This window comes from Rana temporaria, chromosome 5, assembly GCF_905171775.1.
Source record: "Rana temporaria chromosome 5, aRanTem1.1, whole genome shotgun sequence".
Classification (NCBI taxonomy): Eukaryota; Metazoa; Chordata; class Amphibia; order Anura; family Ranidae; genus Rana; species Rana temporaria.
This window is the reverse complement of record NC_053493.1, coordinates 361,532,054-361,604,142: the sequence shown is the minus strand read 5'-3', so window position 1 is coordinate 361,604,142 and position 72,089 is coordinate 361,532,054. Positions and strand designations below refer to the sequence as shown.

General features: G+C 43.9%; 1 protein-coding gene across 2 annotated transcripts; it reads right to left on the bottom strand.

The window, feature by feature from the left end:
- Positions 1-19,604: 19,604 nt before the first annotated feature.
- Positions 19,605-55,465, bottom strand: PTDSS1 (phosphatidylserine synthase 1). 2 transcript variants are annotated; one of them, XM_040354745.1, is made up of 12 exons: positions 55,335-55,465; positions 50,446-50,490; positions 45,793-45,917; positions 42,271-42,429; positions 39,326-39,477; positions 36,463-36,604; positions 30,930-31,042; positions 29,308-29,373; positions 26,665-26,764; positions 25,345-25,413; positions 24,925-24,991; positions 19,605-20,503 (listed from the first exon to the last, which is right to left on the bottom strand). In XM_040354745.1, the coding sequence occupies exons 1-12, from the start codon at positions 55,447-55,449 to the stop codon at positions 20,415-20,417; spliced, it is 1,242 nt and encodes a 413-aa protein (XP_040210679.1). In that variant the 5' UTR covers positions 55,450-55,465; the 3' UTR covers positions 19,605-20,414. The 2 variants fall into 2 exon arrangements, with proteins under 2 accessions (XP_040210679.1, XP_040210678.1); XM_040354744.1 differs by having other exon boundaries at positions 19,605-20,506; positions 55,335-55,464.
- Between the last annotated feature and the right edge of the window lie 16,624 nt (positions 55,466-72,089).

Genomic DNA, 72,089 nt, shown 5'->3' with positions numbered 1-72,089 from the left:
ACAGCAGGAACGCAGTTCCCTTTGCAGGACTAGATCAGCCGAGAGCAGCCGAGCCACCCGAGCCAATCCTTCACTAAGCGGCGATGCCCAGCTCGAGTCACTGTCGGGGGAAGGCGAACCTTAGTAATCCTTTATGTTACTGGCCGCTTCCTGTATATGGATTCATCGGGTAGTGTGCGGGTATTCCGTCACTTCCTCGATGCCGCAATGTCTCCTGGGAGCTTTTGTCATTGTTCCCAGGAGACATTGCGGAGGTCTGATGCGAGTTATCGTGGAATTTAGAAAGAACTTGCTTCTATCTGAATCCATATACAGGAAGCGGCCAGTAACATAAAGGATTACTAAGGTACAGTGGATCGAAAAAAAAAAAAAAACATGCGGTTTAGTAATTATGCATTTGAGCGTAAACATTTTTTTTTTTGGTGGGGGAGTGAATCTTGGGTGGGAGTTCCCACACTTTTTTCCCCAGGACTTGACCCCTGTTTGGAACTAGGCGAGTTTGGCTGTGGCTCTGGTTGAAAACGAGCGGTGGTAGTCGTTAAACGCAGAGCCTCCGTATTTGTACCCCAAGTCAACCACGGCATGGAGGTAAAAATCCATCTCTTCCCTCCTGCCAGGGTTGGCCGAACACAACGTGTCCCTAAACATGCTGAAGGCCAGCAAAAACTTGGCGATTGTAATTTTGCGATTGAGCCTGGGGTCTTTGGCCTTCAGAACCACAGACACATCCCCCCAGGCGTAGGACTTATTCTTGGCCAGATCATGGACCGAGATGAGCTGGGAGGCAAGGTTAACATCCTTTCCCTCCAGGATGTTGTTCCTGATTCTGGCAGGGATGAGGTGTGCAGGAAAAATAGTGGAACTAGTGTCCGGCGTACCTGTGGGTGGTAGTGCCAAGACAGGCACTGCGACAGTGTCTAGGGGGGTCATTGTTGGGCTCATGTCTAAGACTCCTACTCTCGCCTACACGTCAGAAACCATGCAGACAAGGCACCAGGTGGGTCCAATTACCACCTCAATCAGCCACAGAAACCATGCAATCAATACATGCTAATCTCCAAATGGATAAGGCGGCATCCTCATAGACAGTGAATCCTATAACCAGCGAAGCCTGTGTCGAGTGATATCGGACAGCGACCGATAGCGGCTCAGAGGCTTGGATCTATGAACGAATCATATGTTTGTGGATGGGATGACAAACAAAGCAGAGTGAACCTACAAATCTACTACGCCTGTGCCAAATGATGTCAGGACTCGACCAACAACAACTCGGAGGCAGCCAAGTACGAAAAGGATGTGGGATAGGAAACATAACGAATGCGTATGAAACGAAAAAGCTTTGAATCGTACCTGCAACAGCGAGCGAGAACCGCCTACGAAGACCACAAACTGAGAAGCCTCACTTGTAATCGAACGCACAGACTCATGAACACAAAGTGAGCTGGGGAGAGTCGGCCTAGTGACGTGTAGAATCACTGGAACCGACAAGGAACACAGGTGAGTGAGCTGCTTAAATAGCCCCACCTGGCTCCTCCCATAAATTCAGGCCACCATACTGGCCTTCTAATACACACACACACACACAATTTTGTGTTGAGAATATATGTTTGCAAATACTGTATATATAGTATGTACACTATACATCACTAGCACTGTGCCTTTTTTTGTGGTCCTCCATCTCTAGACTTAGTAATGTCATTATGAGAATTTGCATTGCTAGGTAGAATGACAGCATCAGTCCAGGGTCACCATCTCTGGTTTCAATATCAACACTGGTACATGAGGGTGAGCGCTTACCATCAGATAACTGCTGCTTATAATACTGTTTTGATATCACCTGTTCTGCAGTGTCTGCCCTTTATGTAGGAAACAGTTATATGGGTGGAAAAGTCTGGCACTGTGAAGGATGTTATCTGTATCGCTCACCCTGAAGTCATTTAGAAAGTATAATTTTCCCACCGATGTTATTTAAAAACTCTTAAAAGGGAACGTATATTGTGTTCTCGTCATGCGTATTGCTTAGTGCTCTGCCATTTTTTTGTGTATTGCAGGGGTGACAACTGTCTCTGGTGTATTTTTAATTGTTTCTTAAGGTTAAAGTTTTTTTTTTTTTACCTTCATGCATTCTATGGAGTAAGGTAAAGAAAAAAACTTCAGTATGCAGTTCCCCCCACAGCCCCACCTAATACTTACCGAAGCCCCATCCCGATCCAGCGATGTGCACGAGAGCCGCTGATCTCACAGGTCTCTTCTTCCTCATTGGCTTCCGCTGCAGTCAATCACAGCAAGTAAGGAGAGAGTGGGGCGGGGTCAAGCCCAGTTCTGCGTGTCTTAAGTACACACTGAGCCGGGCTTTGGAGTGAGCATGCACGCATAGCAAGCAGCGCTGGGGGGCACTCAGAGAAAAGGAGGAGCCAGAAGCATCGACAAGAGACCCAAGAAGGATCGTGGCTGCTTGTGCAAAACCATTGCACAGAGCAGGCAAGTATAACATTTTTATTTTTTGTATTTAATCTTTAACCATTTTAGCTCTGGAAGGTTTACCCAACCTCCCCCATGCCCCCTTTATGACCAGGCCATTTTTTCAGATAGGGCACTGTGTTTCTTTAACTGACAATTGTGTGGTCATGCAACGCTGTACTCAAATTGATTTTCTTTTTTTTCCCCACAAATAGAGCTTGCTTTTGGTGTTATTTGATCACCCTATTTTTTGTGCTATAAACAAAAAAAAGATCGACAGTTTAAAAAAAAATATATATATATTTTTTTTCTTTCTCCTATAAAACATGTCCAATAAAAAAATTTCAAAATCAAATTTTATCATCAATTTAGGCCAATATGTATTCTGCTACATATTTTTGGTTCAAAAAATTCTAATAAGCATATATTGATTGGTTTGTGCAAAAATTTTAGCGACTACAAACAATGGGAAATATTTATGGAATTTTTATTTTTACTAGTAATGGCAGGAATCAGCGACTTAACCACTATTATTCCTTTTATATTGGCTTTTAAAATGTAAAATGCAGCAATTTAGAAATTGGATGAAAGGTTTAGCACTGGGAAACACTTGTCCCTCATTGACTTGCATACAGTATATCTTACATTCTGGACCCGTTGTGAATGCTTTCTACTGTATAGCTCTCCCATTTTTGCTGAAAAAGTAAAAAAAAAATAAACAAATATCAAAACTGCTGCAAATAGGAAACATGTTGGATCTTTGTCATGACCAGTTTGTCTTGGTGTGGTCTCAATGAAGAACTTGAGGCCCATATTATTTTACAAGATGTATTCTCACATGTTTTTATTGAAAACAGAATTTAGTATTCTATTGAAAAAATTCGGTCATAATTTTCCTGGTACTTTGCTTCAATTTTGAAGGTTTCTTTTTTTTTATGTAGCATTATATTAAACCATATGGATGTGGTGACATCTTGTGGCCAGTTAAAACAATTTTACCTAGTCCCAATAATACATTAAACTATTGGTATGCTTCACAATTTTTAAATGTGACACTGTATGTATGTGGTTTTTGTTCATACACTACAATAGCCCCCTTTCTTATACATCCTTTTATATATTTTAGTTTTTATTGTTCTACACTACACAAATATTCAGCTTTTAATTTCTTTATATCTTGTCACTATTGTTATCATTTTCTCTCCTTTCTGTAAGTGTATCTTAACTCAATATCTCCCTCCTCAGCTGTAAGAGGTGCTGCCAATAGGGGAAAGTTTCTGCTGAGCTCAGCGCTAGCAGCTGCTGGCTGTCACAGAGCGTTGAGCTTTTTGACAGCTCTTTGCTTACTTTGTGCCTTGTGCATTTGTCTCATTCTGAGACTCGCCTTTCCTTTTTTTTGTCTAGATAAAGCAGAATTATAGGCTTCACTTTAAATAATCAATTTGGGCAAAACTGGCCAAAATTAACAATTTCCATTACAGCCAGCCCCCCAACCCGGTGGGTCAGTCACCAGCCCCACACTTACCCCATCTAGGTCGCTGGCAGCACTTCCTTCGGCTGGTGGGAGTCATCTCCCCCTCCTAGTATTTCATGACGGCTTCCCCTGAATCTCCTCCCTCCTCCTCATTGGCCAATAGGATCGCTTCTCTCTGCGAATTGGGTGCTTCCTGATTAGTCGGGAGGAAAATCAGGAAGACAATAGCAAATATTAATTCACTTTTGTCACACAAATGGGTGGGCTTACTGCGCCCACCTTTTTGTTGAAGCCTATTAGAGCCTCTGGCTCTAATCACATGGTTAAAATAACCAAAAACAAAACCCCATAGGAATCAATGCATCCGGCGCCCCACATGTAGATTAGGGGACCGGACACATGGATTAAGGGGGCGTTATGGGCCACCACTGCTAAGAAGCCTCCACATTTAGGAAACGGTAGATCTAGCTGGAGTCATTTGAGTATAAAATAAACTTTTATTACCCCAGATTGACTCTCTATAGCTCTCTTACACAGAGTCCAGCTTTGTAGTTACACTACTAACACCTTACAGCAGGGGGTGCCCAACCTTTTGAAGGCCGAGGGCCACTTAAAGCGACTTAGTAACCAATCACAGGCCACAATGAGCAGAGTGGCCAGTCTGCATATACCAAACAGACACAGCCCAATCTACTCTAAGGGCCCTCTGATCCAATCAGATGGAAGGGGACAGATCCACTTGTTTTTTTTTAGCAGATCGGATTGGAGGTAGGCAGGTGTAAACGGACAAAAGTCTGTTTACATCTCCTGATCCATAGAGGCGAATGGAGGGTCCGATTGGGTCGAACCAATCGCTGGAAAGGTGCCTAAGGCTGCCTTTATACTGATGGTCTGTGGTCTATTGCAGTGCAGTGTACATTTGATTTAGCTGCACTTTGCCATAGACGTCTATTATATCTTGCAGGTGTGGTGCACTTTCTGAAAAGCCGCTTGCTTCCTCTACCTCTGGCTTCCTCTACCTCTGGCTTTATTTAAAACACTAATGCTCTCAGATGGCAGGTCGGCAACCTGTAATCTGGGCTTGCCAACCAGCCATCTCAGAGCAGGAGGTCGCGGGCCACATCAAAGGGCTCCGCGGGCCACTGGTTGGACACCCCCTGCCTTACAGAGTATACAGTATCTCTGTAAATCATGAGAAGCCTTGCATTTTAATCAATGAATTCAAGGCTTCTTCTGATTGGATGAGGTAGAGAGGCTAGTGGATAATGTCCTGATCTCCACCTCAGTTATTCAGAGGAAGGCTGATTGATAAAACATACAAAGCTTTTCCAAAAGAACTGAAAATTCTATCAGCAGAGAGGAAATCGTTGGAACACAATGCCACTTGCTGTGTGTAGGTAATGCTACTACAGTATATTGGATTACTGTCCCATAGTGGAAATAGTTTGTTTGGGTCAGCTTGGCCCAAACTAACAATTTTAGGTGAAATTAAACCTGGAATTGTACTTTAAGGCATCCAGTACTTCTCTCCTCCTCGTTGCATTGAAATGTGTCCTTTCTTAGGTGGAGATACTGGTAAAGCACCAAGCATACAAATGTGATCCCCCTTCAGCACTAGCTTGGGACATCTTTGCACTTTCCTTCCTTTTGGCTCTCCCAGTGTTCTCCACAGAAAATCCATTTTGGAGAACATCTTCACTTATTTCTGCTACTCGGTGAGAAAATGACAGCATCTCTGGTGTTCCTCGTCTGGGTGATGTGTCCTGGCTGGACAAGTCACTATATTGTAAATCTTATTACTTATTTCAATTAAAGTTGTTTTATTTGCACTTTCCAGAGTCTTATGTTTCTGCTTTTTTTAATCTAATTTACTACCATAACTATAATTATACTGCATGCATTGCTAAGCATGGACTCAACACAGTGTATTCTGAGTGTAAATCTCAGTATTTGTTCTTATTCTGTATGTATGGACTCTGCACAGCAGCATTTTTCTTGTCCTTTATTCTGGGTCTGAATGGAGTGTACAGACACTCCATTTAAAGCGGGAGTTCACCCATTTATAATTTTTTTTTTTTTCTCCCCTTAGATTCCTGCTCGTTCGGTCTAGGGGAATCGGCTATTTGTATTAAAATATGAGCAGTACTTACCCGTTTTCGAGATGCATCTTCTTCCGTCGCTTCCGGGTATGGGTCTTCGGGAGCGGGCGTTCCTTCTTGATTGACAGTGTTCCGAGAGGCTTCCGACGGTCGCATCCATCGCGTCACTCGTAGCCGAAAGAAGCCGAACGTCGGTGCGGCTCTATACTGCACCTGCGCACCGACGTTCGGCTTCTTTCGGAAAATCGTGACGCGATGGATGCGACCGTCGGAAGCCTCTCGGAAGACTGTCAATCAAGAAGGAACGCCCATTCCCGCAGCCCATACCCGGAAGCGACGGAGAGGATGCATCTCGTAAATGGGTAAGTACTGCACATATTTTAAAACAAATAGCCGATTCCCCTAGAGAAAACGAGCAGGAATCTAAGGGGAAAAAGTGCCCTCTAAGGGTGAACCCCCGCTTTAAAAGAACCGTGGTTCTTTTGAATGGCAAGAGCGCAGTGAGGTCATCACGTACGACGAGCATGCGCTCGTCACATTTGATGCCGTTGCCGCCATTTTGCTGCACCCTACCTCTGCCTAGGAAGCTACCGCACATGCGTCAAAGTCATTTCAAGTATGCGCTGGTTTCCACAGCGACAGGTAAGTATACACACCCTCGCGTTTCTCGGCAGGAAAACACTGCCGAGAATCACAACGAGAAAATAGAGAGCAGGTTCTCTATTTTTCTCGTCAAGATTTTAGGCAGTTTTCTTGACAAGAAACCTGAAAGCCTCGTACACACGGTTGCTATACTCTGCAAGAAAGCTCTGCCAGCAGTTTTCTTGCTGGTTCTTGCCGAGTAAACCGAGCGTGTGTAAGGCCGCGTACAGACGAGCATACATGTACGATGAAACCGGTCCGCCGGACCGTTTTCACCGTACATGTATGCCCGGGGATTTCTGTATGGTGGCTGTACTCACCATCATACAGAAATCCGCGCGTAAACAATACGCGGGGCGTGTCCGCGCCGTCGACGCAGCGACCCTGCCAGTTAAATGCTTCCACGCATGCGTCAAAGTCATTCGACGCATGCGAGGGATGGCGGGCGCTCGGACATGTACGGTAGGTCTGTACAGACGACCGAACATGTCCGAGCGGGCAGGATTTCAGCGTGCTGTTTTAAAACAAGTCCAGAAATATTTGCCCGCTGGGAAAAAGCCCGGCGGGCAAATGTTTGCTGGAATCCTGCCCGCTCGGGCCTACACACGACCGAACATGTCTGCTGAAACTGGTACGCGGACCAGTTTCAGCAGACATGTTCGGTCGTCTGTACGGGGCCTAAGAGGCTTAATTCTCAGTATCTGTTCTTATTCTGTATGTATGGACTCCGCACAGTACCATTCCTCTTTTCCTTTATTCTGGGTGCAATTCTCAGTATCTAAATCTTATTCTGTATGTATGGCTCTGCACAGCAGCATTTTTCTTGTCCTTTATTCTGGGTCTAATTCTCCGTATCTGTTCTTATTCTGCATGTATGTACTCTGCACAGTAGCATTTCTCTTGTTCTGTATGCTGGCTGTAATTCTTAGTATCTGTTCCTATTCTGTATGTATGGACTCAGATTGATATGAATATATTAGGCCCGCCTCCAAATCTAGTGCTAGGAAGGCTCATTCACACAGACACTGGGGTCCACACAGCGTGAATCAGGCTTTTGTTTACATGTCTGGAGCCCCCTGTGTGTAGGAAGCCTACAGTATGTTCCTGAATGGGGACACAGTGGCTTTATGGGACACTGTATGTGCACAATACTACTTGTTCTATATGCTGGCTGTAATTCTTGCGCCTCGTACACACGATCAGATTTTCCGACAACAAATGTGTGATGGCAGTGTTATATCGGAAAATCTGACCGTTTGTACGCTTGTTGGAATTTCCGACAACAAATGTTTTATAGCATCCGTTCAAATTTTCTGACAACAAATGTGTCTTTTCGGATTATCCATCGGAAAAAAAAATCCAAAGTACAAACACGCATTCTCCGAACTCATGCTAACCATAGCACAACAATAGCAGAAGTTGCCCAAAGGGTGGCGCTAAAAAGCTGAAAAAACATGTGTATGTTGGTTGAATAAGTTCTGCCGTCTGTTTGCAGATCAAGTTCACAGCCAAACGCCCTTCGCACAAAATTCCACGTATTTGACCGATGGAAATCCGATCTTGTGTACGAGGCTTTAGTATCTGTTCCTATTCTATAGTTATGGACTCTGCACCGTAGCACTTCTCTTGTTCCACATGCTGGCTGTAATTCTCAGTATACAGTTTTATGTCTGCATGGAATCGCTTTTTTTTTTTTGCATTCTAGAAGTGATTCTTGGCATTTGTTCTTATTTGCCAAGTTGAATGTATACATTTTTATGTTACGGTTTCCTAAATCCCCTTTTACTGTCTGACAATTCAAACCACATTTCTTAGACAATTTTGCATTATCCAGTGTTATTGCTGCAGCATATGGCTTGTTCTGATCACCCTATAAACTTTTCTCCTGGGTGGACATCTCTGTCTTTTTATCTCAAGGCTGAGGTCTGTCGGATTGAAAACAATAGACTGTGTGCTGTTGTTAATATCTTGAAACATCCACCTGGCACCTAGTATCTAGCTACTATATGACCCAAGCCAAGGTTATGGGGAGGGAGAGCCAGGCAGAGGGGTTTTTAAGACTAAACAATATAATGTTATTTGGTGTAAGTATGACTTCTTTTAATAGGTCCACTTAACTACTATAATGTAAAGATCCTTCTTGTAGTCTAAAACAGAAACCATAAAGGGTTTGTTTATTATGTTTTTTGTTTTAAAGCTAGGTGTTATATATTTTAATGCACTCCCTTTAAAATCGAATGCACACGGTCTGATTTTCTGCGGACAAAGCACAGGACTTTTGTCTGAAGGGCATTGGCCAGGTACTTGTATTGCATACAAACGGCAAAGAATTGTCGGCCAACAAACCTTTTAAACTCTTTAGCACCACCCTTTGGGCAACTTCTGCTAATGTGCTATGGTGAGCATTCCGACAACACACATTTGTTGGCGGACACTTTTAAAGCATGCTATCCCACATTTGTCTGCGGAAAATCAGACAATTTTTGGATGGAGCACACAAATGGTCGGATTTTGCGACAACAGCCTGTCATCACACAATTCCCGTCGGATAATCCGATTGTGTGTACGAGTCTTAAATTGCAAAAATGCACTATATCGCAGCAAATGAAGCTCCTGCTCATTTGTCCAAGTTTCACAGAAGTGTGTTGCATAGGTGTGAACAGGCCTCATAGACAATACTAGGATTCCTCTTGTAATGCATTGTCCTGTTTATGCTGAAATGCCACAAATCGCCCAAGTGTGAATAGATACTATGCTTAAACTGTAATTTTATTTATTTTTAAATCTTCAAATACATATTTAATTCTCATCTAAAGAAATAACGAATCAAAGCTCCACCAGACCTAGATTTATCACTAGGCAATGGTCTTAGAGCACCATGAGCTGTCTAGGCCACTTTCAAATTCTGCTGCCTGATGTTATTTGTAGGCACAATGAGCCCAACCTTTGTTGGATTATACATTGATTTGGGCATTATTTACAGGCATCCCAACTTGCAAAAACTAATTTCAGGAAGGTGGCGACCTCCCTACATCAGAGTCTGAAATATTCCCCTTTACATCTTGGCAGCAGAAACACAGCAAATGGGCACTGCCAACAGACATTGGGGAGGGTCAGTGTAATCTGGATGCATATAGGGGAAAACACCATAAATCTATACTCCCAAGGTCACCTGGGAGAATAATTGACCAGTCAAGATTTCCCACCAAATTATTTCACCTACCTCCCAGGTACCAGCACTGCTCTATAGCTCCCATGCTCCCGCCATGATCCCCTGATGAAGTCACGTGACGCCACGCGTAGGGACAGGAAGTACTAGACCTCACACACTCTGAAGGGAGAGATACGAGCTCGCTGCTCGTTTTGTGTGGATATTCCTGACATTTTAAATGTGAGTTTTTTTATATGTTTTTACATTAAATACTTTTGAAGCGGAGCTGTACTATGTGCCTTCTTCTCTCTTTGCCCATCTATACCCGCTGCCAGCATTCGTGGACGTTTAGGTGGAGGTCTAAGAGAGAGGATCAGTATACAATCAAGATCACAGACTGGATCGCACGAACTCGCCGTTCGTAGGAGATAGGCCCACTGCTCACGGCCTCCATGTGAGTGCATGCGCATGTGATTTATCATTTTCCAGATCCCTTTTTCCAGTACTACGCCATATTTTCCTCTTTTTTCTTTTTCTTCCAATATGGTCATTTAATGTGGAGACTACACCTAGCCTTTTATCCTGCCGGATCTTTGAGTACGTCTTAAGTGGTATCTAGGCTGTCCGTGCTATGGCCTTGAGGTGAGCATTCTATACCACTAGAGGTGTGTGCACCGAAGCTTGCTCTTCCCTGAAACACTGGATTCTTTGGTTTTTCACCACACTATTGCTCACAGCTATCGAGAACTGCACCTTTAAATATTTTTTTTGGATGTGAGACTTTCACTTGTATTTGATTCCACTGGACTTTTACACTTTATTATTTGTTGGGATCACTAACCTTTTGGTCTTACAGTACCAATCTTGGACATTTATTTTGAATATTGCGTGTACCCTATTTTATTTCTGTGTTTATCTATTTTTCCTGCATGGATTCTGTTGCACATTGTTAACCTTTCTCAACACACCCACCTCCACAGTTCAGATTGGACACTGCTTGTTGGGATCACCCCGCCTATTTGGTGGGATTTATGGATTACTGTTTTTTTGTTTTTTATTCTATCCCTCCACACCCACACAGCGCAGTGACTATTACTTATTTCATTTGCTTTCACTTTTGGTTAGGACCAATTTCAGGTAACTGCAGCAGTGCCCCCTAGGCTTAGAATATCGATAGCGCGAGAACCCTTCCATTTCATTGGGGAGGGTCAGTGTAATCTGGATGCATATAGGGGAAAACACTATAAATCTATACTCCCCCTTTGATCAGTGTCCCTCGGCCCCAGACAAGGTCACCTAGGAGAATAATTGACCAGTCAAGATTTCCCACCAAATTATTTCACCTACCTCCCAGGTACCAGCACTGCTCTATAGCTCCCGCCATGCGTGTACACTAGCCAGGAGCCGCCGCCACAGGCACCAGGCTTTGTGTGAAAGCACACAGAGTGTAAGCCAGGAACACAGTGCTGCCAGAGAAGACAGTATAACGGTAATGAATGCTGTCCTCACACTCACCAGCTCTTTGACTTGTTTCTTGGACTCACACCTCCCTCTGTTTAAATCGGACACCAGCTCCCTCTGCACAGCTGCTGCTCACCTTCCATTTGCTGTCCTGGCTTCCTAACCTTCTCTGAGCTGGACTGGCGGAGGGCGAGCGTTCAGTGATTGGGGGAGCTGGAGGGTTATGAGAGGAGGGCGGAGTAACAGTCTGGAACACATGGGAAGTCCCATGCTGCACCTGCTTTGGAATTAGTATATGCAATCGATCCCCATAGCAATGACATTGCCTCCCCTGGCTGGGAGGAGGGGGTGGATTGGGCTGACAGCTAAAATATCATGTGGCACTCGCGGGTGTCCGGGAGCCACAGACAAAATACCGGAGACTTAGGATGTCTGTAATTAGCAGGGTATTACTATGATAATAGTCAAGCATAACCTTTCTGTCAAGCCTTTCATTATTCCTTCTCCCACCCCCCAGGCCTGCAACTAGATCCTTTCCTATCGCCCAATCGTGGCAGCATACCTTGGGTTGCAACTCCGTCCCCACAACCTGATGGGACCGAATAGTTATAAATTGTAGGAGAGGGTCCCACCACAGCATTCTCTTTTTTTCCTCACCCCTTACCGCTCTCATCCCAGCCAGGTTCAGCATCTCCTGGGTGGAAGCCTTTGCCTTTACAGTATCTAAATTAGTTAGATGGAAGGAACCCCACTCTGTTGGTCTCAGGGGTATGTTGCTTGGTGTTTCATAAGCCTAAGACTGGCTTATTTCCATTTGCAGTGGTACTGTGTCCTTTCCATGCTTTTTGGCAGTTCCTCTGGGCTCTGTAATCACACAACACCAGATTGCCATTCCCTGGATAGCACATGAACGCCCAGGCTCTTCTGCGCATGCATGAAAGGAAATAAACCTGCCAGGAGCCCATCCTTCAAGTTTCCAATATGGTGGTGGGCTCCTCGGCACACAACTGCGCATGAGTGGCCGTGACATCACTTCCGTTGCGAAGGCGGCAAATACAAAAAAATATTTCTTTCCCTTGCTTTTTGGCACAGTTTCCTGCTGTATTAACACTCGTTTGGGGGTTCTATGTCCATCAGCTGCTGCTCTGCCTGCTACCCTCCTACTGTCTGCTCTCAGGCAAGTGGGGTTTTCTCCCAGTCTTTATGGTACTAGGTCTTTCTGTCTCTTCCTTCTCATCCAGTGTATATTTCAGGTAGAAGCTTCTTATCACTCCTCATGGAGGCCACTGCCCAAGCAGACCATCCTCAGCTTACTAGGTAAGGGGGGGACTTGGTAAGTAGTGAAGATGTTGAAAGCCTTGCCACTAATGCTGCCTTATTGGACAGCCCTATCAGGTCTGCAAAATCATCAAACTCCTGACGCAGGGAATGCTCAGGTCACAGAAGAAGCCAGTCAAGATCATCTTTTCAGCACCGTCACACACTGATCTTCTTCACACCATCATCCAGTCATCAATCCAGCCTGACTGAAAACGCATGCTGGGTTTGTGGCGCCACAGCGTTTCCAGGAAAATTGGCCTGCTGTGCATGCTTTCGAAGAAGCAACTAGAGCAGGGATAAGCAATTAGCGGACCTCCAGATGTTGCCAAACTACAAGTCCCATGAGGCATAGCGAGACTCTGACAGCATCAAGCATGACACCCAGAGGCAGAGGCATGATGGGACTTGTAGTTTGGCAACAGCTGGAGGTCCGCTAATTGCTTATCCCCGAACTAGAGAAAAGGAAACATATGCTAGGGAGGCGACAGACATCATGTGAGAGTCACTTATCTGAGCCTGTTCACCTGCTGTGAGCGTCCCCTGGCATCCTCTTCTCCATGGAGTCTGGCTGTTGATTGGATAGATTGGAAAGATTGATAGCAGCGCAGCCAGTGGCTCGCGCTGCTGTCAATCACATCCAATGACATGGCCGTGGGACCGAGTCATACACGCTGTGTCTACGGACGCAGCGTGTATGACAGGGAGCACTCCCGCAAGCTAACCCTCTTGGGAGAGAGCTTCCCAGACAGGGGTTAGCTATTGCGGGGGAGGAGCTCAGACAGCCGCCAAGGGACCAAAGAACAGCAGGATCGTGGCCACTCTGTGCAAAACAAACTGCACAGTTTAAATAACAAAGGAACCCATACACACCCCTTTAAGGAGACGTTCAGGATACCTTTGAACCAAACACCCCGTCTAGAGTACCAGGTTTCAGGCTCTAGTGAGAAGTACCTTTAAGGTTTTTAATGCCTTACTGACAGAACACACTAAACACAATTTATTTTCCATTTATAGTTTAATTTTGTACCTCAGTGATGTTCAGAATACTCTTGAAGGCAAACTAGTAGTAGCTGGTGCAAGCGACATCTCTCTCCGATTACTGAAAACAGAAATGATCAATCCACCGAAAAGTGTTCTATATATATGTCACTTGAGATTCTATTATAGATTTCTGGAGTACTTTGGCATTTGTCATGATTTCTTCTACCAACCTGCTCACTGGAGTTGGCAGAAATGAAAGCCGACCAGCACAAAATGAACACTTATATAATATATACAAAAAAACAAAACAAAAAATAATAATATGGCCATAAACATCAACAACCAAAACATAAGTAGATACATGAAGGCAAATTTTAAGTGGAACTGAATTTTTTTCCCCCAAAAAGGCCCTTATTGCCCTCTCCACCACATTAGATCATAGATCAGAGGATTTATGAACAGCTTTGTCATCTATTCCTCTCGTCTGGTTGGGCAGGGTACCACAAATGTCCCCGGTGCCCAAGCTGTAGCCCCTTGCAGATTGTCCAGTGATCCTTGGACCCCAACAGTGGGTATTAGTGAGGTTTGTAAAGAGCTTGCAGTAGCAGTGATCTGTAACAGTTTTATGTGAAGCTGGCCATACGCTGTTCAAATTTCAGCTGGGTCCTGAAGGACTGGCCGAAAGTTACTCAGTGGGTTGTCCCGTCGGTCCCTTCTTGCCTGTCATACTTCCACATGGTTAGCATGTATCAGGGAGCCTATTCGATTTTATTGGGCCTGCAGGCTGAACAAAAAAATCCAGCAGCAAAGATTATCATGTCTGCAGTTTCTGACCTTCTCCCTTAATCTGTGTGTAGTCTTTAATCGCATCTGCAGCATGTTCTAAGTCTCTGACCTTCTCTTCTAATAAGTTTGTATTCTCTGGCAGTTTTATGTAGCATTACATATACAGATTATTATGTGTGGCCCAGGGTAATGTCAGGGGCCACAGTTGAGGCTCCCTAAACCTTGTACATTGACTACTCCTGGCCTCCATGACAGTTGGCTGCATAAACGTCAATGTAGACCTGAGTATGTACCGATTATCAGGGTTTCCTTCTCAGAATACCTGCAAGAACTCCTCCCTTATGAGTCACCATACCTCTCTGCCCTCTACCCACCTCCTACTAACCTTCCTGTACGACCCCTTTCCGAGAATCCAGAACCAAGTATTTTGTGCTACTAAGTAATTTGTATGGAATTTGATATACCCCCCCACCCCAGCATCAATAGACCCTTGAGCAGCCAGCAGCAATAGACCTCTCCCTCAACAGTAGATTTCTCCCAGCAACAATAGATTCCAGCCAGCGACAATAGATCCCACAGCAGGCAGCATCAACAGACCCTCCAACACACCTTACCATTAAATATGTACAGTGCTGGAGGTGCCGGAGCTGCTTTCCCCCACGTTCCTGCTGAAAAAAAAAAAAAGTCCTGCTGATTATTATTGGTGGTGAGGAGGGCGAGGGTGGTGGAGTAAACCTTTAATTCCAGTTCTCAAGAAGGTAACAACATTTGCAATGACAAATGTGCAGTAACTCCCAACAACCCATCCAATTATAGTTCACTGTATTGCAACAGAAGCTGAAATGTGGTTGCTATTGGATACCGCACTTTGCTTGTCATTGCACGTCACACACCCTTGGAGAAATGCCTGATACTATCATGAGAGGTATAACCTCTAGTACACTGGAACGGTTGTTTCTGAAACAAAAACAGGTAATGGAGGAAGATTTTCTTTTACCTAGGTGTGCTTAGTATTCACTTGGTTATGAAACAATAAATGCAGAAAAGGATTTAATTAAAAAAATGCAGCCTGTGTTCTGAGTGCATGTTTAGGCTTATTTAGCAAGGAGAAATCAGCAAAGAGCTACAAGGATGCAGAAAGCCACAACAAGAAGAAAAATTCATAAACTTAGTGACAGAGGAACTGCTACATACGGGTGAAATACACAACTGAAATGTTTTACCTGCAAAAGAACGCATCATTTTGTTTGGCCAATTTTGTGATCTATGATCTAACCATTCCTGCCAGACAGCACAGTCCGGTCAGCGAACTCACTTTCCTTATTGTGAGTAAAGGGAGCAAATGGATGCCGACATCCGACTTGTGTTTGAAGATGCATGCTCTGCACTTTTATCCTTCAGTCACTATTTGGTGAATTAATGACCTGGAACTAATATGTGCATATGATACAAATATGACAACAGGTTCCCTTTAGCAGCATAGAACCTTCCCGCATGCCTCCTGAAGGCACAGGGGAAGGAGTAGCAGCATTCAGATGGGGTCACCACAGTGCTCATCTCCTATTATGATTTTCACAGTGCTGTACAGAAAGTGCCAAAAACTAATTCAATGATGGAAGCAGAAATATAAACAATCTGCATGTAAACACATGATTTAAAGTAGAATTCCAGGCCAAGCCGAACTATTCTTAAAAATGCCACCCCCCCATTACCAACACATTATATATAGATATCTATTTTTACTACAGCTGCACAATTCTGGCATAAATGAGCATCACAATTTTTTTTTGCTTAGAATAAAGATCACGATTCTCTTGGTGCAACATCTTCTTTCACATTATACAAACAAATTGGGCTAACTTTGCCGTTTATTTACTCTTGTAAATTAAAGTGTATTTTTTTAAAAAAAATATTGCATTTGAAAAACCACTGCGCAAATACAATGTGGCAACCACCATTTTATTCTCTAGGGTCCATGATAAAAATTAATTAATTGAGATAGAGATAGATAGAGATATATATATATATATATATATATATATATATATATATATATATATATATATATATATATATATATATATCTATATATCTATCTCTCTCTCTCATCATGTTTGGGTGTTCCGTCTAATTTTCTAGCAGAAAATAATGATTTTTTACTTGTAAGCAGCAAATGTCAAAAAAAATGTGGTCTTTAAATGGTTAAACTTCCTTCATCTACAAGCTGGAGTTCTTTCCTTTGATAAAAGAATGAAAATATACTTTGTTTCCACTTATTAGCTGTTGTATTAAAACTTGGCAGGCTGTATAGATTTTAGTTTTTCCAGCTGTGAAAACTCTCTGCACTTGTTAGGCTTCATGTACACGGGACGTTTAAACTCTCCTGAACGATTTAACTTGACAGGTAGAAACCGTCGTCTAAAAATAGCCATTTAGCCGCGTTTGCGTTTATTTTTTTGGTTAAAATAAAAAAAACGCTGTAAACGAAACACTGCTAAAACGCAAGTTAGAAAGATCATAACATTCTGTTTTGATGATCGGGAAGGGGAAAAGATTGCGATTTCGAATCCTCACAATTAATCGTGCAGCTCTAATATATATATATCGTATTTATCGGCGTATAACACGCACCCTGACTTTAAGAGGGATGTTTCAGGTAAAAAAAAAACTTTCAACAGCCCCCTGCGTATAACACTCAGGCACAGTTTATCCTCTATTTTCAGGGTAAAAAAGTGAGTGTTATACGCCAATAAATACAGTGTGTATGTATGTATATATATAATTATATACACACATATACACACACACACTCTCCAATTATTTTGCGCCAGCTACAGTCCAGTCATGTGACCCTAAGTATATTTATTTCTTGTACAGAATAGTCGGAATAGGTGTGAGGGGAGATGGAGCATTTTTAAGACTAGTTCGTTTTGCCTTAAGTTCTACGTTAATGATTTTCAATTAATTTATAACTAGGCACATTTTTCTTTTAAATGCATATACCGTATATTGAGTGGAGTTCAGCTCTGAACTCCACTTTTCTGGCCCCTTGCAATCTTCTTGAGGTGCGACAACCCAAATCCAAAATAATGAAGGTGTCACGACCATTAGCAAAGGTGCAACAATGCTGGAGTTTGGACATAATGATATTGCAAAATTTAAATAAATTCATAAATATTGCAAACTCAGAGAAGAGAAGCATAAACTTCACTGGTGGTGAATCAATCACTGTCATTTAAAACGCATGCACGAGGAAGATTCACATTGCTGTGAATGTCTACTGAATATAGATAAAGGCTCAAGGTTTTTTTACCTTCAGGCCGTAGGAAGGTAAAAAAAAATGTGATACTCACCTGAGCTCCCTCTCAATCCAGCGATGTGCCGAGCTTCTCCAAGGTCTCTCATTCCTCCTTGGTTGAGACAGCAGAGGGTGTCATCAGGTTGTGCTAATGTCAATCACAGACAGTGAGCCAGTAAGAAGGGGGCTCTATGTGTCTTATGGATGCATAAAGCGGGCCTTGGGAGTGAGCATGCACCAGTGCCCCGAGAGAAAGTGGTTTTCTATTGGGGACACTGGCTAGGGAGGAGCCAGAAGCACCAGCGGGGGACCCGAAAAGGGGGGGGGGCTGCCCTGTGCAATACCACTGCACAGAGCAGGCAAGCGTGTTATTTAACCACTAGATGTCTGTGCTGTAGCCGAAAAACAGCTACAGCACAGACCTCAAATGCCAGGAGAGCGTCCATGTACGTCCTATTCTCGTGCCTTCCACATGCCCCAGGGGGTGCGCTCTGTGAGTACTGAGCCCTTTACCACATGATCAGCTGTCAGTCAATGACAGCTGATCACAGAAGTAAACAGAAGTCAGTTACCAGCTTTTTTTCTGCAGTCAGCATGAATAAAAGAATAAAGCCGGTAACCAACTTCTATTAGAGGGAGATTGGTCCCCCAAATGCCAACCAGTGCTGCTGATCAGTGCCATCTATCAATGAATTTAAAAATACCTATTTTGAAAATGATATAATATATATATATATATATCCTCCTACATAAGTTGTTTCTGGCCATCTGCAGCCCTTCTTCTCTAGAGCTGTTCAAAGTGCTGTTTTTCACCTGAGATTTCAGCAAAAAGGGGGTGGAGAGCTGAACTTGTACTCTGCAGAGCGCAGTGAGGAGAGCACTGATAGCTGATTGGAGGGAAGAGACACACCCCCTCCACACAGGAGCTGAGGCTGCCAATCAGCTGGTGCTCTCTCGCGTTACCATTTTCTCTTTGTGAGACTTGCCTCATGCTGATAGCAGAGGAATGGGGCAACAGACAAAAGTGACACTTGGTGCTCTTAATTGAGACAAATACACACTATCGTGGGATAGGCTTTGTTCATATTTCATGTCTGAGCTTTACAGCCACTTTAAACTTTGGAACTTAAGGTACTTGTTTTTTTCAAAAAATTGTCTGTATTCCAAGATAAATATATGAATCTGATATTAATTGACAGCATTTGCTATGGTTTATAAAATGATATTCTAGTTATAGTCTGCTATATACATCTGCATTATAGTAACTTGTAACCTCATTAGCAGTGCAGCACATCAGTTCTGGTTCTCTGGCTTTCCCACATGGATATACTTCTATGGGGTAAGGTAGACAATCCCAAGACCCCTTTCACACTGAGACTTCCCGTGCGATAGCAGTAAAGTACCACTCGTCTCAGCCGTGCTGTACCGCTGTTTAACAGTGCTTTTCGGCCGCCAGTGGGGCGCTTTTAACCCCAAAGAAGGGGTTAAAAACGCCTGTGTTGTGGCGCTTTCAAAACGCTTTTTAGGTGCTTCAGAATCTCTGCCCATTCATTGCAATGGGCAGTTTAGCGTTTTGGGAGCGCTGTACCACCCCAAAGCTTATGCTTGCAGGACTTTTTCTAACATTCTGCAAGCGCACTGCCCCAATGTGAAAGCATTCAGGCTTTCACACTCAGGCGGAGTTTTCGGGTAATTTACAATCGCTATTTCTAGCGCTAAAACGCCTTAAAACTGCCTCTGTGTGAAAGGGGTCTAAGGCTTATCTGGCAAGTGATTTTCTTGTAGCTGTTGTTCAGCAGGGGTCCTAACTGTTCCGTCTAGCATGCAGTGTAATCACTAAAGGATAATTCTAATAAAAAAAGAAAATCTAATTATTCCAGGGTTATCAAAAGCACTCAGAATATAAAAAGCACACATCTTTTAACACCTTCATATCAGTATATCATAAAATGTATTTTCTATTAGAGAGGATTGCAGATTACGAGTTTGTTATGGCTTTCTGCATTTGTCAGGTCAGCACCCTCTAAACTGTTACTAAACAAGCCAAACAGACTATGTGTGCACAACCAGCACCCCCTCTAGAAGTCGAACAACCCTGGTCAAGGTGGGTTCCATCATCTAAACCGTGCTGGAGGACCAAAAAGGTGATTGTGCCTTTCACATTATACACATAATATAATTATACACATACAATAAAAATGATTAGAAGCTTAACACAATTGGTAGCATCTTCAAGTTAATGAACCCAGCACGCACACACATAAGAACAGGTGAGAACAAATGGAAAATCTCTAATACCACACAACACATAATAATAACACAACCTTGAGGAGTGGAAGCGTTTGCAATAATCAGTATAAGCAGGAGGCAAGAGAGAAGCGTTGTTGAAGTCAAGCAGCATATGACAAAGTAAAAGTCTGTAGGCCACAGGCAGCAATTACCCTCGTGGTTGGGTGGTACAGTTGGTTGGCTGCTGTGGGACATCCTTGGTGCCCATAACAGGAGAGCTGAAGTTCCAATAGGCACCAATGTCACAATGGCAAGAAAGGATAATGATATGGGAAATATCAAGTCTCAAATCTGTAACACAGAGGACTCGATTAAGTGTCATCTTGCCAACGATTGGTTTCCATCCTAGTGCTTTCTCCACTTTCTTGGTCTGGCTGCACCACAAAATATATTCATTTTCAGAACCAGGATCAGCCCCCAGATCTGTACTAAGGCTTACTGTCATTGTAACACTTATTTTTTACTAAGACCATTTGTTACTTTTCCTCTGCGGTTCTTTCTTCTGGAGTATGTGGATCCCTCGCTGTGTTTCTGGGGCACTTCTGCTGCAAAAAAAAGTGATTGTGTAAGAAAATGGTTTGTAAATTATGAAGCTCTAAAAAAGATTGCTTATGTTAGGTTTATGGCGTTCAGTGCCTTTTGGTAGCGTTTTACTTGTGAGAGGTGGGAATTGCACTCAGTGTATGGCTATTTGTCATGGATATGCAATAAAGTCTGGCAGCTTACCTGTCTCATGTGTTCATTAGAGGCCTGACCCTCTTTCTGGCTGTCTTTTTCACCTACCTTCCTCCCTTGTATGGCTCCACCCCAGGAAGCCTATATTAACCACTGCTAGTCTGCTTTGCTGTTCCAACTTTGTTTGTAGCTTGTTCCTGTCTGCAGTGTGTTACGTTTACCTTCCTGTGTACTGACCTTGGCTCGTCTCTGACTCCTGTTTACCGGTTTCCCTGACCTGTGGCCTGTTCCTTGTTTACCCTTGTCTGCCAGTTCCCCCGACCCCGGCTTACCCATCACTATTGCTTGTCCTGGTTGCTGCCTCCCCTCTCTCCCTGCGGAGCGTGACCTTGGGGACCCCAGGGGTCTCGACCTGGATCCAGCTGCGGTGAAGGCCATCCTCACCACCAGAGGCTCTGCTGAACACAAAGCTGGGTCTTAGACTCCGCGCCCTGGGGAATCTTGGGCTCACGCTTCCTTTCTGATCGCAGCAGTCGGCCATAGGGTTCACTACCCTGTGGTGCATCCCTGACCCCAATAGGTTGCACTTGTCACCTGGCCACAAGTGCAGAAATATGCTCCGAAGACACAAGAATATCAGTACACAACTTTAGGTAAATTGTAATTTATTATTCAACACACACCAGAGGAGAATATTACTTTGTTTGGATTTGAAGTTTAATATTAATACCTTTATGTTGCATGTGTCAAATGCAGCAGTGTACTGTTCTTTACATTGATATTCATACTTTTGTCCAAGGCCAGGGTGGCAGGGAGAGGAGGCTGCCCTGGGTGTGGTGGGGTTGTGCTTGAACGGATGATCTGGGAGGTGGGGATTTGAACCAAGAGGGTGGATTTGTGCTCCTAGGGCCGATTGGGGGGGATTTTTTTTCTAGGAGGTGAAATTGTGGTGGTGGTTGGGGGAGGGGGGTACATGCTATGAGAGGAGATTTGTTGTGCAAGAAGAGGGTGAATTTGAGGGGTATAAGATTTTTTGTTAGGAGAGGGGATTTGGGAAGAGGATTTTGAACTGACTGGAAGAGGGGGAATTTTTGTTTGGGGGGAATTTTGGCTTGAGTAAAATGCTACTTAAAATAGAACAGCTGTCTTTTAACACCTTAACCAGAGGGCTCTGAGCCTCTCGAAGGACAGCAGACCCATACAGCATATGAGAGTTCAGATGCTTCTATCAAGCTATCACAACTGAAGTGTAGGGCTCCAGACATCTGTTCCAGACGCAGGTCTAAGGTGTAGAAATCCATTTTATCACAGGTTGACAATTTTCACACTCACGAGGTGGAGGCTAGCACCCATTAGTGAAAGCAAAGTGATTAATAGGGATAGTGGTTTTCTTGTAAAGCTGGGTCACTGGCATATCTACAGTAGGTATAGACCAGCGTTTCTCAACTCCAGTCTTCAAGGCGCACCAACAGGTCATGTTTTCAGGACTTCCCTCAGATAAATTGGCTGTGGTAATGACTAAGGCAGTGAAACTGATTAAATCACCTTTGCAAATAATGGAAAACATGACCTGTTGGGACACCTTGAGGACTGGAGTTGAGAAAACACTGGTATAGACCACAATTTAACAAATTGCAAGGAAACAGTTTCAGCACATGCTCAAGTGGGGTCCAAGACACGTCGGGGTGCTTCTAGTCCACGCAGGGGAAAACTATTATAGGATGTAATGGAAATGCGTTTACAACTGCAGGGACGCTAAAAGAGAAAGCAAGCTGATCCTCCAGATGCAGAGTAGTATGTACTGCATCACTAAGGCCAGCAGAGGTCTCCTGTACATCTGAGGTAATAGCAAAAGTTTGCGGTCCCCCAGAAAACTATTTACCCAATACTTTCCACACTGTGCTGGATATATTTTTTGTTTCCACAAAGCTTATGTGGATCAGAGAGATAACGATGGGTAAAGGTGGTCACGTGACCAATCAGTATCGTTCTGATCCAGCCCTAAGCACTGAGGAAAGAAGAAAGGGGCTGTCAACAAATTCCTGGACAGCTGTACCGGCAGTAACACCCAATTACTGATGGGGGGCAAGTTCTAGGGTAATGCGTAGTACGCACAATCGGAAAATGGGATGGAAAAAAAAATTGCTTTTGGAGAGATTGTACGATAATCCAATCATTAGTACACAGCTTTCAAGAGCCGATCACGACAGTTCATTCAACAGAATTCAGCGTGAAAAATGTTCATAGACAATAGCAGAGTGAATGATTTTTATTTAATCAGTACCAAAAAAAAAAAAAAAAAAAAAAAATCAGAAGACGACCAAGACTTGGAAACAAAAGAATACATTACAATACAAAAAAATAAAAATAAACGTCCGATCATTCTTCTAATATTTACTTTCGTTTACCTTTTCACTTTCTGTAAAAAAGTGAACTTACACTGTTACAACCGAGGACGTCATATGACGTCCTCGAATTTGTGCAGTGATATCTGAATGATGCCTGCAGCTACAGGCATCATTCAGATATCACCGTCTTCTTATCGTGCACAGAATCGCCAGCAGAACTATCAAAGCGGCAGTTCCGCCGCTTGATCGTTCTCATAGACAGCGGGAGGGGATGTCCTCCCCCCTCCCGTCGCTTCTCCGGGCTCTCCCGTGCCATCGGGGGCCCATAGAGCGAATCGGCCGGCGCACAATGATAGAGAGGACTGGTGACCGTCGGAGGCCCGGGTGCGACGTTGTGACCTCACGCCCGGGTACCTGGAAGTAAATAAAAGTTAAATAAAATTAAATATTTTTATTTTTTTAAAACGCCCCTGTCCCCGGGAGCTTGCGATAAGAAGCGAACACGCATGCAAGTCCAGCCCTCATATGTAAACGCCGTTCAAACCCCACATGTGAGGTATTGTCGCGTGCGTAAGAGTGTGTGCAACAATTCTAGCACTAGAACACCTCTGCAACTCAAAAATAGTAACTTGTAAAAAAAAAATAATCGTTGCCTATGGAGATTTTTAAGTACCGAAGTTTGGCGCCATTCCATGAGTGTGCGCAATTTTAAAGCGTGACATGTTGGGTATCTATTTACTCGGCGTAACATCATCTTTCACATTAGTTTTTATTGCTGTCTTTGCTACCATTTAAGGAGATTCCCCTTCTCTATGTTTTCTGTTTACCATTATCATTGAAAGTAAAACAAAAATCTAAAATTTTGAGTTGACCCCATAAAAGTAATAGAGGGGTAATCTTCCCATGGGGACACTAGACCTGGGGGTCCCCAAAGAATTTGTTTTCTGGGATTTCCTCTCACTTCCTGCTTGGCTATGGGAAACATTTTCAAAGGGGTTATAACCAATGCTGTATTCTGGCCTAGGCCAACAAGGCACTTTGAAGGGCGGCAGCACGGAAAGAGTCTCCGCTTGCGCTACACTGTTAGTTATATCTTCTTAGTCCTTTCCATAGAATTTTCAGAAATTTGTTGCCTATAGTTCTGGTTTTGGATAGAGTAAGGGAGAGTTATAGCCCATCAGTTTATTTTTTACTATCCCTGTCCCATTGCAGAGATTTCCCTTCACTTCCTGCACCATAGCTAAACAGGAAGTGAGAGGAAATCTATGCAAAAAAGGGAATTCATTGCCCCCCCCCCCCCCCCAGAACTAGTGTCCCCCCCCCCCACCCTCGAAAATTTCAGGGTGGGTATTAAACAGCAAGGGGTGTGTCATATTTAAATTAGGGGGTGCACGGGTTTAGTCAGGCCTAGGGCAGCACAAAACCCAAATACACTACTGGTTATAACCCGCCCTTGCTCTATCCTTGCCTATAGTTCTACTTTAACAGGTATTATTCTCTTCTTGCAGACCTTAAATCGATGTGTGTGTATGTAGAGGTACCAGGATCATTAATTGAAGAGATCCTCTCACAATTGCTTGAACAGGCTACTGACTAGAGCTACACGATTCTGGCTAAAATGAGAATCACAATTTTTTTGCTTAGAATAAAGATCACGATTCTCATGGTGTAATATCGTCTTTCACATTATACAAAACAAAAAAAAATAGGCTAACTTTACTGTTTAGTTTTTTTTTCTATTCATTAAAGTGTATTTTTTTTTTTTAAATGCGTTTAAAAAAAAAAACGTTGCGCAAATAGGGAAAGGGAAAAATATCGCAATTTCGATTCTCAGCGGTTAATCGTGCAGCTCTACTACTGACCGAAGAAAATCCTTGCGTTATATCATATGGCCACCACAGCGCATGTATTTGTTTAAAACACCACCTATAAAAACTTACCAACTTTTTCTACTTGCTGCCAGGGAATGTCTGTGTTATATGTGCCATCATCACCCTCTGAATAAGTCTGCAATAAAAACAGAAAGACATCCTATAAGAGCAGTGGACCAGATAAAGTACAAGGGGATGGAGACCGAGGCATTAGTCATTCCACTCTGCAATTTCATAATGTGCAATCACACTTGGGTTAATAGGGACGATGACACAACCTCAAGAGCTAGGACTTCTGGGGCTTGGCATGTTTAAACTGTGCAATGTGTCGCATTAAAATAAGTGCAAACCACATTATCTGCTCACACTGATAATTCTGCCCACATTTGCGCTACTGTTCCTTACACTTAGAGGAGCGTGAAATAGAGCGGTTTTTAGGAGGAGATGTTAGAAATTTTGGTGCCATTTTTATACAGTTTTCTAGTATACCTTCTGTCTTTGTCCACAGTGATCTGCATACCACACCATTCCATACAGGCAAAGGAACGTCGTAATTGCCTGCAAGTGACACAACAGGAGATCAATGTTTTAATGAGAGCTAGACCTATTGACATATGCAAAAAACAATATAAGGGACCCGTAAGATCACACAAAAAAAGCCCTTTATAGTTGCCCCCACACACACTGTGTCCAAGTGAATTTACCCTTTAATTAATGAAGGAAAGCTGAGCTAGGAGCAATAGAGAGCCTACCATTTCTGTACTTTTTCAGGAAAAAAAAGGTAGCCTGGCTGGTTCTTGAGTCAGTACAACTGACTCATGAAAGCATGCATTAGGTGAAGTCAGAGCTGAATCAGAGGTCTTGTTTTACACTTGTTCCATGTCAAAGCCTTCATACTTCTCTAAGTATATGCAGTGCCAATTCTCCTTGTCCACTTCCTTTACAACAATAGTGTTTTCTTCAAGACTACAGAGGACCTTTAGGGCTCATTTACACTTGTGTCCGCTTCAACACACATGAACGGCTTAGTTTACACTTGCTATAAAACATGGCTTTGGAACACTTTGTTACAGCACTTTGAATGCCAGTCAACGCGCCTGTCACTAAATAAAATGGGTAGCTTACAGTCAAGTTTACACCTTGCTTTTGCTTGGTGCTTCGAAGAGGCTTCTTGGGGCTTCAAGCGAGCTTTGCCACAGACTTCTATGGAGGCTTTGAAGACGCTTTGAAGCACCATGGGGTATAATTTTTTAAGCAAAGCCAAAGCAAAAGCAAGGTGTAAACAGGACTGAAAGCCAACCATTTTACTTAGTGACATTTTACTTAGTGACAGGGGCTTTGACTAGCCGTTAGAGAGCTTTAACAAAGCCTGTCCGAAGCCTTGTTTTGAAGAAAGTGTAAAACTAGCTGTTAAATGTGTGTCGAAGCAAGTGTAAATGAGTCCATAGTGGTGCGTCAAAGCCTCCATAGAAGTCTATGGCAAAGCTCGCTTGAAGCCCCATCTAAGACCCGCAAAGCCTCACCAAAGCCCCAAGCAAAAGCAAGGTGTAAAGAGGACTGTAAGCCAACCATTTTATTTAGAGACAGGAGTTTTGACTGGCGTTCAGAGAGCTTTAACAAAGCCTGTCCGAAGCCTTGTTTTGAAGCAAGTGTAAACGCGCCCTTAAAGTTACAGCTGAACTTGTTTGTCACACACTATATTTTTGGAGCTCTGACTTCCAGTCTTCAGAGTTTTTGTCCTGGAAATAAGCTGAGCTCATGATCTGTACAGGAGACAGGCTTTGTATAGGTTACAAAAAGTTCACTTACCACACAGAGAAGCCAAAATACCACATACAGCAGATGAGTTTTGGAGAAAAGGTCCTGACCAAACTTTATACATACTATTGCTTCAAGAAATGCAATGGCACTGCAACAAAAGAAAGTCGGGTAAACAATATGTATTTTGTACTGGCAATTCTTGGCGCTGGTCCCTAAACTCAAACCACATATTGAACGTGGCCGTGATATTGACTGGCTGCAGATCTTGTAATAGAGAAGAAATAAGTTCCCTTTAAGCTAAAATTCCAACCAGCACTATCTGGACATTTACATTAAAGAAACTCTTTATTATATAAAAAGAGAAAACGCATACAAATAACAGTGCAACAAGCACCCTAAATGGAGTATATATAGTGACAATGTCATACAGGCTAAGGATATTAAAGTGAGCAGTACTTGTGGTACCAAAAGGGAATGCAGCTAAACAATGATTATTGACAATGGGCATTTAACATTTTCATTGCCAGGGCATTCATTATTAACAGCAGAAGCCCATGTACTGACCATTAAAACATACATACACTTCACATGAATTGTCAGGGCCATGTCATCCGTATGAAATCAAATCTGTATGGTCAGTGGAAACTTTATTTTTTTGCCATAAAAAATGTTCCCTGCCCACATCGCATGGCTGCCAGTTATTACAGAGAGTCAGATTTCATTTCAGTCAGCCATGAGATAGAAAGATCCAAAAGTCATGTACATGGTCAATGACAAACTATTCCTAGTAACATTCTTTTTAGTACATGAATACACATTGATAAGGCCGTTTACATTAGGGTGATCTATTCTATATGTTTTATAAGAGAATATATACAATGTATGTATACACACACACACACACACACACACTAAAATCTACATAAAAACAAAATGCAATGATTTATAAATCTTAAAAAATCCATACAGAACAGAAATCATATCAAGGGTTTAAACTGAGAAAATGAATTAAATAAATAAGGACATTTTGAAATTGAGGGCAGCAACACGTCTCAAAAAAGTTGGGATAGGGCAACAAAAAGCTGGCAAGCAAGTAGTACTCACAAGGAATTAACCTAACCGAACATATGACTGGGTATAAAAAGGGCCTTTTTAGAGAGTCCGAGTGTCTCAGAAGTAAAGATGGGCAAAGGTTCAACAATCTGTCTAAAAAATTGTTGAATGATTTCAGAATAATGTTCTACGTTAAATTGCAAAGATTTTAAAATATAAGGGACACGACTGAAAAGCAATATTGGATGTCTGTGAGCTTCCGGCCCTCAGACGGCATTGCATTAAATGTACGATTCTGTGATGGACATCACCGCATGGGCTAAGGCACAGGTGTGAAACACAAGGCCGCGGGCTGAATCAGGCCCTCCAGGCCATTTCATCTGGCCCTCACACCTCTTGCAGCTGTGACAACCTCCTTGTCTCCCCAGTTGGCAGCAGAGAGATCTCCTCTGCCAGATCCTGACCTTTTCTGTTCAGCTGCAGAGAGGCTCATGTCTGCCCCCCCCCATCTCAGCAGTAGGCAGCAGAGATCTACTGATACTGTGCCTCCTAAAGATCTAGCGGCAGCCCTCTCCTGGTCTCACTATTCAGCTGGCTCCAACCCCCCCTCTAGTCCTCCTGCAGACCCTGCACTTTTTGCTTCTTAGCTCCACTCCCAGATTCTTCCCAGCAGATGCACAAGGCAAGAGGGGTGAACTGTGATGTAAGAGAGGGTGGGGGACTCTTGACTTCTGATGGTAGGGGGGGGGGGGGCTCTTAAAATCTGGTGTAAGGTGGTGTGTGGTGCTCAACTGGCCCTTTGAGGACAACCGTAATGCCCATGTGGCCCAAAAATAAATGGAGTTTAACACCCCTGGGCTAAGGAATACTTTCAAAGATCATTGTCTGTGAACACAGTTCACTGTGCCATTCAAAAATGCAAATAAGGCTCTATCTTGCAAAGCCGCATTATCTGAACACCATCCAGAAACGCTGATGTCTCCTCTGGGCCAAAGCTCATATAAAATTGTCTGTTGCAAAGTAAAAAACCGTTATGTGGTCAGACAAATCAAATTGTAACATTCTTTTTGGAAACCATTAGCGTTGCATCCTCTCAAAGAAAAAAAAAAAAAAAAAAAAAAAAAAAAAAAGGGACCTTTCAGCATGCTATCAGTGCTCAGTTCAGAAGCTTGCATCTCCGATTAGATTTGCATTAGTGTGTATGGGATGGGCAGATTGAACATCTGAAAAGGCACCATCTATGAAAGATATATCCTGGTTTTAGAGAAGCATATGCTCAGACAAGTATAAAACAACACTCCTCCAAAACTCCAGCAACTGGTCTCCTCAGCAACTATATGTTTACAGAATGTTGTTAAAAGGGGGGATGCCAACACCATGGTAAGCATGGTCCTGTCCCAACTTTTTTGAGATGTGTTGCTACCATCACTTTCAAAATTACCTTATTTTCTTCTTAAAATGGTACCATTTCTCAGTTTAAACATTTGATAAGTTATCTACTAGGAATAAACTATGGGTTTAAGAGATTTGCAAATCATGATGTGGAAGGTCTCTGGCATATAATTACACTAAAGCTAGCCATAGCAGGACGGAGATGGCTACTACAAAAGGAAACTCCTAGCCAAGATCGTGACTCACCCAAACACCCAGCATTGGGTGCCAACTCTTTTGCACTGTGGGTCTGTAAGATAAGCGTAGTACTGCCTATAAAATGAAAAAAAAAAAAGAGAAAAGATGAGCAAAAAATCTTCATATGAATCCAGAACAAAATGTCAGCATTACCAAATCATGCAATTATGGGTGAACGAAATGCTAAAGTTAAAAGAAACCTATACTTGGAGAAATTTGGGGGTCTCCATTGCTGACACTAGTTGTCTAGTTCTGGCGTCAAGTCATAACTCCTGATTTGTATACTTGTTCCAGGTCTGCTCCTCAAAGGGTATTGAAGACATAAGATCAGCATAAAAATTTAGAGGATTGGTAACAATAGCATCCACATGTTGTCAGTACAGTTGTTAGCCTGCAAACATGCTGGAAACACTAAATATGACATTCCCAAGATAAATATTTCATATGTACCTAAAAAATGATACTGGGATATCCTGCAATAAACTAAAACTAAAAAAAAAAAAAACACATCAATAAATTTTATGTTCATTACAAGATTCATTTTACAGTGCATAGGATACATGTGCAAAAAAACAGCATCATCTGTCCACCGTATAATATATTCATACAAAGTTCTGCACAAATATTATTCCTGTTCTTTAGACACAAAAGGAAGGTTAAAACAATGCAAAGTGCAGGAATAGAGTCGTAATTCCAGCCAACAACTTAAACAGTGTTACTAAACACAGAACCCTGCATTTAAATGCAAATGCAATTATTTTGTTAAATATAAACAGCTTTTTCTCATCAGCAGTATATTAGTCTTGTATCTGTTTTAACCAAGCACTGGTTAAAGCTTGTAGGAGGAGTCTTCATTCTCCCCTATCCTATGAGGCAGCTGGACCCCTGACCCTCTGTCTGGACAGTACCGATTGGCCCTGTGCTAATCAAATGCACTCTCCCCAGGGTCAGAGAATGGGGGGTTAGTCACTGGCTGTGGAGGCACAGGAGGCTTTGAAGCCTAGAAAGCAGGGGTAGCTGAACTGGAAGGTAAGAGTCCTAGTCAGTGCCTTCTAATTGAGGCTGTATAAAAGATTCTATTTGCAGCTCACATTCAGCTTCAGCGGGAGGCTTTACTGAAAGAGCAAGGTGACTGGGGAAGGGGGCACATGATAAGACCTGACAGTTCCTGAAGCGTCAGATCCCGTTTAACAGATCAGTGCTACAGTTTGAATATATTAGTCCATCAGAGAGCAATTCCTGAGATCACACACGATTGTGGGTGAAATCGTCGCAGTTCCGCCCCAGCGATTTCAAATGGCTGCAAAACGTGGGACGCGTTTGCGATGACATTACTTCTAACGGCACCCCAATCGTGCCGCAATTGCAGCGCGATAAATCCTGCTGCAATTGCAACGTGTGACTCTTGCTGCTCAAAAAGGAACATTAGACTTATTTTGGGCAGCGCGATTGGAATGGCATCGCAAATGCTTCCGTGTTTTGCAGCCATTTCAAATCGCAGGCAGAACTACGATCATGTGTGAATGCAGCCTTATTTTTGCTGTATTGACAGGCGTTTTAAAAATCAAGTATGAATTGGTGGCAGGGTCTTTTTAAGCATAACCATGCTTTAAATTGTAATGCCATGTTACCTGACAGTAGGTGCAGTAATGATGCCAATGAAGAGTATCCTGCACCAGCTTAGCGCGTGACTTGCTTGGAATACAAAGATGTGCTTTAAGAAGAAAGTATTCAGTTCAGTCAGCTAGGAAAGAAGAAAAAAATAAAATAAATGAAAAATTTACTTGTGGCACTAAACAAAATGCATAACGCAAAAGTAGTCAAATAGGACAAACATCACAGAAACGGTTCTACCATTGTGTGTAGTTTTTAAACTAAAGGAGGTCAACATACATACATACATACATACATACATACATACACACACACACATATATAATTTATTAATGATGCACACTTGTTTAGCAAATTAAATGTCACCGGGTTAGGGCTGACATCTACTTTAGTCATTGTATATAAATGGGTTATAAGTGGATGTCAACCCTAACTGGGTGATATTTAATTTGCTATAGAACTGTGCATCGTATACAATTGCCTTTTTTGGCTTTCATAAAATAAACTGCTCAAAAAAATGAAAGGAACACTTTGAAAACATATCAGATCTCAATGGGCAAAAATCTCATGCTGGATATCTATACTAATATGGACTGGGTAATGTGTTAGGAATGAAAGGATGGCACATCCTTTGATGAAAATTAAAAACTATCCACCTACAGAGGGCTGAATTTAAAGACAAAATTATGCAGCAAGCTAGTCCATTTTGCTGAAATTTCATTGCAACAACTCAAAATGGTCCTCAGTAGTTTGTATGGCCCCCAAGTGCTTGTATGCATGCCTGACAACATCAGGGCAGGCTCCTAATGAGACTGATGGTGTCCTGGGGTATTTCCTCCCAGATCTGGACCAGAGCATCACTGAGCTCCTGAACAGACTGAGGTGCAACCTGGCGGCACCGGATGGACTGAAACAATGTCCCAGAGAAGTTCTTTTGGAGTTCTTTTGGATTTAGGTCAGGTGAGCGTGGGGGCCATTCAATGGTATAAATTTCTTCATCCTCCAGGAACTGTCTGCATGCTCTCACCACATGAGGCCGGGCATTGTCATGCACCAGGAGGAACCCAGGACACAATGCACCAGCGTAGGGTCTGGCAATGGGTCCAAAGATTTCATCCCGATACCTAATGGCAGTCAGGGTGCCATTGTGTAGGCTGTAGAGGTCTGTGTGTCCTTCCATGGATATGCCTCCCCAGACCATCACTGACCCACCACCAAACCGGTCATGCTGAACGATGTTACAGGCAGCATAAAGTTCTCCGCCACTTGCCCAGACCCTTTCACATATGCTCAGGGTGAGTCTGCTCTCATCTGTGAAAAGCATGGGGCACCAGTGGCGGACCTGCCAAATCTGGTGTTCAATGGAAAATGCCAATCGAGCTCCACAGTGTCCGGCAGTGAGCACAGAGCCCACTGGAGGACGTCGGGCCCTCAGGCCACCCTCATGAAGTCGGTTTCTGATTGTTTGGTCAGAGATATTCACGCCAGTGGCCTGCTTCAGGTCATTTTGTAGGGCTCTGGCAGAGCTCATCCTGTTCCTCCTTGCGCAAAGGAGCAGATACTGGTCCTGCTGATGGGTTAAGGACCTTCTACGGCTCTTTCCAGCTCTCCTAGAGTAACTACCTGTCTCCTGGAATCTCCTCCATGTTCTTGAGACTGTACTGGGAGACATGGCAAACCTGGCAATGACACGTATTGATGTGCCATCCTGAAGGAGTTGGACTGCCTGTGCAACCTTAATAGGGTCCAAGTATCGCCTCGTGCTACCAGTAGTGACACTGACCCTAGCCAAATGCAAAACTAGTGAAAAACAGTCAAAATAGATGAGTAGGGAAAAAAAAAATGTCAAGACACCTCCACCTGAAAAACCATTCCGGTTTTGGAGGTCGTCTCATTGTTGCCCATCTAGTGCACCTGTTAATCAGTTTCATCTGCTTTGCTGTTAATTGAAATTAACAACCCCTTCTGTATACACCCCTCCCCCTCTGCTACTTAACTGACCAGATCAATATCCCAAGAGTTCTGATTTAAAAGTGTTCATTTAATTCATTGCTCTGGACAGTGGATAAATGTCTTTCTAATGTGTGTTGACATGGCTGTTTGTATTCTAAACCAGGCACTGACAAGACAGGGTAACGATGCAGAGCACAATTGTCACCCTACTATAGGGAAGTTCTTTAACAAGGACTTTCATGGTACAATCAATTGACAGCCTTTAATAAAAGCAGAAGTTTAAAAAAAGATTGACATCAAAGTACAAGCATGTCAAATTGTATACGATTTTTCATTGATTGGGTTTGTAAACAGGTCTTATTTTACAGAACAACTAGCAGTATTACTGCGCAAGGCGTTCATATGGCCTCATTACTGGCCACTGGTGCCAAGGCCAAGCAAGCATAGAACAACAAATGCTCCTACGCTTTAAAGTATGTTGTGCTGGTCTGGCCACCAGGTTGGCTGTGCTGCCACTCCCAACAGGTCGGGGAACCCAAGTGGAAATCTAGAAAGAAAAAGGAACATAGGGCGCACCTGCCAAGCGTATCACCCTTGCAACATTTTATAATTTAAAAGATAGTAGAAAAACACACTCACAAACAAATGTGACAATCAAGCAAAAAGTATAAAGTGGACTGGTGGACTTTATACTTTTTGCTTGATTGTCACATTTGTTTGTGAGTATGTTTTATACATCTTTTAAAGAAGGGTAATACGCTAGGCTGGTGCGCCCTCTGTTCCTTTTCTTTTTAGATTAAGGCCAAGCAACATTGTCAACTTCCATCGATTTTTGAGTGAGTCTATGGAAATTTGTGCCCATTCAGTCAAAGGTTCATTTGTAAGGTCAGGTGCTGATGCTGGAAAAAAAGACTTGGATTGCAGTCAGCATTACAATTAATGCCAAAGATGCTCGAAAAAGATTGAAGTCAGGACCACTTGAGTTCCTCCACACTACACTCATCAAACAATGTCTTTGTGGAAGTGGCTTTGTGTGCCTGAATTCAATTATACACTGCATCTGGAAAGTATTCACAGCGCTTCACCTTTTCCACATTTTGTTATGATACAGCCTTATTCCAAAATGGATTAAATATCCTATTTTCCTAAAAAATGTACAAACAATACCCTACAACAACGTGAAAGAGGTTTGTTTGAAATCTTTGCAAATTTATAAAACAAAAAATAAAAAAATAAAAAAAATGTACATACGTGTTCACAGCCTATGCTCAATACTTTGTTGAAGCACCTTTGGCACCAATTACAGTCTAAAGTCTTTTTTGAGTATGATGCTACAAGCTTGGCAAACCTATTTTTGGGCAGTTTCTCTCATTCTTCTTTGCAGGACCTCTCAAGCTCCATCAGGTTGGATGAGAAACCTCAGTGCAGAGTCATTTTCAGATCTCTCCAGAGATGTTCAATTGGGTTCAGGTCTGGGCTCTGGCTGGGCCATTCACAGAGTTGTCCCATAGCCACTCCTTTGTTATCTTGGCTGTGTGCATGGGACGTTGTTCTGTTGGTGGAGTGCTGCAGAGATGGTTGTTCATCTGGAAGGTTCTCCTCTTTACAGAGAAACGCTGGAGCTCTGTCAGCGTGACCACCGAGGTTCTTAGTCACCTCCCTGACATAGGCCCTCTAACCCGATTGCCCAGTCGGATGGCACACTCTAAGAAGAGTCCTTATTGTTCCAAACTTCTACCATTTACAGATGGAGGCCACTGTGCTCATTGGGACCTTTAATGCTGCAGAATTTTTTTATACCCTTCCCCATATCTGTGCCTCCATACAATCCTGTCTCGGATGTCTACAGACAATTCCTTGGACTTCATGGCTTGGTTTGTGCTCCAACATGTACTGTTAACCGGTTAACGCCCACCGCATGTACATATACGTCCACAGAATGGCTAGTACAGGCAGATGGGCGTACAGGTACGTCCCCTCCTTGCCGCGGGTCGGGGGTCCGATCGGGACCCCCCCCCCCCGGTAAATGCGGCGGGCGCTAACCCGCGGGGAGCGATCCGGGACGACGGCGCGGCTATTTGTTAATAGCCGCCCCGTCGCGATCGCTCCCCGGAGCTGAAGAACGGGGAGAGCCGTATGTAAACACGGCTTCCCCGTGCTTCACTGTGGCGGCTGCATCGATCGAGTCATCCCTTTTATTAGGGAGAGTCGATCGATGGCGTCAGTCTACAGCCACACCCCCCTACAGTTGTAAACACACACTAGGTGAACCCTAACTCCTACAGCACCCCCTGTGGTTAACTCCCAAACTGCAACTGTCATTTTCACAATAAACAATGCAATTTAAATGCATTTTTTGCTGTGAAAATGACAATGGTCCCAAAAATGTGTCAAAATTGTCCGAAGTGTCCGCCATAATGTCGCAGTCACAAAAAAAATCGCTGATCGCCGCCATTAGTAGTAAAAAAAAATAATAAAAATAAAACTATCCCCTATTTTGTAAACGCTATAAATTTTGCGCAAACCAATCGATAAATGCGTATTGCAATTTTTCAAAAATAGGTAGAAGAATACGTATCGGCCTAAACTGAGGAAAAATAAATATGTTATATATGTTTTTGGGGGATATTTATTATAGCAAAAAGTAAAAAATATTGCAATTTTTTCAAAATTGTCGCTCTATTTTTGTTTATAGCGCAAACAATTAAAACCGCAGAGGTGATCAAATACCACCAAAAGAAAGCTCTATTTGTGGGGAAAAAAGGACGCCAATTTTGTTTGGGAGCCACGTCGCACGACCGCGCAATTGTCTGTTAAAGCGACGCAGTGCCGAATCGCAAAACCTGGCCTGGGCATTTAGCTGCATAATGGTCCGGGGCTTAAGTGGTTAACTTTGTGACCTTATACAGACAGGTGTGTGTCTTTCCAAATCATGTCCAATCAACTGAATTTACCACAGGTGGACTCCAATCAAGTTGTAGAAACATCTCAAGGATCATCAGTGGAAACAGGATGCACCTGAGCTCAATTTTGAGTGCCGGCAAAGGCCGTGTATACTTGCGTACATGTAATTATTGTTATTTATTTTTTTTATTTCAAAATAAATCTGTAAAAAAATTAAAATAAACTTTTTTGTTACGTTGTCATTATAGGGGAATTGTTTGTAGAGTTTTGAGAAAAATAATGAATTGAATCCATTTTGAAATAAGGCTGTAGCATAACAAAATGTGGAAAAAATGAAGCGCTGTGAATACTTTCCGGGTGAACTGTATGGAGCAATGTCCTTACTTAGGACTATAAAATGTATACTGCACAGATTTAGTATAACCATCTAATTCATATGGTTCAGAAAAGCCTGTAGGATCATTCTTCCTTGTAAGACTAATACAAATTGTCAAAATTGGAGGGCAACATCTTACTGATAATCTGCAGAAAATATGGTACAGAGTAGAGGGAAGCAACCTTACCTATTCCACTATGGGTGAAATATCCTAGCATGGTCAACACAAAATAAAAACATCTCAACTATGGATGTAGAAAAGGAACATATGGATGTGTTTAGGTTTGCAGCAACATAAATCCTGGTGTACAACTTACCTGCCAAATGATCATAAAGAGATATACCCCAGCCACTCTCTGAAAAGAAGATTTAGGGTCAAACCATCGCACATATATCCAGCTTGCTGGAGTGAACTGCAGCACTGCTCTCTTGATTTTTCCTGTAGTTGTGTGAATGTCTCTGTACAATGGTTAAAAAATAACTTTAGAGAAAAGTCGACAAAAATACCAAATTTTTTATATAAAACAAAGTCAAGAAAGAAAAAAAGAACTCCATCAACCATACTGCCACCTACAGGACCAGAGAAGAAAGGTTTACTGACCATAATCTGGGATAAACTGGTTAGGATACAGTATACGTGGAAGTTGGAAGTCAGAAGGGGCTGCCTATTGCATGCTCTCTTAGGTTGGGTTCACACATATGCAGCCACGGTTTCAGTGCATCAGTCTAATGCGGTTCTGTTCGCCGATTCAAGTGTGAATTTTTACCTGAAATCGCACCTAAACCGGACCGAAAAATGAACAGTACCCTTTGTAAAACTGCAGCCACCCCGCATATGTGTGAAGCGGCTCCATTGAAAGCCAGTGCAATTCCCATGTTATGCGAATTGGATGCGGTTAAAGATGCAACCAATTCACATATGTGAACCGAGCCTTACACCCAGCTTAAAAGGCATGCAATGAGGTGAAAGAACTGCAAGTGCCCCCCAAAATGCCAAGTGTGCTCAAATAGCATGTGCATCATCTGATAATGCATCACTCATTCACTGTCTGAATCAGAAGGGTGCTGATATCAAGGCTTTATAGATAAACAGAAGCACCTAGGGCACGCAGAACAAGGGTCTCCTGTACAAGTCTTATGACACAGATTGTAAAAAGAAAAAAAAAAAAAAAAATCAACTTTTAAAATGTTTTTATCTAAAACCAAAAGGTTCTGTTAAAAAATGTTTGATAGAAAAGGAATGGTTAAAAACGCCTCCAAGTTTTTTTGCTATTGTTACGTCAGATTAGGCGACCCAACAGAATTGGTAACGGAAGTGATGTTTCGTCGCCGTCATCCTCCACAGTATGGATACACCGAGAAGGAGGCAAGCTGACACCTTGTTACACCCACCTGAGTTTTGCATTTTACACTTATTTTTAATAGTAAACTGAAGTTATATAGTAAAATACAGTACTTAACTTTTAAAAGCAGCAGTGTTCTGTCAGATTAGCAAACCTGTGAGATCACCAGGCTTGCTGCTGCTTTCAAAATTCAACATCTAAAACAGTCAGATGGAGTTCCAAGTACTGTATTTCACTATATAACCTCAGTTTACTGTTAAAAATAAGTGCAAAACTATGATGGGTGTAACAAGATGTCCACTTGGCCCCTTCCCACTCTATCCTTACTGTGGGCGAGTGCGAGGAGTAGCAAGATGGCAGCAGCGACGGAACGTAACTTTGGTTACAAATTCTGATGAAACACCATTTAATTGGGTGAATTTCTCTTTGCTCCCTGTTGAGCAGCTACAACAGAAAGTGGGAGGACACCTCTCCAAAGTGAAAGCAATGTCCATTTAGGGCCCTTTTACACTAATGACAGTGTTCATTCCAATTAGCAGGGAAACCAGGAACAGATCTACTACCGAATCTGAGCCCAATAGATGTCACTTTTGTTCCGATTTTTCCTCACTGGGCTTAGCAGATCCATGTTTATCTATTCACAGATGTACCTCCAACTTCGTTATGGTTAGGTTTCAAAAACCTAAAAATCCTCCCTTATTCCCCCAACAGACTTGGGAAGTAACTGAACATAAACAGACATGCATCCATTTCCATCTGCCCACCCAAAGATTTAAGGGGTTGTTAAGTCTCTAGGTTTTTCACCCCAATACATTTTATGCATTAAGGCGAAAAACCTGTGTTGCAGCTGCCCCCAGAGCCCCCCCATTTTCTCAAATGAGCCTCATTCCATCCAGCGATGTGCATGAGCCCAGCGACTCCAGCCGCTGTCTCTATCCTCGGATATATAGCAGCAGGAGCCATTGGCTCCCGCTGCTGTCATTCAAATCCATTGACATGAAAAGAGGCGGTGCCGAATTGCGCTGTTTGTCAATGGACACAGCAGTGGCATTTGGTAGCGCATTTGTACAGGTGCCCCCAGGGAAAGCGGCTCTCCGGGGGGCACCCGATGAAGAGGAGGAGTGCCGCCGGGGCACCCCAGGAGAATCAGGGCCACTCTATGAAAAATCCTTGCCTCCAGCAGAGCCAGAAGTGGTGACAAAAACTTCTGGCAGCCACAATGCATGGACCGCCAGCCAAGGCAGCTTTCACCGAAGCCCTGCTTACAGGGCAGTGTCCCCATGAGAGAGATGGCCCCCCAGCCTCCATCACCAGCATAGGTATTAAGTACCCTCCCCCTAGAGGGGTTACTAGTTCTACAAAATAAAGGGAGATGGAGTCCCTCACAACCCAGACAATACCTGTCCAGGACCAGGACCTGGATGCTGGGTCCTCCCCAGGAACCATGCTACCGTTAAGAGAATGCTGCATCCAGGAGGCCCCTGCCACCTATCATGACAGCATAATAGGATTAAAAAAAACAAATAATGCTATCCTGTCTGACAGGAGGAAACGCATGAAACTGAGGACCTGGAAGGTGGCACACTGCTCAAGAACTTGCTGATCAGCTGCAAAATGCAGCCCTTTGTGCTTGGTAATTCCACAGACTGATTTTCTGAGCTGGATTTACATTTTTTCCCCAGCTACTGTACTGGCTTTCTAACCAGTTATGTCAAAAAGACCATTATAGCAAAATCTCCTAGTACACTGTACATCTCTGCACTGTAAACCGCTGGGACTCCAAAAGGGTATAAAATATGGATAATAATAAAAGCCATTAAAGCATTAGAAGACCTACTTGAAGCTTGCCCAGTGGTAACTCCTCATCTCCAGGAAGCGACAGACCACCATGCCGAGGAGGATGCCACCTCCGTTGCACAGAAGGATGTCCAGAATGACCTGGTCCCACCAGCACTCAGCAAAGTTAGGAAGAAGATGCATAAAAAACAGCTGAGAGGAAGATGAAATCGTAAAATGGATTAATGAAAACAAAAAAAAAAAAAAAAGAAGAAGAAAAACAGCTTCAGATCCACATAATAGATGAACATATCTTGGTTGGCCAGTTAGCCATCTCCTGCTGCTGTGTACATTGTAACTGTAGAGGGAAGCAGATGTCCTCCCCACAAAGTCTCTTCAGGTCAACCAGCAGCAAATGACAGAAGGTGGTACTTCCACAGTCCTACCTCAGATGGTCAGGGTCCAACAACCAAATTAGTAATAAGAAGACAAACAATTTGCACCAGGAAACTGGACCCATCATCAGATATACGTTTTCATGATCCATATATGCATGCAGAAAAGTATATCACTTACCGGTATTTATTATCTGTCAAAAAGATTACAGCACAACCCATAAAAAGCCGGAACTACCTTTGCCCAGACTCCATTCATCTATTTCAGGGGTTAGATGTTGTCTCAGATGACATAATGATGTAAAACACAATGGGCTAGATTCAGCAAGAATTTACGCCGGCGTATCTATTGATATGCCGCGTAAATTCAAAGCTGCGCCGGCGTATCTTCTTTCTGTATTCAGAAAGCAAGATACGCCGAAATTAGGCAAAGATCCGACTGGCATAAGTCTCTTACGCCGTCGTATCTTAGTTGCATATTTACGCTGGCCGCTAGGTGTCGCTTTTGTCGATTTCAGCGTAGAATATGTAAATGAGCTGGATACGCCGATTCAGAAACGTACATGCGCCCGGCGGATTTTTTACGTTGTTTGCGTAAGGCTTTTTCCGGCGTAACGTTACTCCTGCTATATGAGGCATAGCCAATGTCAAGTATGGACGTCGGGACAGCGTCGAATTTTGAGTCGTTTGCGTAAGTCGTTCGCGAATAGGGCTTTGCGTAAATTACGTTCACGTCGAAAGCATTGACTATTTACGACGTGATTAGGAGCATGCGCACTGGGATACGTTCACGGACGGCGCATGCGTCGTTCGTTAGAGACGTCATTTACGTGGGGTCATGTTTTATTTACATAAAACACGCCCACCTCTTCAGAATTTTAATTCGGCGTGCTTATGCCGGCAGATCTACGATACGCCGCCGTAACTTAGGGCGCAGGTTCTTTGTGAATCCAGCCCCAGCCTCACTAAGTTACGGCGGCGTAGCGTATCTGAGATACGCTACGCCTGCACAAACTTACGGCGGGCTATATGAATCTAGCCCATTGTCTGTGAAGCCGCCCTTATGTTCTTAGCTATGTGTACGTCAAAGGCCCCTTTCACACCAGTGGTCCGATTGGGGACCCCTGTCTATTTTTCAGGCGGACTCTCCATTCCAGCAGAAGATGTAAACAGACTTGCGCTCATTTAAACCCGCCAACCTCTAGTCCGACCCAGCAAAAACAAACAGAAAGGGATTCTTTTTCGATCGTCTGGCTGGACCAGAGGGCAGTCTGGTGTAAAATATAAACCGGTCTGTTTACATGTGAATGCCCATACAGCAGAGTGGGCTGTGCCGTGTTTGCATTAGTGGAGTGGACATGGATCGGTCATCCGCCTGCACAGATCCAGCCCATGTGAAAGGGGCCTTACAGTCTTCTGTTGCTGTGTATGAAGGTTTTTCAGTTATATATTTTGTCCAGCGGTTCAACAGGACTATGAAAGTGACCTGTCAGAATAAAAAGTCAACATCCACATAGCGGAGTTCCTTTGCCAACTCTCACCCTGTGACCAGCCAGAGGAAATATCCATCACTCTCACAATGATCAGTCCCTCTGCTTCCCCTCACCTTGTGATCAGCCAGAATAAATAATCCTTAACCTCACAACCCGATTGTTATCCTGTGACCTGCTTGTGTCAAAGCTCATCACATTTGCAGAGCTCCATTTCCTCTTTACCTTTAAAGCATCCTATGACCTGTCAGTGTATAAAATTATTACAGTCTCAAACCTACCCATCACCCCACCTGACAAACACACTAATGCTGCGTACGCACAATCAGTTTGTCTGATGAAAACGGTCTTATTTACTTATTTACTCCTTGGTTATTTTCCACCTCGACTACTGAAACTCTTGCCTACCCTGACACAGGCTATCCCCCCCCCCCCCTTCAGTCTATTATGAATTCTGTTGCTAGACTAATACACCTTACTAACCAATCCACGACTGCTGCCCCTCTCTACCAATCCCTTCACTGGCTTCCTCTACCCCACTGTATACAATTCTAAATACAAGGCCATTCACAACATCGCCAACCTCATCTGCAGATATCGCCCAAATCGTCCTCCCAAGACAGCCTGCTCTCTAGCTCCCATGCTCGCCTCCAGGACTTCTCCAGAGTCTCTTCCAACCTCTGGCACTCCCTGCCCCAGTATGTCCAGCCAGCCCCTACCCAGTCTGCCTTTAGGAGATGACTGAAAACTCACTTATTCAGGTAAGCCTACCCCACCTCCACCTAAGAACTGTACTTTAGTCCCCTCCATCAGATCACCCCCCAGAGCTATTACTTTTTGTACCACCTGTCCCTCTCTTTAGATTGTAAGCTCAACAAGCAGGCCCCCCCCTACCTTCTGTATTGAATTTGTACTGCCCCCCCCCCCCCCTACATTGGTGAGAAGGGGTCCGGGAAATGTTTCCTCTAGCTTGCAGCACACTCGATGACATTTTACCAAAACGCATTACAAAGTCAAATTGTAAATTGACTGGAATGCTGTTTTCTGTGTTTTTTTTCCGTTGGAAAATGATACAGTTGTATATGATGACACATCAAGAATGAATCCATGCAGACATGTACCTCAGTCAGCTCCCAAGTGATACTAATTGTCCAGCACAGGCCATAGCTGCGGATTAGCAAAGCCTTCATGGCCCAGCCCCAGAAATGACCGAAAGCAAATATGTCAAAATGACTAAGTATCCGTTCCCAGGTGATTACGTGGCAATTCACGGCATATTCCTGCAAGAAAGAGCATAAAAACAATGAAACCGAATGCATATTTTAATAATAAAAAAAAAAAAAAAATTGTAAACAACTGAAACGTGAAAATATTCCACATTCTATAGATTATGGATCAGAAAACGATTCCATCAAACTGCCTTTGGATTCCTGATACCTTTCTGCAATTCCAGAGTTATAATTCTAACCCTGTGGATGAAGGATTGTATGAGAAGTGAAGAAATGTCTGCATCCAGGCCACTTCTCATATGAAAGGCCATTGAAGCATCACTATGTGAACTTAAAGGGGTTGTAAAGGCAGAAAGTTTTTTTATCCCAATACATTCTATGCATTAAGATAAAAAACCTTCTGTGTGCAGCAGCCCCCCTCACCCCCAAGTAATACTTACCCAAGGTCCCTCTCTGTCCAGCCATGTCCACAAGCATCCAAGCCATCCGAGATTCTTTCCCGATTTGCTGAGACATAGCAGCAGCGCCATTTGCTCCCAGTTCTGTAAAATTCAGCTAGATGATCCGGGGAGATCCCGGGGCTCCGTGTCTGAACTGTGACTCAGCTTGGGCGCCCCCTGTAGCAAGCTGCTTGCTGTGGGGGCACTGAACAGGAAGGAGGGGACAGGATCACAGAATAGGGACCCCGAGAAGAGGAGGATCCAGGCTGCTCTGTGTAAATCCACTGCACAGAGGAGGAAATTTTAACATTTTTTTTTTCTATAAAAATACCAAAGAAGAGTTTACAATCACTTTAAACCAAAAAACTGTGTGACCAGACCCTAATGGAAATTGCTATTCTTTTGACTCATGTGCTCCATAATAGTTCCTCAGCATTAGGAAATTATTTTGAAGAGTCATTGCTTTTGAATTGCTATGAGGCACTTGAGCCAAGGAATGACCGTTTCCTTAAAGCGGAAAGCCAGCAGCTACAAATACTGCAGCTGCTGACTTTTAATATTAGGACACTTACCTGTCCTGGAGTCCAGCGCCAATCGCAGCAGAGCACGAGCGATCGCTCGTCTCTCTGCTGCTCCCCCCGCCATCCACGCTCAGGGAACCAGGAAGTGAAGCGCTGTGGCTTCACTGCCCAGTTCCCTACGGCGCATGCGCGAGTCGCGCCGCGCCAGCCGATTGGCTCCCGCTGTGTGCTGGGAGCCGAGTGTTCCCAGCACACAACGGGCGACAGACGGGATGTGACGGAATGCCCGTCTTTTGCCCGTAGCGTCTGGCCGGAAGTGGGTGCAAATACCTGTCTTTAGACAGGTATCTGCACCCCCCTCCCCCCTGAAAGGTGTCAAATGTGACACCGGAGGGGGGGAGGGTTCCGATCAGCGGGACTCCACTTTAGGGTGGAGAACCGCTTTAATAGCTTAATCACACTGGTATTCTGTTTTGTCACAGAGTTTTTTCCAGTGTACATAAGGTACATTCTTTACATAGCGTATCCCACAGAGCAATGGTTTTCAACGTGCCAGGTAAAGGTTTGTTCTTAAAGTGATACTAAAGGTTCACTTAAAAAAAAAAAAAAATCATGTTATACTTACCTCCACAGTGCAGTTCATTTTGCACAGAGTGGCCCTGAACGTCCTCTTCTGGGGTCCCACAGCGGCTCTCTCCCCACATTAGATAACCCCCCCTCTGGGAAGCTCTCTCCGGAGGGGGTGCATACTTGCCGAGTGCATGACTCGGGCCCACCCACCCTCGGGTCATTGGATTCGATTGACAGCAGTGGGAGCCAATGGCTGCGCTGCTATCAATCTATCCAATGAAGAGCCGAGAAGACCTGAGAGACAGCGATGCGGGATCGCACCCACTGAAATTTGGGGCTCAGGTAAGTAAAAGGACAGAACAAGGTGTTTTTTCACCTTAATGCATAGGATGCATCGCATACTAGCTCATTATGACCAACTTACCTTATATCAAAGCCCCCTCAGCGGTAAACCACTTCGGCCAGCGACATTGCTCCTGGAGTTACTTCCAGGTATCGCAGATTGGCTTTGATTGGCCGGAGCCACAATGACATCACTCCCGCGCATGAGACAACAGTAACGGCACACTAACTGAAGCAATGGCACGAAGGTATACGGATGAAAAAGGGACATACATTGATCCCTATGTGATTGCGGGTGTCAGCGGATGAATATCCGCTGACACCCGATCTCATCATAGAGGAGAGCGGAGATCTGAACAGATCTTTAGCATCACTCTTTGGGCCAATGTTGTGTTTGGTGAGCATAGATTCCGAGCATACGTGTTTGGACTTTTGTACACACGCTCAGAAAATCCGACAACAGACCTTTGTTGGCGAAAATTTTTAAAGCATGCCATCTAACATTTGTCCGCAGAAAATCTGACAATTGTCCGATGGAGCGTGAAAACGGTTGGAACTTCCCGTCGGAAAATCTGATCGCGTGTACGAGGCTTTTGAATGACAATTACGGTCATGCAATGTTGTACCCAAATAACAATTTTCCATCATTTTTTTTTTCCTGACAAATAGAGCTTTCTTTGGGTGGTATTTAATCACCACTGGGTTTATTTATTTTTGCTAAAAAATACCGAAAATGAAAAAAAAAATAAAAAAAAAGAAGAATTGTAGTTTCTGTCCGAAAATTTGGTAAATAGGTACATTTTTCTCCTTCACTGATGTGCGCCGATGAGGCTGCACTGATGGGCACCAATTAGGTGGCACTGATGAGGAGGCACCAATACGTCACACTGATGGGCACTGAAGGGCAGCACTGATTGGTGTCACTTATGGGCACTGCTGGGGCTGAACTGATAATCAGTGCCCTGGTTATCTGCACAGTCTCCCCTGCGAGGAGATGCCGCTGATCGGCTTTCCTCGCTTCACTCTGTCACTGTGAGGCGATAAACGGCACTTCCGTATTTATATGTGATTGGATATTGTGATTGAACATTGATTGTGATTAATACGGCGGGCGGTAGTTAATAAACTACCCATTGCTGCATTAGATGGCACTTGCCTTTCTATACAGACTTTACACAGACAGGAGAGGTGGGGGAAATTGCATGCGATTCGGACAGAAATCTCACAGATTGCTGTTCAAATTGCATGCGATTCTTTTTAGAGCGATTTGAGCCCATTCATTTTCTTTTGGCTTAAATTGCAGCACAAAAAAAAAAAGGTATCAGTTTTGGGTATCGGGAGCATTTGAACGAGCACTCGTACAAATACTAGGTATCAACATCAATACCAATATGGGTGTAACATGATACTAAAGGTGAATTTATCCTTTAAAGAGCAACAAATACAAAAACATGTCTCCCCAGAAGCTCCCCCCTCACTGAAATGACATTTTCCTTTTGTCTTTTTAAAGGTGTAAAATAAGAAAGGGTAAATGTAATTACCATGATGTCGGAATCCCTTGTCGCATAGCGAAGATTTGGGTCCAGCCAATACATGACAGCTTTAACCTGATCGTGGCTCAGGAAGAGCAAAAATACCAAAAACAGGAAATAGAGGACGCTGAGGCCTGGAAGACAAATAGTAAACATGACAATTATTGTGTGCAATGCAGAAGAGTTAAAAAAAAAAAAAAAAAAAAAACTTTGTTAGAATTAAAATTGAGTGCCACTATTCCACTATTACAGGACAACCATTTAGATAACACGACATTAAAGGAGTTGTAAAGGTAAATTTTTTCCCTAAATAGCTTCCTTTACCTTAGTGCCGTCCTCCTTCACTTACCTCATCCTTCCATTTTGCTTTAAAATGTCCTTATTTCTTCTGAGAAATCCTCACTTCCGGTTCTTCTGTCTGTAACTCCACACAGTAATGCGAGGCTTTCTCTCTGGTGTGGAGAAAGCCTCTTGAGGGGGCGAGCAGGAGTGTCAGGATGCCCACTAACACACAGCTCCTTTCTCTATCTGCAAAGTAGAGAGTGTCCCGACCCTCCTGCTCACCCCCTCAAGAGGCTTTCTCCACACCAGGGAGAAAGTGTTGCATTACTGTGTGGAGTTACAGACAGAAGAACAGGAAGTGAGGATTTCTCAGAAGAAATAAGGACATTTAACCACTTAACCCCCGGACCATATTGCTGGTCAAAGACCAGAGGACTTTTTGCGATTCGGTACTGCGTCGCTTTAACTGACAATTGCGCGGTCGTGCGACGTGGCTCCCAAACAAAATTGGCGTCCTTTTTTTCCCCCACATAGAGCTTTCTTTTGGTGGTATTTGATCACCTCTGCGGTTTTTAGGGCACCCTGGACAGGCAAGTGTCCATATTTTTAAAAGTCAGCAGCTGCCGTATTTGTAGCTGCTGGCTTTTAAAAAAAATAAAAATAAATCAGCGGAACGCTTTAAATCCATTGAAACAAAACAAAATCTGGAAAAGTCCATAAGGAAATAAATATTTACAGTGCCTTGCGAAAGTATTCGGACCCCTTGAACTTTACGACCTTTTGCCATATTTCAGGCTTCAAACATAAAGATATAAAACTGTAATTTTTTTTGAAGAAACAACAACAAGTGGGACACAATCATGAAGTGGAACGAAATGTATTGGATATTTCAAACTTTTTTAACAAATAAAAAAACAGAAAAATTGGGCGTGAAAAATTATTCAGCCCCCTTAAGTTAATACTTTGTAGCGCCACCTTTTGCTGCGATTACAGCTGTAAGTCGCTTGGGGTATGTCTCTATCAGTTTTGCACATCGAGAGACTGAAATTTTTGCCCATTCCTCCTTGCAAAACAGCTTGAGCTCTTTCCACAGATTCTCGATTGGATTCAGGTCTGGACTTTGACTTGGCCATTCTAACACCTGGATATGTTTATTTGTGAACCATTCCATTGTAGATTTTGCTTTATGTTTTGGATCATTGTCTTGTTGGAAGACAAATCTCTGTCCCAGTCTCGGGTCTTTTGCAGACTCCATCAGGTTTTCTTCCAGAATGGTCCTGTATTTGGCTCCATCCATCTTCCCATCAATTTAACCATCTTCCCTGTCCCTGCTGAAGAAAAGCAGGCCCAAACCATGATGATGCCACCACCACCATGTTTGACAGTGGGGATGGTGTGTTCAGGGTGATGAGCCGTGTTGCTTTTACGCCAAACATAACGTTTTGCATTGTTGCCAAAAAGTTCGATTTTGGTTTTATCTGACCAGAGCACCTTCTTCCACATGTTTGGTGTGTCTCCCAGGTGGCTTGTGGCAAACTTTAAACGACACTTTTTATGGATATCTTTAAGAAATGTCTTTCTTCTTGCCACTCTTCCATAAAGGCCAGTTTTGTGCAGTATACAGGGACTGATTGTTGTCCTATGGACAGAGTCTCCCACCTCAGCTGTAGATCTCTGCAGTTCATCTAGAGCAGGGGTGGGCAATTATTTTTTCGATGGGGCCACATGAGAAACTAAAAATATTTTGGAGGGCCGGGCCAAAAGGCTAAACTCAATTGTATTTCTTTATAAAAAGCAGTAAATATCATTGTTGGAAAACTGGTACGAGTACTTGTTATAGACATGGCACAGGAGGGGGACAGAGGCTAGGGACATGGCACAGGAGGGGGACAGAGGCTGGGGACATGGCACAGGAGGGGGACAGAGGCTGGGGACATGGCACAGGAGGGGGACAGAGGCTGGGGACATGGCACAGGAGGGGGACAGAGGCTGGGGACATGGCACAGGAGGGGGACAGAGGCTGGGGACATGACACAGGAGGGGGACAGAGGCTGGGGACATGACACAGGAGGGGGACAGAGGCTGGGGACATGACACAGGAGGGGGACAGAGGCTGGGGACATGACACAGGAGGGGGACAGAGGCTGGGGACATGACACAGGAGGGGGACAGAGGCTGGGGACATGACACAGGAGGGGGACAGAGGCTGGGGACATGACACAGGAGGGGGACAGAGGCTGGGGACATGACACAGGAGGGGGACAGAGGCTGGGGACATGACACAGGAGGGGGACAGAGGCTGGGGACATGACACAGGAGGGGGACAGAGGCTGGGGACATGACACAGGAGGGGGACAGAGGCTGGGGACTACCCCTTGCTCGCGATTGGACAGATCCGTCCAAGGGGGAGTGTCTATGCGCGGCGGGGAGAACAGCTGTTCAAACGAACGCTGTCTAATGTTCCCCGCCGCGGTGATTAACGTGGCAGCGGCGGCGATTTCGGCGGCGGGGGTGGGCCGGATTAAAAGGTCCGCCGGGCCGTAGTTTGCCCAGGTCTGATCTAGAGCATGGGTCTTCAAACTATGGCCCTCCAGTTGTTCAGGAACTACAATTCCCATCATGCCTAGTCATGTCTGTGAATGTCAGAGTTTTACAATGCCTCATGGGATGTGTAGTTCTGCAACAGCTGGAGGGCCGTAGTTTGAGGATCCCTGATCTAGAGTGATCATGGGCCTCTTGGCTGCATCTCTGATTAGTCTTCTCCTTGTATGAGCTGAAAGTTTAGAGGGACGGCCAGGTCTTCGTAGATTTGCAGTGGTCTGATACTCCTTCCATTTCAATATTATCGCTTGCACAGTGCTCCTTGGGATGTTTAAAGCTGGGGAAATCTTTTTGTATCCAAATCCGGCTTTAAACTTCTCCACAACAGTATCTCGGACCTGCCTGGTGTGTTCCTTGTTCTTCATGATGCTCTCTGCGCTTTAAAAGGACCTCTGAGACTATCACAGTGCAGGTGCATTTATACGGAGACTTGATTACACACAGGTGGATTCTATTTATCATCATTAGTCATTTAGGTCAACATTGGATCATTCAGAGATCCTCACTGAACTTCTGGAGAGAGTTTGCTGCACTGAAAGTAAAGGGGCTGAATAATATTGCACGCCCAATTTTTCAGTTTTTTATTTGTTAAAAAAAGTTTGAAATATCCAATAAATTTCGTTCCACTTCATGATTGTGTCCCACTTGTTGATTCTTCAAAAAAAAAAAATTACAGTTTTATATCTTTATGTTTGAAGCCTAAAATGTGGCAAAAGGTCGCAAAGTTCAAGGGGGCCGAATACTTTCGCAAGGCACTGTATACAAGAAAAAAAAAAAAAAAAACGCTTTTCACAGTGGGAAAAAGCAAATAAAGTATCTCTCAAAAAAAATTAAAAAAGATATTTGCAGCAGAGCTGAAGAGACGGTGGGCGGTTGTATGATGTGGATGATGAGAGATCTCCGGGTGAATATGGGAAGTGGGGAGGCAGCCAGACTCTGGTGCGCACACCGCATCTAATCAGATGTTTAACATTCAGATGTGCCGTCAGGAGGTTACCTAGGAACTGGAGAGTCAGTGGCAAACAATGACAGTTTGGCGTGCCTTGATTAATGAGTCCCTCATCTCTAAAATATTCATGAAAAGGCAAAGATTCGAGTGTCACTTCAGGACGCCGCAAACCATGTATGAAGGAAGATGCCATTCCTCCGTAAAGGAATGTTTGGATCGACTTCTACAATACAATGTTTACTTGTCAGAAAAGTCCTACAGGAATCTGCAGAATAATAAAGTGGTTATAAAGGCTGAGAGTTTTTTTACCTTCATCCATTCTATGCATGAAAGTAAAAAAAACTTCTGTGTGCTGTTGTAAACTCTTTTGGACTACTACCTATAGGTAAGCCTTATTCTAGGCTTACCTATAGGTAGTGGAAATATCTCCTAAACGTGCGCCGTTTAGGAGATATTTCACTTGTAGTCCGCCTAAAATCCCCATGGCGCATTCGCGGGAAAGAAACAAAACGAAGTGCCGTTTCTTCCCCAGCCTGGGCCGTGAATTGCGGCTCTCGTGCGCATGCGCAGGAGTGACGTCACACGGCTCCACAGCCCAGAAGACAGAAGATGGATGCTTCCTGCAGCTGGGACATCGCTGGATTCTTTTGAAGGCAAGTGTCACATAATGGGCTAATATGTGACGCATACTAGCCCATTATGCTTTACATTTGCAGGCTGTTCATGGGGCAAAAGAGGAAGTAAAACCCGTCAGGGTTAACTTCCTCTTTAAGAAAACACAAATCCCCAATGTTGTTATACATGATAAGAAAACAAGACTATTCACTTACCAAACACCATCCTCCATATTGCGGGGTGTGGTCTTGTAAAGGGACCTACAAACAAAACACATTAAGTTAAAAAAAAAAAGCAAACATTTAAAAAGACAATTTCTGGCAGTTTATATAGATCCATGGAAGGTAAACCTATCAGATATACAGATTTTGAATCAAATTTCCCCTTCTTCATTACGGTAGGCACTTAAAAAAATCATTAGTAAACTTTGTACTACCACTTTTACCTTCAGGTAAGCCTATAATAAGCCTTACCTGTAGGTATAAAGAATATCTCCTAAACCTGTACGGTTCAGGAGATATTCCCCTCGCAATGCGCCACTGACTGCAGCGGCGCATCCGCAGCGGGGATCCTCGGCTAAAGGGCCGGCAAGAAGTCCGGAAAGAAGTCTCCCTCACGCATGCGCGGGAGTGACGACATCGCCACTCACAGCGCTGGAGCGGCGATACCCGGAAGACACACTGAGGCAGGATGACATCGCGGTGCATACTAGCTCATTATGGCTTTTGCTTTTTTTTTTCATACCTAAAAACACAAAAAGCAGCGGGTTTACTACCGCTTTAAAAGAAGAACTCCAGGCAAACTGCTAAATTAAAAAATAAAAGTGAGCCATTTTGTATTTTTGTCAAGCCAATTCTATGATTTACACGGCTATCACACAGCACAGCCCAGCAAAGGATGGACCTGATCTTTCTCTGCTGGGGGTCTCCTCCCCAGTAGAAGACAAAGTAATGAAACCCAGAACCTGCATTCATTATATCTGGTCTCCCACAGTACATAGAACATGGAAATGCAATAATTTTAGTAAATATAAACAGCTAAATACCTTTTCTCATCAGCAGTTAGAGCAGTCTTGTGACTTCTATCAATGTCTGGTTAAAGCTTATTTTTTTAATTCTCCCCTGATTGTCCTATGAGGCTGCATGACCCCTGACCCTCTGCCTGGACAGTGCTGATCACATGCCCCCTCCCGAAGGGGAAAGGGAAAAATAAAAAATAAACCTCTCTAGCAATACACACCAAGAGCATGTGCAGAGTGTCTCCAAGGCTCTGTTCTATCAGCATATAGTTTGGGGACAGTGGAAGAAGCAAGGATCCGAGAAGATAATATCAAAACGCCTTTTTACACAATGCAGAGGATTAACCCCTTAGGTTCCACACTAAGTGATATAACAAGCATGCTTTCCTGCATATTAGACTGATTTTACTGTTGTGGGTTTCGTAACAAAGCGGGAGTTCACCCATAAGACATTTTTTTCAAAAAATCCCCTTAGATGGATGCTCGTTTTGTCTAGGGGAATCGGCTAGTTGTTTTAAAATATGAGCTGTACTTACCGTTTTTGAGATGCATCTTTTCAGTCGCTTCCGGGTATGGGTCTTCGGGAGCGGGCGTTCCTTCTTGATTGACAGTTTTCCGAGAGGCTTCCGACGGTCGCATCCATCGCGTCACTAGTAGCCGAAAGAAGCCGAACGTTGGTGCGGCTCTATACTGCGCACCGACGTTCGGCTTCTTTCGGAAAATCGTGACGCGATGGATGCGACCGTCGGAAGCCTCTCGGAAGACTGTCAATCAAAATAAGAACGCCCATTCCCGCAGCTCATACCCGGAAGCGGCGGAGAAGATACATGTCGTAAACGGTAAGTAATGCTCATATTTTAAAACAAACTAGCCGATTCCCCTAGACAAAACGAGCATCAATCTAAGGGGAAAAAGTTTTATGTACGGGTGAACCCCCGCTTTAAGCCTAGTACACACAAGAGAGAGGAAAAAAAAAAAAAAGGACGAAAAAATAAAAAAGTTTTAATAATCTGATCGTCAGTACACAGCTTTCGAGACTGATCACGATAGTTAAAGTGAAATTATTTGAAGAGACAAGCATGAAAATGTTTCGCGTAAGAGAACAGAACGATCGATTTTCATTTTTTTTTGTATTAATCTATAAAAATCTGACTAAGACTGCACATGCTTTGAAGAATACATTACAATACTTTACATCATCATTTGAAATCGTATTCTGTCTTACGAAAATTTTGTAACGCTAGTAAGCTATTAGTTTATGATATTCTCATTGGGAGGCTAAACAAGAGCATCTCTCTGTTGCTCTGATCTCTCTTGCCAACAGCATGCTCCTTGTGTGGTAGTACATGCTACAGGCTCCTTGTCCCTTAAAGCAGAGTTCCACCCAAAAATTGAATTTCTGCTTTTCCAGTTCTTCCCCCCCCTCCGTGTCACATTTGGCACCTTTCAGGGGAAAGCAGATGCCTGTCTAATACAGGTATTTGCTCCCACTTCCAGCAATAAATTGCTGCAGATTCTGCTGCGATCTACACCATATCCGGCCCCTCTTACGCCCCCTCCTGCTGTCTTCTGGGAGACACACAGGTCCCAAAAGACAGCAGGGACCAGCGAGGACGCACAGCGTGATTCGTGCATGCGCAGTAAGGAACCAGGCTGTGGAACCGCAAGGCTTCACTTCCCAATTCCCCTACTAAAGATGCCGGCGCCTAGACCCGAGAGACAGATTAGCTTCGGGCGAGGACATTGCGGGCGCCCTGGACGGGTACAGTGAGGCAAATAAGTATTTAGTCAGCCACCAATTGTGCAAGTTCTCCCACTTAAAAAGATGAGAGGCCTGTAATTGTCATCGTAGGTAGACCTCAACTATGAGAGACAAAATGTGGAAACAAATCCAGACAATCACATTGTCTGATTTGGAAAGAATTTATTTGCAAATTATGGTGGAAAATAAGTATTTGGTCAATATCAAAAGTTCATCTCAATACTTTGTTATATATCCTTTGTTGGCAATGACAGAGGTCAAACGTTTTCTGTAAGTCTTCACAAGGTTGTCACACACTGTTGCTGGTATGTTGGCCCATTCCTCCATGCAGATCTCCTCTAGAGCAGTGATGTTTTGGGGCTGTCGCTGAGCAACACGGACTTTCTACTCCCTCCAAAGGTTTTCTTTGGGGTTGAGATCTGGAGACTGGCTAGGCCACTCCAGGACCTTGAAATGCTTCTTACGAAGCCACTTCTTCATTGCCCGGGTGGTGTGTTTGGGATAATTTTCATCTTAAATGCCCTTGCTGATGGGAGGAGGTTTGCACTCAAAATCTCATGATACATGGCCCCATTCAGTCGTCCTGTTCCCTTTGCAGAGAAACGGCCCCAAAGCATGATGTTGCCACCCCCATGCTTCACAGTAGGTATGGTGTTTTTTGGTTGCAACTCAGCATTCTCTCTCCTCCAAACACGACGAGTTGCGTTTCTACCAAACAGTTCTACTTTGGTTTCATCTGACCATATGACATTCTCCCAATCCTCTTCTGGATCATCCAAATGCTCTCTAGCAAACCTCAGACGGGCCCGGACATGTACTGGCTTAAGCAGGGGGACACGTCTGGCACTGCAGGATCTGAGTCCCTGGCGGCGTAGTGTGTTACTGATGGTAACCTTTGTTACGTTGGTCCCAGCTCTCTGCAGGTCATTCACTAGGTCCCCCCGTGTGGTTCTGGGATTTTTGATCACTGTTCTTGTGATCATTTTGACCCCACGGGGTGAGATCTTGCGAGGAGCCCTAGATCGAGGGAGATTATCAGTGGTCTTGCATGTCTTCCATTTTCTAATTATTGCTCCCACAGTTGATTTCTTCACACCAAGCTGTTTGCCTATTGCAGATTCAGTCTTCCCAGCCTGGTGCAGGTCTACAATTTTGTGACTGTTTGAACTTGTTATTAGTATAAAAGACACCTGTCCACAACCTCAAACAGTCACACTCCAAACTCCACTATGGTGAAGACCAAAGAGCTCTCGAAGTACACCAGAAACAAAATTGTAGACCTGCACCAGGACCTAGTCCCTGAATTTGACTTAAATTCCCAACAAAGCAGCAGTCAGACCGGGACAGGGACAGACAGGACTGGGAGCCATTTGGGTATGATGCAAGCAAATTTGTTGAAAAGAAACATACTCATAGGAAGAGATCGCACAATGAGCACAAAGATGACCTCATCAGTCATCTCTAACTACTTTACTGTCCAGTCAGAAATTTGGGGGTGGAGAGAGGACACTAACTGTTCATTGGGACATTCACCTGGATGTGCTGCGTCATACATAAATCTTATGCGGCGTACACACGACCGTTTTTCATGACGAGAAAGAAATGCCGTTTTTTTAAATGGTCATTAAAAACGATCGTGTGTGGGCTCCAGAGCATTTTTTTCGACGTGAAAAATGGGCATTAAAAATTTAGAACATGCTCTAAATTTTCTCGTTTTTCACGTTGTGAAAAAACGGTCGTGTGTAGGCTTTAACGACGGGAAAAAAAACAAACACACGCTTGCTCAGAAGCAAGTTATGAGACTGGTAAAACTAGCGTTTGTAATGGAGATAGCACAATTATCACGCTGTGACAGGCTGAAAAGCGCGAATCATCTCTCACCAAACTTTTACGAACAGGAAATCAGCAAAAGCAGCCCCAAGGGTGGCGCCATCTGAATGGAAGTTCCCCTTTATAGTGTCGTCGTACGTGTTGCATTTTTATTTTCACAATCGTGTGTATGCAAGGCAGGCTTGACAAGAATCATGTAGAGAAAAAAAATAGTTTTTTCTAGAACATTAAAAATGGTCGTGTCTACGCGGCTTCAGACCTAGATGGACATAGACAAAAATCCTATGGCAAATAAAATAATAATAAAAAAAAAAAAAAAAACACATGTATAGGAGATGCTTTATCTATGTATTTAGCCATTTGTCCGGAGTTCAGCTTTAAACGTGTTGCCTGCAGTTTTTGTAGTTTTATTCTGTTGACTGAAGATTTATAGGCATTTCATAACAACCTACAACCAGATACTGGCTTGCATATGGAATAAATAAATACCTTACCATTAGGGAAAGCTAAGACACTGATGATCAGAAAGAAGAAAATAACTGAAAGGATGCCTTTCCAAATATTGTCTTCTTGGCTTGTGTTCTCCCTACAACACAGAAAGAAAAGCATGTAGATAAATTACTTATACGGCATTGTAGTCATGTTGTTTGTTCTACCAAACCAAAAAAAGTACATAGGTTAGTTGGTATATACAGTGGGGGAAACAATTATTTGATCCCCTGCAGATTTAAGTTTGCCCACTACCAAAGAAATGAAGGGTCTATAATTTTATATCATAAGGGTATTTTAAAATGATAGAGACAGAATATCAACCAAAAATCCAGAAAAAAAAAAAAACATAATGATACAAATGTTATAAATCGAGTTGCAGTTCAGTAAGTAAAATAAGTATTTGATCCCCAAGCAAAACATGACGACTTAGTACTTGGTGGAGAAACCCTTGGTGGCAATCAGAGGCGAGACGTTTCTTGTAGTTGGTTATCAGGTTTGCACACAACTCAGGAGGGATTTTGGTCCACTCTTCTTTACAGATCTTCTCTAAATCCTAAGGCCCCATACACACGATAGAATCCATCCGCTGAAAAATCCCAGCAAATGGGTTTCAGCGGATAGATCCTATGGTGTGTACACTCCAGCGGATCTGTTTCGGCGGATATTTATCCCCTGGGATGGATTCCAGCAGATCGAATATTTGCTGACATGCTAAACAAATCTATCTGTTGGAATCCATCCCAACGGATGGATCCGCTGGTCTGTATAGACTCACCGGATCCATCCGTCCGAAGGGATCCCCCGCATGCGTCGTAATGATTTGATGCATGCGTGGAATTCCTTATATGACAGCGTCGTGCACGTCGCCGCGTCATAATCGCGGCGACAGCGCGACACGTCATTGCCAGAGGATTTAGGCGCGGATTTCAATGCGATGGTGAGTACACTCCATCGCATGGAAATCCGCTGAAATCCTCGAGAGGATTTATCCGCGGAAACGGTCCGCTGGACCGTATTCGCGGATAAATCCTCTCGTGTGTATGGGGCCTTAAGGTTTCTTGGCTGTCGCTTGGAAAACTCGAAGTTTCACCTCCCTCCTTTTCTATATGGATTAAAGTCTGGAGACTGGCTAGGCCACTCACTGACCTTAATGTGCTTCTTCTTGAGCCACTCGTTTGTTGCCCTAGCGGTAGGTTTTGGGTCATTGTCGTGCTGGAAGACCCATCTTCAGTGTTCTGGATGAGGGAAGAAGGTTCTCAAAGATTTTACAAAACATGGCCCTGTCCAATGGCCCCTCAATGCAGCAAAGTCGGCCTCGGCCTTTAGCAGAGAAACAGCCCAAAAGCTTAAATGTTTCCATCTCCGTGCTTGACTGTAGGGATGGTGTTCTTAGGGTCATAGTCAGCATTTTTCTTCATCCAACCACGGCAAGTCGAGTTAATGCCAAAGAGCTTAATTTTGGTCTCATCTGACCACAGCACTTTCTCTGAATCATTTAAAATGTTAATTGGCAAACTTCAGGGCCTTTACATGTTCCTTATTGAGGAGGGGGACCTTGTGGGCACTGCAGTATTTCAGTCCATGGCGTATTGTTTTATCGATGGTTTGTTTGGCGACTGTGGCCCCAGTTCACAAGCTCCTCCTGTGTAGTTCTGGGCTGATCCCTCAATTTTCTCATAATCATCCTTACCCCATGAGGCAAAATCTTGCATGGAGCTCCAAACCGAGGGCAATTTTGTATTTCTTTAAATTTGCAACTAATTGCCCCAACAGTTGCCTCCTTCTCACCAATATTCTTGCTGATGGTCTTGTGCAAGTCTACAATCTTGTCCCTGGAATTCTTTGAGAGCTCTTGTAAGTGTACAGATATTTTAAAAAATGACAACGCTACAGGGATTTATTAAGACTGCAGATATGATAGACAGAAAGTTCAGTTTGAGGGTGAACCTCCGCTTTAACAGACCAAGTTCTTGAGGAGTCATATTGCAAAGGGAGTTGGCTTGGGGGTTGTCTATTGCTTATACATACCGTAAGTCTAAATACCACGGGCCAAACTTGAATAAGTTAGTCTCAACCAGAGCAGCATCATGCAACATTCAAGTGTCTGGCATGATTACCTGGCCATGCCTTTATGGGGGGCATCTTTAGTTGCAGCGGAGGTTCACCCTCAAACTGAACTTTCTGTCTATCATATCTGCAGCCTCAATAAATCCCTGTAGCGTTGTCATTTTTTTATTATCTGTACCCTTACCTGTATTCAGCATGACTTCCGGGTCTTCTTCCCTGTGGGGAGTGGGCGTGTCGCTCCTCCCCCCCCCCGACGACTCTAGGCGTAATGGGAGCTGTGCGCAATGTCTCTTGGGAGCTATGTCTCAAGATTCCCAGGAGACGATCTGAACCAGCAAGAGGTGTATTCTCGCGCTATCGCGGGTGATGCGACGCATCACCGCTTCCAGGAAGTTTTTGCTTGTGGGCTTCACACTGCCCACAAGCAAAATGGAAAACCCCAGGATTAAATTTTTTAAAGTTCATATTTATGACGGAACCAGAACGGATGCTCGTACAAGCGGCTAGCAAGTGAGTGCTACACTACTATCTTTATTACTAAACATTGCACATAGTAAGGAAAAAAAAAATAAAAAATAAAAAGCGAGAAACCGCGGAACACCCGCTTTAAAAAAGTAGTAAAGGATTTTTTTTTTTTTTTTATCATACTTGCCTCTGTGGATGCAGCATCAGTCCGATGCTGCATCTGTCCCCCCAGCACTTCTACACTGAGAACTGAGCAATCGAACACCGCTGATCACTCGGTTTTCACAGCTCAGTGAGCTGTAGACTATCAGTCAGCATCTCTCCTGCTCTCCTCCCTCCTCGCTCACTGGAGTGCCGAGCTGTGGAGGCTGAACCAGGTGTCAGTCCAGGCACCTAGTGGATCCAGACTACATGGCCAGGATAACGCGGTGCCTTGACTGACATTGGTGACGTCAGCAGAGAGCGGACTGATAACTGACATTGGTGACGTCAGCAGAGAGCGGACTGATAACTGACATTGGTGACATCAGCAGAGAGCGGACTGATGTCCGCTCTCTGCTAAAAAAGGGTCACAGGAGCACAAAACGAATTGCACTCTTTTGATCTGTAGAAGTCCAGCCAACTGAGCTTAGGCCGGACTTCTCCTTTAAGTATTCTTGTCATATTTTCTTTTTCTGTATCTTTAACCACTTGGGATCCGCCTGACGTCAATTGACGGCTACAGCGCGGATCCCAAAAGCCAACAGGACGTCAATTGACGTCCGCCCCTTTGGGCGGTCCCCGCGCGCGCTCCAGAGCGTGCATCGGGGAAAATCTGTGTTGGCCGTGTCCCTTGGACACAGCCAATTACAGATCGCCGCGAACGGCCAATCAGAGTGGCCGTTTACGATGCGATCTGTGCGGCCAATGAGAGATGATCTCATATGTAAACATATGAGATCATCTGTCATTGCCGGCTCACACAGAGACAGCGGTGCTGTCTCTGGAGAGAAGACCGATCTGTGTCTCTTGTACATAGAGACACAGATCGGTCACCCCCCCTCCACCTACAGTTAGAACACTTTATAGGAAACATTTAACCCCTTCCTCACCCCCTAGTGTTAACCCCTTCAATGCCAGTCACATTTATACTGTAATTAGTGCATATTTATAGCACTGATCGCAGTATAAATGTGAATGGTGCCAAAAATGTGTCCGATGTGTCCACCATAACGTCGCAGTCCCAATAAAAATCGCAGATCGCCGGCATTTCTAGTAAAAAAAAAAAAAAAAATTTATAATTCTGTCCCCTATTTTGTAAGCGCTATAACTTTTGCTCCGAAAACTCAGGATACACTTGGCTGATAACTGAAATGGACAGTTCTTTTTTTTAAAGAGAGAAGTTCACATTTAATGTGGCTGGCGTCTTTGCATGGAAGTCAGCTTGACCCGTCTTTGCATGGAAGTCGATAGGGAGCATTTCTGCATTGAAGTCAATGGGATCCGACCTTGCACCCACATCAATAGGGGGTGTTTTTGCATCCAAGTCAATTCAATAGGATGCCAATAATTTTCGGCAGATGATATATTGGTGCACCCTGAGTTCTCACCCCACTCGCATAGAGCAGCCCTATATGTCCCTAAGAAGCTTGTGTACCTTTTTTGGGTGTCAAGCTTTGCTCATTTTGAAAATGTGCGTCTGGTTGCTGGGGAGCGAGCGAGAGCGAGAAAAAGCGAGAGACAGACACGTTTTTTTCATATATTGTCTTTCATTATCATTTACAAAACCAAAAAAAAAAAAAAAAAAACACCACAATGAATGGCACCGCAATTGAGACACACAATTTCCGTATGCTCCGTGAACACGCACAAAAATGCATACAGGTGTGAACACATTCTAAATATACTCTGAAAAGTGTCTGACTGTTCCATTACAGCAGAATATACTAACATTAACTTCCTGTCCAACATTTTCAAAACCAAAATTCATAAAAAGGAAAACAAAACAAAATCTGGTTCTCAGCTAGCGACATATTTCTGAGGATTACACGGCTTTCTACCCGCCAGTGACTGCAACCAAAGATTGTAAGCCTCTTATTCTCCGAGAAGAAAAATACCACGTCGTCTATAGTGAGCAGTACAACTCTATAGAACTAGTTTGCCCACCCCTGATGTACGTGCCATCCCACATCTCACTGTGAACTTTCCAACACAATGCAATCCAATCAGTGAAAAGAGATTCCTTACTAGTTATTATGGAGTCCTAAACCATCATGAAGGTGTGGCGATGCCCAAAGTTGTTTCGCTATTGGGAAGGGGTGATAAATGTCATAGGGGAGACATTTGGTGTACCTTTGGAGGCAGAAGCCACACTATGTGTACTGGGATATAGAAGGGAACGGAGGGAGAAGAAAACCACCACAGCTGTATTACTGAGATGCCTGTTCCAAGCCAGGAAATTAATAATGTCAAGATGGCAGGCGATAACACCTCCTACAACAAGAGAATGGATTGGAGCAGTAAATGATACGATATGTAAAGAGAGAGCAGTTTATACTAAAAGAGGTAATCTCAGGGAGTTTGAGGAGATGTGGAGACCTTGGCTGGAAGAGAAGGACCTGCCCCTCTAGTGGGTAAGAAATACAACTGGGATGAGGCAGAAATAAAAATAACACCCAAAAATAAAGACATATAGGCGGCAATTCAGGAAAAATGGGGCTGGCCTTGAAACCTCAATAGGGGAGAGAGGAAAAGGGAGGGAAGGTCCAGACATATAAATTTAAGGGGGAAGATATTAGGTATTAACCACACCGTGAATAGGAATAAGAATAGTCCACCTGATTGAAGGAGGTGATCTGAGCATTCTATCTCTTTCTTTTTTCTATTTTTTTTTTATTTTTTCTCCCTTTTCCTGCCTTCTACATAAACAAGATATTTAATGTGTGTACTTGACTTTTATATCATCTGTGTTTTATATTGAGAGTAAGTCACATATAAGGAATGATGTCGGTTCCTGGAATTTTTTTTTTAAATGATTGAATGTGTAAGAAAAAATAAAATAAAGAATGAAAATCTAAACCATCATGAAATGCACTTCTCCAAAAACGAAGCCGCATAGACTGCTAGGTGTCCAGATACTCAGTATATACACACTCAACAGTCACATTATTAGGTACACCTATTCAATTGCTTGGAAACACAAATTGCTAATCAGTCAATCACATGGCAGCAGCTCAATGCATTTAGGCATCTAGACGTGGTGAAGACGACTGGCTGAGGTTCAATACCGAGCATCAGAATGGGAAGGAAAGGGGATTTAAGTGACTTTGAACATGGCATGGTTGTTGGTGCCAAACGGGCTGATCTGAGTATTTCAAAAACTGCTGATCTACTGGGATTTTCACACACAACCATCTCTAAGGTTTACAGAGAATGGTCCTGAAAAAGAGAAAGTATCCAGTGAGCGGCAGCCGTGGAGGAAAATGCCTTGTTGATGTCAGAGAATGGGCAGACTGGTTTGAGATAATAGGCAACAGTAAGGCCTCATGCACACTGGACGTTAAAATAACGTTATAAAACGCCAGTAGCTTTGCAGAGAGTTTTTCAACTTCTTTCAATAACGTTTTTTTAGTGTTTTGTGTGTTAACAGTTTTTTTTTTTTAGCGTTTTTTTTTTTTTTTTGTGGATCAAAAAAAAAAAAAAAAAAAAAAACAACACACTGGTGAGTGACGTTCATCAGTGTTAGAACATTTTTTTTACAGCTGAAAAAAGCCTCTCAGAACCCACAAGTTTTGTTTGTTTTTTTTACTGCTCAAAACTGCTGATAACAGCCTATGAGTGCATGGGCACATAGGATAACATGGAGAGTTTAATGACTGTAGAAAAAACGACCAAAAACATCCAGTGTGCATGAGGCCTAACTCAAATAACCACTCGTTACAACCAAGGTATGCAGAATACTATCTCTGAACGCACAACACATCCAACCTTAAAGAAGATGGGCTACAGCAGCAGAAGACCACACCGGGTGCCACTCCTGTCAGCCAAGAACAGGAAACTGAGGCTACAATTCGCACAGGCTCACCATGGATCCATCCTGCCTTGTATCAACAGAACATCGTTTAAATGCCGCGGCCTACCTGAGTATTGTTGCTGACCATGCCCAGCCCTTTGACTACAGTGTCCCCATCTTCTGATGGCTCCTTCCAGCAGGATAATGCACCATGTCACAAAGCTCAAATCATCTCATCACTGGTTTCTTGAACATGACAATGAGGCCACTTTACTCCAATGGCCTCCACACTCACCAGATCTAATGCCGCGTACAGACGGTCGTTTTTTGTGATGAAAAAAAACGACGTTTTTGAAACATCATTTTCAAAGACAAAATTGCCTACACACCATCGTTTTTTTCACAATGCTCTAGCAAAGCGAGGTTACGTTTCACCACTTTTTTCCATTGAAGCTCGCTTCATAACTAGCTTTTGGGCATGCGCGGGTTTAAAAACGTCGTTTTAAACATCGTTTTTTGCTACACACGGTCAATTTCTGTGAAACAAAAAATGACGTTTTGAAAAACGACACAAAAAATTCAAGCATGTTCGAATTTTTTTTTGGTCGTTTTTTGATGACATAAAACAACGTTTTGCCCACACACGGTCATTTTAAATGACGTTTTTTAAAGCGCCGTTTTTTTTCATCACAAAAAACGACCGTCTGTACGCGGCATCATCCAATAGAGCACTTTGGGGAGAAACGGGAGGTTCGCATCATGGATGTGCAGCCGACAAATCTGCAGCAACTGTGTGATGTCATCATGTCCCTAGGGACCAAAATCTCTGAGGAATGTTTCCAACACCTTGATGAATCTATGCCATGAAGAATTAAAATGGAAGTAAACCCTCCATTACAACTTTCACCTACAGGTAAACCTAGATTAAGGCAATATCTCCTAAACCTACACCGTTTAGGAGATATTTGCCAAAGAGAATGCACTGTTGTCTACGGCAACGGCGCACTGAGAATGCCGGTTTTCTGAATGGAGACGGCACATGCGTGGAGTGACGTCATCGCCGCTCCTGCCAATCACAGCGCTGGAGCGTCGATACCCGGAGGTAATCTCCGGGAGAGATGGCTGCGGCTGCAGGGGGAAGATGAGGACGGCTTCGATCTAAGGTAAGCAATGCATAATGAGCTAGTATGCTAGTCATATTTTTTTTATTTGGGTTTACAACCGCTTTAAGGTCGTTCTGAAGGCAAAAGGGGGTCCAACCCAGTACTAGCAAGATGTACCCAATAAAGAGGTTGGCGAGTACAATTATCTTGATACTTCATCAAATGATGTAATGGAACGCTCCCTTACTCAGTTTTGCTTCTTTTGTCCCTATTGGTCAGCCCAGGTCACGGGGTGAAAGGTCATCTTGGCCGGTCATAAGCTACAACCAGATTTCCTAGCTCCAGATCTGGACGAGTCGCTAAAAAGCACCCATCAGACAAGATTCTTTAGCTCTAAGCAAACTAATGCGACAGACAATGTTTTCTGTGCTTTTCATTGTGTCAAGTACCGGTAGTATTAGTATTGTTCACCTTTCAAGTAAAAATAAAAAAGGTTAAACTTTTTTTTGGTGCGGTTTGAATGGAGTAGAGAAAGATTTAGAACTATTAGGTTTTTATTGCTGTCTGTCCTCCCATTAAAGTGGAACTTCACTCTCCCAATCAACATTGGCCCGGATTCAGTAACAATTGCGCTTTTTTAACGGAGGCGCAGGGCAACGTTTTTGCCCTGCGCCCCCGCAATTTTTTTGCGCTGCCCTCGATTCACGGAGCAGAAGCTCCGTAAATTGCGAGGGCGCACCGGCAAAATGCCCGGCGTTAGCGCGTGCAATTTAAATGATCCCGTAGGGGGCGGGAATCATTTAAATTAGGCGCGTTCCCGTGCCGATCGTAGAGCGCATGCTCCGTCGGGAAACTTCCCGACGTGCATTGCGGCAAATGTGAACGTGAATGTCAAAGCGAACGTGAATGGCATCCAGCGCCATTCACGATTCACTTACGCAAACTACGTAAATTTCTAATTTCGCGACGCGGGAACGACGGGTATACGCAACATTGGCTGCCCCTGCTAATAGCAGGGGCAGCCTTATGCAAAAACCGCCGTACGGAAACGACGTAAATTGCGTACGCAGGGCTTGCGCAACATTGTGAATCAGTGTTAGTATGCAATTTGCATACTATACGCTGAGCACAACGGGAACGCCACCTAGCGGCCATCGCAAGAATGCAGCCTAAGATATGCGGGCATAAGAGCCTTATGCCGCGCATATCTTAGGCTGCAGTCGGCGTAACGAGGTTCCTGAATCAGGAGCATTCGTTACGCCGGGGCAAGTAAGCAATTGCGCTGTGTAACCTATGGTTACACAGGCGCAATTGCTTCTTGAATCCAGGCCCTTGATTATTTTTAATCCTTATACTGCTAGCATTAGTAAATAGGAAAGTGTATCATATTTACGTGGTCTGAACTTTTTTTTTTTTTTTAAATTACATTTAGTTACTTCCTACAAAAAAAACAACAAAAAAAAAAAAAAGTAAAATTAACAATACATGGGTATCCAAAAACGAGGGGTGGTCTTTAGTTTAAGACCACCTTTCAAAAGGTGGGTGGAACTCCGCTTTAACACTGGGATTGTTCAGTTTTTATTTGTGTGTATGGCATGCAGGAAAATACAGAACAAACATGATTGTAACATGTATGACTTAAGATCCTCTATCTGCCAACACAAGAACATGTACACAGTGTTTGCGTGTATCTTAGCGTGCGGTTGGCTCCCATTGAGTATTCAGGCGAGGGGGACAAAACAGAATCTCTTCCCAAGCTGACCAGATGGCGGTCGTGTGGCAGAGCTCTGGGGAAAACCCCGCAGGAGGAATCTAATGACAGCCTGTATATAAAGGGAGGGTGAGGGGTGTCCTTCAGTTCTCCCTGCCCCCATCTCATGTCATGTTACAGAGCTCATCCGGCCATTAACAATGCTCAATATTAAGACCCCATCTGATGCAACAATGTAACGTCACTGTAGAATTATAAGAATGTGTTTTAGTGTACTAAAAGCTTTACACTGGCCACACACCAACAGAATTTAAATACTTCTGCGAATGCCTGCGATCAGATGCGAGAAGGGGGGGGGGTTCCTGTGATTAGCTGCATTGAAAGCACTGGGAGGCAGACGTATTTCGCAGCTTATCGCGGCCACTCGCATGCCATCTCATGCAGACGCTGCCATTCTACATTCAAGACTGATCACTCGCATTTGTGATTACTACATAGGTGATTACATGTGAATGGTCATGATTAGCTGCTGGAATTGGACCTGAACCTGGCAGCATCCCATTGCAGATAAACATGGGAATCCCTGCTGGGGTTTTCCCAACATTATATTGCATCTTACCACTTCTTAGATGTGATCGCTGTGTATTCGTTTTTTGGGCCCCCTTCACACTTGTGCGACTCGTCGTGCGACTTGGGACTGCAAAGTCACATGACAAGTTGTACCCCATAACTTCCAAGGAGTACCATTCATATCTGTGCAACTTCAAAGTAGTCCCTGCACTACTTTGGTCCAACTTTAATGTGAGTTGAGGTCCATGTTTACACAGGCATTCCCTTAAATCGTGGTAAAATCACAGCAGTGTGAAAGGGGCCTTATGCCCTGTACACACGATCGGTTTGCCTGATGAAAACGGACCGATGGATTTTTTCATCAGATATCCGATGAAGCCAACTTTAATCAGTCTTGCCTACACACCCTCGGTTAAAAATCCGATCGTGTCCAACGCGGTGACGGAAAACACAACGACGTGCAGAGAAAAACGAAGTTCAAGGCTTCCGAGCATGTGTTGAATTGATTCTGAGCATGCGTGGATTTTTGACCGATGGATTTCCCCACAGACGATCGTTTTTTTCCATCGGTTTTTTAACCATACGAAAATTTTAAAACAGGTTCTATTTTTTTTCACCGATGGGAAAAAAACTGATGGGGCCCACACACACGATCGGTTCATCTGGTGATCCAGTCAGCAAGTCTGTTGATTTTCAAAAGAACAAGCTTTGCTGCAGATGTACCATTTCTCAGGGATAATAAAAATTATTTACTACTGACAGGGTTGCTTACAACGATCTTTTGTTTATGTAAAATCCATATCTTAAAAAAAAAAAAAACGCTTGCTGTATTAGCCGGAGTTAAATTTTCTGGTGTATTAACCACTTGAGGACCGCCTAACGCCGATATACGTCGGCAGAATGGCACAGGTACGTTTCCCTTTAAGTGCCCAGCCGTGGGTCGTGCACCCCGTTGGCGGCACGCTCGTGACCCGATCGCCACCGGTGTCCCGCGATCGGGTCACAGGAGCTGAAGAACGGGGAGAGGTGCGTGTGTAAACACACCTTCCCACGTTCTTCTCTGTGGCAGTGTCACTGATCGTCTGTTCCCTGTTATAGGGAATGACGATCAGTGACGTCACACGCCCAGCCACGCCCCCCTACAGTAAGAATCGCTCCCTTAGGGCACACTTAACCCCTTAGCGCTCCCTAGTGGTTAACCCCTTCACTGCCATTTTCACAGTAAAAAAAATATTAATAAAAATGCCATAAAACTATTCCCTATTTTGTAAACGCTATGACATTTGCGCAAACCAAACAATAAACGACTATTGCGATTTTTTTTACCAAAAATATGTAGAAGAAGAATACGTATCGGCCTAAACTGAGGAAAAAATATGTTTTATATATTTTTTGGGGATATTTATTATTGCAAAAAGTAAAAAAAATAGAATTCTATTCAAAATAGTCGCTCTATATTTGTTTATAGCACAAAAAAACAAAAACCGCTGAGGTGATCAAATAACACCAAAAGAAAGCTCCATTTGTGGGGAAAAAAAGGACGCCAATTTTGTTTGGGAGCCACGTCGCACGACCGCGCAATTGTCAGTTAAAGCGACACAGTGCCGAATCGCAAAAAAGGGCCTGGTCCTTTAGCAACAAAATGGTCTGGGGCTGTGGTTAAAAGTGTTGCTAAACCCAGGAGCCTGCATTCACTATATCTGGTCTCCCACAGTACACAGAACATGGAAATGCAATAGTTTTAGTAAATATAAAACTGCTAAATACCTTTTCTCATCAGCAGTATAGAGCAGTCTTGTGACCTCCATCAGTGTCTGTATGTATGTATGTATGTAGGAGGAGTTTCATTCTTCTCTGACTGTCCTAAGGGACTGCATGACCCCCTGACCCTCTGTAAGGACAGTGCCGATTGGCCTTGTACTGATCACATCCACCCGTCCTGTTCTATCAGGAGATAGATTTGGGACAGTGGAAGAAGGGGAGGATCAGAGCAGACAGGTCAAACTGCCTTTTTACACAATGCACAGGATTAACCCCTTAGGCCCCACAATGAGTATAATAAGCATGCATTACATTTACTGATTTTACTGTTGTGGGTTTAGTAACACGTTAAATCTGATAGTACATTTAACACCACCCTCCCCCCAGGCTGACAATGCACCTGTCTGCTGTGCCCTTTGCTCCTACAGCAAGAGTGTGGGCACTGTAATACAGAAGGATTGTTACTGGCAAGGTCACCAGGTGAAAACAGAGGAAAAGATGCCTAAAAAACAACTAAGGCCCCTTTCACACGGTCAGCCGTTCCATCCGACCCACCAAAATCAGACAGACGGCGATACGTCGCCATCCATCCATGGCGGATCGGATGAGATCTGATGAAAACGGACATGCTGTCCGTTTTCATCAGATCTCTCCATAGAAGAAAGCAGCGCTGCACAAGCCCCTCCCCGCTCAGTGAGTAGAGAGGGACTTTTCGCCTGCCGGCTCAGCGGAGAGAACTCCCGCTAAGCCGGCGGACTCCGTAGCGACGGAGTCCACCTAGTGTGGAAGAGGCCTAATGCAGCAACCATATGTAATGATTGGCAAGCTGCAATATTATTATGTTTTTGGTTTTGGGTTTGGGTTTAATACCACTTTTGGTTTGTATACCCCACATATACCCAGTGAAGTGACTGGCCTCAAATAATACACAAAGATTAAACAAATCCTCCTACACAAGTTGTTCCTGTTTATCTGCTGGCTTCTCTACATCTGTTCAAAGTCCAGAATTTATAAAGCTTGTCTAAGCCGTCATAAAAGTTGCACTCTGCAGAGCTCAGTGATAAGAGCACCGATAGATGATTGGAGGGAAGAGACACACCCCCTCCACACAGCAAGAGCTGAGGCTGTCAATCAGCTGGATGTCCCTCCCCGTCACCATTTTTCTTTTGGTGTCAGAAAAACTTGGCAAAAGTGTCTCATGCTGATAGCAGAGCGGTGCACAGAAATGACACTTAGTGCGCTGGATTGAGACAAGCACACACTATAGAGGGATATGCTTTGTTCCCATGTCTGAGGTATACAATCACAAAGCACCCTCCCCTTCCAGTGCTCCTTCAAACTCTCCTGACCGTTCCCTCACTTCTGCATTGAAAAATCCCAATCATGTGGTGCCAAAAATGTACTTTAACAATAAAATGATTTGGTGCTCTTATATCCGCCCTGCATTCAATGGTAAGATGTGAGCTATGACAACAGTCTTTCTAAAGTTGGGAAAGTGCTTCTCTAGCGGGTCGGGTCTCCAGAGGTGGTCATGTACTCAAATGCCTAGGCATTACGTTTATGAACCTTTCTTTCAGCAGACATCAAATGCAACCGCCATTCTTTTTTGTCACATGACCCACACTCAGTAGTGTATTTAGGTTTTGTGCTGCCCTAGGCCTGACTAAACTTGTGCACCCCCTAATTTAAATATGACACACCTCTTCCTGCCAAGGCCACACCCCTCGCCCTTTAAGACCCGTCCTGAAAATCTGCATTGTTTTGGAACAATAGATTCCATTAATTTGCATAGATTTCCTCTTACTTCCTGTTTGGCTATGGGGCAGGAAATTAAGGGAAATCTCTGCAATGGACGGGGATGGTAAAAAATAAACTGACCGGGGCTATAACCCTCCCTTACTCTTACACTTAGAAAATTACCGGAAGCAGTGTGGCCGCTTTATGGGGGCGCTAGACCAGGGCTCGACAAATCCCGGTCTCCATGGCGACTAGAAATAGTGTCCTGGCGACTTGGCTTGAAAGGTGGGCAAAATTTAAAAAAAAAAAATGTTGTTCCATAGGACCGGCGCTCCGCGGACTAGGCTGAAGCCACGGCGTTGCCTAAAACATCCTGCCCGCAGTTCGCCGCGATCCTGGGAAAAGGCCGCGAGCGGCGCCTTTTCCCAGGATCGCTGCGGGCAGGATGTTTTAGGTCCACGGAGCGCCGGTCCTATGGAACAAAATTTAATTTTGTTTGCCCACCTTCCAAGCCAAGTCCGCGGAGTGCCTTTTTCCCAGGATCGCGCGGACTAGGCCCCCGCGGCTTGATCGCAGCGTTGCCCGTGATGTCCGGTAATTGAGGCCGCGGCCTTGTGAAGTCCCCAGCTCTTCCTTGTGTGAGCTGACGCCATCTGGTGGTGGCCGTTGGTATTACAAGTTAAACAGCAATTCTAATGTCATTTTTCACTATTTTCACTGCCATCTTCTTCCCTCTAATTAGAACCCCCAAACATTATATATATTTTTTATCCTAACACCCTAGAGAATAAAATGGCGATCATTGCAATACTTTCTGTCACGCCGTATTTGCGCAGCGGTCTTACAAGCGCACTTTTTTTGGGAAAAAAATTACACTTTTTTTAATTAAAAAATAAGACAACACTAAAAGTTATCCCCATTTTTTTTTATATTATGAAAGATAATGTTACGCCGAGTAAATTCATACCCAACATGTCACGCTTCAAAATTGCGTCCGCTCGTGGAATGCCGACAAACTTTTACCCTTCTTCATAGGCCACACAGACAGCAGGACTCGTCTTCGACCCCCAGCTACCGCATCATTGGATTTGATTGACAGCAGTGGGAGCCAATGGCTGCACTGCCATCTATCCAATCAGGACCTGAGACACCAGCTAGAGTGGGTGTGCTTGTCCCCGGTGCAGGAACGATCGGGCTCAGGTAAGTAAAAAGGGGGGGGGGGGCTGGTGCACCACAAAAGCTTTTCCTGGTGCCTCCATGGCAGCATACCAATGGTCATGGCTCCGCCCCCGACCGACCCACAGGACCTATTAACTCTCTAATAAAAGGAGTAATTCCCCCCCAGTTAGGCATTCTTTTTTCTGTCCTCATCCCCGCAGGATCACGCGTCAGCCCTACCTCACCGTCTTATGGTGTACCGTTGCAGGTTCATGCTCTCCTGCAGGATGGAGTCCTATCGCTTGGGTTGCTAAAGGCACCAGATAAGTATAGGAGCCCTTTTTTCTGTGGATCTTTTTTTGGCAATACACACACTTGTAACCTCCAGGAGCTTCTCCTCTCCTCGTTAGGTGCACAGGCTGACTGTCCTAAACATACATTTCCCCAGTACAAGCCACATACAGGAGCACAGCCTCATCTGAGGTACTTTACCTGACCCCCGCCTCCCCAGCCTCCGCTCGTCGCTCGGTACGGCAGGGAGAGGGGGAGCGGATCAGCTGTTTCCCCTGCTTGCGGCTCCACATGCTGTCGGCGCTTCGCGCGCGTCACGGAGCTCAGCATCGTCATCTTGGTGGGCGGGGCCTCAGCGGCGCGGCGGCGCATGCGCGGTACGTCGCGGGCGGCCATCTTGGTGCTCTCATCTACTTAAGGCAGCCTGTTGCCTCATTTGAGGGCAGGCTGTCTTGAGGGAAGCATCTCTCCACCTCTCCTGCTCTGATCATGGACCCCTGTCAGGGTAAGGCTAATTTTCTTATCAGAGGAATATTACTTTTAAAAAAAAAAAAGAAAAAGGAAAAAGTGAGAACCATCCTTTCTTTTAATGGATTGCTGTGCTTGTGTATATATATGTATATGTATATGTAGGTGCGTGTATATATGTATGTATATATATATATATATATATATATATATATATATATATATATATATATATATGTATATGTTATCCAGCTGATCTTGTGTATAAAATGTATAGCTTCATTTTTAGTTTTAAAAAAAAAAAGAGATAGTAATTTCTGAAATAAATCTACCCCTAGCTGCCCTGGACATAGTCATGCCGCTACAAAAAGATCCTCAACATTCCACTAGGTAAGGGCTGCAACAGCAGGTAAGCTTTTTTTAAAAGAGCACTACAACAGGTGGAAGTCAAATTAGCATCCTATATTTTTTTGTCTTCCCAGCCCGCAACGAGACTCTTCTCGCAGATCTTCCCAAGACAGAGGCTCAAGGAGCCATAGAAGCTCGGGACACTCAGCCCACAATTCCAGTAGTCACCAGAGTTCCTCCCACCACGCGTCCTCCAGACCTAAGAGGGACGATTGTTGGGTGTGTGGCAGAAAGGCCCTTCCTGGGAAGTTAGCCTGTGGCCAGTGCTTTCTGGAGGCCACAGCAGAAAGACAAGGTTCCTCTAGTTCCATTAAAGATCTAATCAAGGAGTCTATCAGGGAATTAGCCACAGTACAGAGCACTCCCGCCTCCCCTCCCGCTGATCAGGAGGTCGCAGGGACATCCGTCTCTCGCCCTGAGGGAAGCATCTCAGAGGATGAGTCAATCCTGAATGAAGAAGAGCCTTCAACCTTTGACTTTGGCCTGGTTGAGCCCTTTGTGGTAGCGGTCAAGGACGCTATTCAATGGGAGGAAGACCCGGAACCTCCTTCCAAAACAAAAAAGTACTTCCCGCATTTAACTAAAAAAGTTTCCAACTTTCCCCTAATGGAAGAGATTAAGGGGGTTATCGTAGGAGAATGGCAAAAGGTAGACAAGAGGCCGGTCGCCTTTAACCGTCTTCAGAAATTATACCCATTAGCCGAATCGGATGCAAAACTTTTTGACTCTATCCCTTCTGTAGACGCTTCAGTTATGAGGCTAGCAAAAAATACGACCTTGCCATTAGAAGACGCAGTCTCTTTCAAGGATACCTTGGATCGAAGGATCGACACGGACCTCAAGAAGATTTACCAGGCGACCGGAGGGGCTTGCAAACCGGCAGTAGCCTTATCTTCTATTTCTAGAGCGACCAAAGTATGGGCGGATAACATTGAGACAGCCCTCAGGGCTGGCATAGATTCCGAAGAAATTATAAAGGCCTTGGATGAGCTGAAACTGGCCTCAGATTTTATGGCAGAGGCGGCCA

Excerpts from the sequence above, each read along its gene's own strand:
- PTDSS1 (XM_040354744.1), bottom strand. The coding sequence starts at position 55,449 with ATGCTTTTCTTTCTGTGTTGTAGGGAGAACACAAGCCAAGAAGACAAT. Across the intron at positions 36,605-39,325 it reads TACCACTGGGCAAGCTTCAA|AGACATTCACACAACTACAG; the intron begins GTAGGTCTTCTA and ends ACCATTGTACAG. Across the intron at positions 25,414-26,664 it reads TATTTTGGCTTCTCTGTGTG|GCAATTACGACGTTCCTTTG; the intron begins GTAAGTGAACTT and ends TGTCACTTGCAG.